Source organism: Aedes albopictus, chromosome 2 (genome assembly GCF_035046485.1).
Source record: "Aedes albopictus strain Foshan chromosome 2, AalbF5, whole genome shotgun sequence".
Taxonomy (NCBI): domain Eukaryota; kingdom Metazoa; phylum Arthropoda; class Insecta; order Diptera; family Culicidae; genus Aedes; species Aedes albopictus.
In genome coordinates, this window is record NC_085137.1 from 37,117,860 (window position 1) to 37,189,948 (window position 72,089).

The following is a 72,089-nucleotide window of genomic DNA, read 5'->3' on the forward strand; positions in this document are numbered from 1 at the left end:
AGAAACAGTCAGTTGTAATGAATCTTACTTCATTAATGTTTAAGAAAGCTTTTGAAATGTTTACATTGCACTTAAATTTTCTTTCGCAGAACTGGAACGCTGTGTAACAATATAATGCCTCCTTGATTCAATATACAGGGGATACTCAAAATAACTGGGACAGGTAAAATTTTCACTTTTCAAAAAATGTTAAACTCGGTGTCGGTGATCAAAAATTCATTGCATTCGGTTCATTGAATCCGGAGATATAACAGCTCAAAGTTGGCTATCGTATAATTATACGTTTTTCTAGAATCTTTATAACTTTGTGTAGAATGGCCCGATCTTTTCCAAATTTTGTCCACTAATACACAACTAGTTGATGAACTTACAGTAAAAATTTGAGAATATTTGTTGCCCTTTTCGAAAAGTTACACCGAGTTGAACATTTTTTGAAAAGTGAAAATTTTACCTGTCCCAGTTATTTTGAGTATCCCCTGTAGGAAGCTCCATTTCTGCATCAATCGATTCGACCAATCCAAGCCCATTAAAACATCCAAATTCCCGATAAGCAAATTCCATTACAAACAAGCCGTGATGTTTTTCCATGCCATGGGATTCCTCCCGGAATCCGAAGCCATGCATAATTTATTCAGCCATCAATATTTATGCATTATGGATGTATGTTCTTGTTTACGATTATAAACTGTTTAACGGCGGGTTATTAAATTTTATTACCTCCCAGTCTCTCTCTCCTGGGTGCCTGGGCGTGGAAAAGTTGTTGCAACCTGAAAATTGCAACCGTTGCACGCTTCAGCGCCTCCTCAACCACCACTCTCAGTCGAATCGACGCGGGGATCGGGTGGATGGTGATGATGATGATGATGATGGTAGGTATTATGTTTTATGATGAGTGAAAAACTGAATTGCGGATCATCCCCAGCCCCGCCGTTAATCCCCACCGACCGCTCCATGTACCACCAGCTATCCACATGTGGCGAAGGGGTGTCTGATAATTTTAAGTACCCCATTTGCGGGCGGGTGAATTATGGCCAGATTCTAATATTGAGGAAGAGCGTGTCCTGGTCGTTGTCGTCGTCCTCGGTTTAATCCCAAAGGGAAGTGTTCGACATACGGCAAACCTCTAATGGCATTATTTGGTTCGGGGTTTGGATCTCAAGATCTCGTGTGTAGCGAGAAATATGCTTCGTCATTGGAAAGACATAAATCTCCGGGTCGGTTTCCGGAGCAAACCCATAAGGATGACGAACCAACAGGGGCCAACCTCCGAGATGGACCGGCACCATAGCAGAAGGGATTTGAGTGAAGCTTTCAATTAAAGTTTTTCACTTTCCTGTTAATTGAATTGTAACTTTATCGTCTGGCTTCCTGGGGTGTGGTTTGTCACAGGTCTGGGAGGTTGTCGGGTTAAAAGGAAGTATCAACAATGAGGTTAGTTTATGATGACTTGCAGTTCTGAATACCAATCTTGTACAGGGTGTTGATGGAATTGTGATATTGAAGTGTCCGTAAGAGAAACGTATAACAAAGCAAATACTACAGCCCCTTAAGTATTCAATTAAGTTCCTCACATTTATCCAAAATCATTCTTTTCACTTCCTTTCGTTTAACATTGCCCTTACTCGTCAATGGAAGATCATTAACGAAATGGACCCCTCCTCGCAGCTTCATGTGGTCTCTCACTCGTGATGCCACGTAATCCGCAATCGTCTCTCCAGATACCTGGTGCTCTTCACTCCTAACGACAACCGCCGTTGGCAGTTCTCCACTTTTGTCCTCCAATGGCAACCCAATCACACAAACTTGCTCGACTCCATCCACTTGCGCAATTATTTCCTCCAGGAACGTCGGTGGTACATGATCGATATATTTGAATCCTTCACTCTTTCGATCGCCGAGATGTAAAAATCCGTCTTTGTCAAAGTATCCCGTATCACCGGATCGGAACCAACCGTCCTCGTCGAATGCAGCTCTGGTAGCTTCCTCATTTTTGAAGTAACCCTGGAATATAAGGTTGAACCAACTAATTGAAATGCGTAATCTAAAACAACTTACCGCAAATGGTATCGCCCGTCTGAGCAGAAGTTCTCCACTCTCCCCAACTCCAAGGGAAACGCCATCGTCATCAACAATCCGTATCTGCATAGACGGAAACACGGTTCCCACAGCTCCACGCTTCCGCCGGAGCAAATCCGAAGCAATCAGGCCGCACTCCGTCGAGGCGTAGATCGTGTACGATTTCCCATGGGGAAGAATGGCATCCACGGCATCGCGAACACTGTCGGACACAAAATATCCACCGATGCCCCACAGTTTCAAGGAGGATAAATCAGCCGTTTTGGCTCGCGGGTGCTGTGCAACGGCATTGGCATACAGTGGCTGGCAGTTGAGGGCATTGATCCGGTATTTCTCCAGTAGGTCGAGAACGAGATCCGCGGAGAATGGCTTTCGGGTGAATACTACCACGCCGCTGTAGATCAAGGCCAAATCGTAACTGTAGGCGACACTGACCCAGTGAATTGATCCCAGTGCCAAAATTGTAAGGTTGGAGAAGATCCTGAAATGGTGTGTGATTAGTGATGGAACGCTTCATTGAATTCTTACAAAATTACTCGGAAACAAATACAGACGTCCTGTTGGCATGCGACAAACAAATCCCCTTCGGTTGACCTGTAGTACCAGATGAGCATAATATACACCAAATTGCTTTCGTGGTGTCTTCTACTTTTACTGGTCTGTAAAACACGAAAATAGAATTATTGAACATTGTTTGAAATTTATTTTTCGATGAAAGTGAATAGCAACTATTTCTATGTAATTTTCGGATTTTACAGGGTCTTTTTGTCTTTTGTCGGCTTTATGGGATTCGGCTTGGCAAAACTACTGTCCCCTGGTAATTACAAGATACATATCAGTATTTTCGTGTTTCTATTATTAAAATGATAAAATATAAAATAATAAAAACCAATACCCTGGTTCCCTTCTTGAGCACGTGGCTCCCATTTTCATCCTACGAAAAACAAAGGATTGTTTTGTTTCTTATTTTTGTATTTTTTTGATAGAAGTGAGCACGTATAACAACAAAAAGAACGGAATCAATCGGTGCCGTAATCGCTTGTTTTCGAATAGGATGAACATGGGAGTCAATAAGTTTTTACTCTACACTCAAACCTCCATTTAGGTAGGATCCATTTAGGTAAAATCTATTTAGGTCCCTCCATTTAGGTAACGTTACCTAAATGGAATTTGATTGTGTTCAGATCAGTTGGAGTACTTAAGATTAGGTATAAGATTGGTTTATGGGAAAGAAGTAGTGAGTGGTGTTAGGGGGTGGGTATGGGGGGAGGGGGGTGATGCAATGTTGCGCCTTAAACACCCCCCCCCCTTCGATGCAGTGTTGAAAAGTGTCAGTATCCAGCGTCATATCCAGCTGAAATTGAGATAATCAACCATCCTTCCATCATTCTATTGATATCAGCTCCAGCATTGATGACGTCAAACCCGACATCAACCTATCATTCACCTGTTTTTATTTTGGCCACCAAACCCAATATAGACCCAACAGTTGTTCGATGTTGGTCCAACAATGGCCCAACATACGATAAAAATTGACCCGACTTTGACCCGACATTCAATAATTTTTCAGTCTGGCGGAATTTTGCAGGGTTTTCGCAAGGTTTTTCGTGCCCAGCTAGTCATTTGAATGACAATTCTGATCTAAGATCCTCCAAAACCCCCGAAAACGCCCCTGAAGCCCCTCCCCTCCTGAAACCCACCACCTCCTGAAACTCCTTGAAAGCCATCTGAAACTCCGCATGATCTCCTTTCAATCTCCTAGTAACTCTCCCTTGTTGAACTTCTTTGCAACCTTGTAATCCATTTAGGTAATAAACTGAATCCATTTAGGTAATGAATCCATTTAGGTAAAAATTCTATTTAGGCAGTCCCGACTCATTACCTAAATGGAGGTTTTGGTGTAATGGCCGTTGGGCTACTTCAGAATTAGTTAGGAGCACACTACCAATCAAATTTCAACCATCGCACAACAATAGAGACAATTTCGCAACCTGCATTTGTTGCGAAAATGCACCAAATGCGACATTGAGGACTACGAAGGTGATGATTTTGTTTGCGGTTTTCTGTGAGAAAGTGAAGGAGGGGAGATGTTTAGCTTTTTTTCACTCATACGCCCATAAGAAACCCCGTAGGAAGAAAGAGTGTTTCCCGGCTCATCTACCTTCGTAGTCTCCAATAGGTTTGTCCCAACTTGAACAGAATTTAATATACAGTATACGGCAGGAAAAAATGCGAAAGTGTTTTTCAACTCCAAACCTCATTTTGATCCATTTGACGTTAACCAATCCATGTTTCAACGCTTCATGATCTCTGCCGGGCCTATTTTCTGAAAAATTAATTAAAATTTTTCCTATTTTGGACACTAACCTCAACAAGATAAAACAAAATTTTCTAATTTTCTCTACAATATATATGAGTTTATTTCATCTAGTGCACACTTAGTTTCATTCACCGATCTCGGCTGTGCAGATCTCGGTTTCTGAATTTTAACCGAGACTCAGCTAACAAACTGGAAGGTTGCTTGGCAACGAGGCATGTTATACTGATTCTCAGCATTTATTAGCTGAGATCTCCTGAAAACATTTAGCTGACTACACGGCTGTGCAAATCTCGGCATGTGTAAACCGAGATTTGGCATTATAAATTAAGTGTGTATGTGAAACTACATGGCTCTGAATTAGTATGGCCTGGTTTTTCATCGATTTAAAGCTATGTTTTTTGCCCTTCTCACACCCATAAGAAGGGTATAAATATCGCCCGAAAAAACGACTTTCGATCCGAGGCCCGGAGGGTCGAGTCTCATATACCAATGAACTCAGCTCGACGAACTGAGCAAATGTCTGTATGTGTGTGTGTGTCTGAGAAAACGGTTCCGATGACCCACTCTAATACACACATATTAGAGTGGGTCATCGGAACCGTTTTCTCAGATCAAAGCTTTTTTGGTTTGGTTTTTGGTTGTGCAAAATTTGAGCACGATCGGTTGCGTCTACACTTTGCGCATTGCAATTGAAATTTGTATGGGATTTTGTATGGGAAAACATACTTTTTTGCATTTTAGCCATAAGTTGAAAAAGTTTGTCTGAAACTTTTTAACCGATACTGTAAAATGATAACCTACGATGTGCTGAAGAGCTTTGTTGAAGAACGAAAAGCGATCCGGATGCTTGTGCAAATAGTTATAACCAACGAACCGCATGCATGTGTTTATATTTTAACACATTTTTTAAAAGGCTAGCAACAATTGAGTGAAAACAGTTGAAAATTAAACTATCACTTTTTCACACCAATATACAGTATGCTTTCATTTTTAAACAGAAGTACAACCTAAGGTTGACAGCTGGCACTGCTATCAGCGATTTTGATCCTTTTAAGGGACCTTACGAGGAGTCGGATTTACGCAGGCCTTAAGCTCGCCTATGATACACTAATTCACAGTAGACGGACATTTTGGACCCGTCGTTTAACAACCACTTTCGGGCCTGTTTGAATATCAGAGATCTGGTCAATAATACCTATCATGCAAAAAGAGGACCGTGATTTCGGGTGGAATTGATTTGACAAAATAACGGTATAAATTTAAAACAAGATATGAAAAATGACCATTATCTGACTCTTAAGGTTTATCGAATGTTAAAAAGGTAATATTTCTAGAGAAATTCCTGTTATCTGATGTAGGGGAACTAACGTATTTTCGACCGTTTGTTCACTTCGTCAAGGGTTTTTTTTTAAACCTGTGGAACTCAAGTTTGGGCTCAAATCTTTCCCAACCAAGCTGAATTTAGGACCAACTTTCAGACAATTTGGATAACAAAACTTTCCATGGCGAAGAGAACAAACCTGCCGATCATACCCAATGCCACACGCTATGTCCAAAGGGAAGTGTTATGAAAAGTGGATGTACCTTAAAGTTTATTCGCTAGATCTCTATTTTTGGACCTCTAGATTCAGAGTATGTGCGATTTAAAATAATCCATTTCGGTTTCTTTTCATACACGTTTATATGGAATGGAATTGACCTTAAAATGGCTTTTCCGACATTTGTATGGAAAAGAAGGGAAAAAAAATTTGAAGAAATCGAAAAACTCAAGATGAATTATTTTTAACCGCACAGATTCTACAACTAGAGGTCCAAACCTACTGATCAGTACGCTGATCAATGTAAATTTGTAAATAGTTTGAGTTTTGTAAATAGTTTTAGTTGTAAATAGTTAGGATTAAGTCAACACATTTTGAACTAGACAATCATCACAAAACACACTGAATTGTAACCGTCACCATATTTCCACACAACACTGTAAATCCCAGTTGAATCTAAACCTATTCCTATCAACGAAGAAGAACACCAAATTGAATTGTTACGCAACACCATACCCAAACGAATAGTACAAAATAGACAACCAAAACGATCGGTCGCGTTCTCTATTCTTTTATCCCGTCCTCGCGCGATAAACCCAAGTTAAAGTGAAGTCTGCAGATCAATTCTCTATCCCTATCCGAACCCGTCTCTGCGGTGGTGGCTAAAGGTGGCAATAAACAATCACTCGATCGTCACACGTGCGTGCGTGCGTGAATGTACTGTGAAAGGGTGGGAACTGGTACCGTGAAGCGTGCCGAAGGTGTGAGTGAAAGTGCCTGAAGCTTGTGCGGAGAGCGATCTTGGTGGTGAATTTCACGTTCCCGTGATTTGGTGCACCGCTATTGGATATAGCGGGAAGAAAAACCTCCGGTGGCCGGCAATTAGAGCTCCACGCTCGAACATTGGTCCTTCGAGCCGGATCGGAGGAGCCATCCCAGCCCAAATCAACGCGCGAATAGGTGGTATTCGCCATCGTGGTAAGTGGTCAGAGGACGTTGACCACACAAGGTAGGCCATTCAAACTCATTTCTATTGAGTAGCAGTTTGCTACATTCGAGATTGGCGCCAACCTTTGTCCCCCAGTACTGAAGCCAATAGTAGGTACTGTGTGCGGAAGAATTATAAGTTTGCATGCATGTATTGCTAGGCGAAGAACGATCGAATCGTTTTGTGTTATTTGAGCGCACGTAGAAGTTTGGCAATATCGTTTGCAGTAGCATGCGATAGCGGCACAATCAATTAGCCGTTCGATAGATTGCCATAGGTTGTCGTACAGTGTCGCACATACGTACTGATACGGTGGCGACCAAATTAAAATCAATTAAGTTAATATTTGATTTTTGATTTCCTACGATTGCGCGGTGGCGTTTTAGCGGATCCGCGAATCGTTTGAGGAGACACGTGACCGCGACGGGAAGGATTAAGCGTTACGATTTTACGTGATCTCCGTCGGTCGTTCGTTCCGCGTTCGTGTAGAAGCATCACGTGACGCGACGGGAAGGAGCAAATCGTGCGATTTCCGTGGTGTTTCCGTCGTTCTCGCGTTAGAGCAGCACAACGCGACGGGAAGGAGTAATTCGTGCGATTTTGTGTTGTTCACGTCCGGTTCGCGCAGTCAAAGTGATTCGTGGTGGTAGGTAGTGATGGCAAGTCGAAAAACGAAGAAGTTAGCGGAGGATAAGCTGATTCTCAAGCGGGTGTTGGCAACACGAGATGTGGTGGAAGGATTCGTGAAGGAGTACGACCATGAACGGGACGTCGGTGAAGTTGCTGTGCGTTTGGAGACGCTCAACAGGACAAACAGGGAGTTCCTGCATATCCAGTCCGAAATCGAGAAGTTAGACTCGGAGGAGAACTTCGACCAACACATGACGGTACGGAACGATTTCGAGAATCGCTTCTGCAGGTTGAAGGCCTTTCTCCTCGCCAAGAAATCAACGGAGCGGAGTTAACCGCTTCTGAATTCAACAATGGCGTCATCAACCTTTGGACCACAGCATAACTCATCCAGTTTCCACCATCGTTTGCCGAAAATCGACCTGCCCAAATTCTCTGGAGATGAATCACGCTGGATTTCGTTCCGAGACAACTTCCTATCCATGATCCACGGTAATGTGGATATCCCAACGGTGAACAAACTGCAATACCTTTTGCAGTCATTGGAAGGAGAAGCCAGGAAGCCGTTCGAGAGTGTCGACATCCAAGCGGACAACTACGCTTCAACCTGGGACGCACTCATGAAGCGATACGACAACAAGCGGTTTTTGCGGAAGGAGTTGTTCCGACGGTTGTTCGAATTGCCATCGATGAAGCGCGAGTCAGCACAGGAGCTGAACACTCTGGTGGATGATTTCCAGCGGCACGTAAAGGCTCTGGGGAAACTCGGTGAACCAATTCAACATTGGGACACCCCGCTGACATTCATCCTCTGCAACAAGCTCGATCCCTATACGTTGCGTGCCTGGGAGCAAGAAACTCGACAGAAAGACGAGGTCAAGTATGATGAACTGATCGAGTTCCTCACGCAACAAGTCCGTATGTTGAAGTCAGTAGCGAGTGATCTCCAGTATCGTTCCCAAGGGCCCAGCATCAAGGTGGCCGGCCCGACTCAGAAGATAACCACCACAGTCAAGTCCATCGTCAACAGTGCTACCAATGAACCCATGTCGGATGCTCCGCCATGCCACGCCTGCTCACAGAAGCACCAGCTGTTTCAATGTCCGACGTTTGCTAACATGTCCGTTTTGCAACGTCGCGAGTTGATCTCACAGCGAAATTTGTGTTGGAATTGTTTCCGACCGAACCACCAAGCGAAGGGGTGTAAATCCAAGTTTTCGTGCAGAACGTGCCACGCCAAGCACCATACGTTGCTGCACGACCAAGCAGCCCTTCCAGAGCCCACACCGAACCCTGTCGGCTCGTCGAATAGCTCTACGCAGCAACCGATTCCAACCACGTCAGCGAACGTGGGGACCGATGGATCATCGAATCCACCCCAAGTGAACCTCTCCGTTCAGTCAAGCAGAAGCACGGTCCTACTGGAAACGGTTGTCCTCTCCATCGTCGACAAGCACGGCAAGAAAATCACTGCCCGAGCGCTCCTCGATTCTGCTGCGATGTCAAACTTCATCACCAAGAAGCTGGCAAACACTCTTGCCACCCGTCAAGTCGTCGTTGATGTTGCAGTAGCAGGAATTGGAGAATCCACGAAGCAAATCAAGCGGCAGATCTCCGCAACGATCAAATCCCGAATCACGCCCTTCTCCACCACACTCGAATTCCTAATCATGAAGAAGCCCACAGCCAATATACCCACAATCGCCATCAATTCCGCATCGTGGAACTTGCCAAAGGTTCCGCTGGCCGATCCAAACTTCAACGTTCCGGGCATGATTGACATCGTCATCGGCGGTGAATGTTACCAGGAAATCCATACAGGTAACCGTCTGTCAATCGGAGACGGTCTGCCTTTCCTGGTTGACACCCGTTTTGGATGGACAGTATCTGGAAAAACTGTCATAAATTCCTCCGTTGCACCACCGGTATGCTACCTGTCGACAGTCGACCGGTCCCTAGAAACAGCGCTTCAGAAGCTCGAAGCCGTCGATCATGGCCCCACGAATTCCACCGAAGAAAAACGATGCGAAGAAATCAATGCCAATACTACCACCCGAACTCACTCCGGAAGGTACGTCATCCGCCTTCCTCGGTCCGAAGATCCGCAAGTTACCCTCGGCAACTCTCGCACGTTTGCCACCCAACGCTTGTATAGCCTCGAGAGACGCCCAGAGAAAGATTCCGCCTTGAAGCAAACATGCCACGAGTTCATCGACGAATATCTCCACTTCGACCACATGCGCAAGCTCAATGTTGTTGATAACCATCCCCAAGTGCGTGATAGGCCACTTCCACCCAAGTTACAAGATGAATGGAAGAGGATCGAGCTCCACATGTCACCCGGCGCGGTTGTCGCAGCAAATAGTGTGTCAACGATTCAGTCAAACACCGAAGGATGTTCCCAGAACCACTCTCCCGGAATTGACAACCCAGGCGATGAGCAACCACGTGGCCTGATGCCTACCGAACTACCAAACCAATCTCGAAGGAGGAACGATCCAGCACGGCTCTCGGAACTCCCAAATCATTGGCCCCACGCAAGTGTCCCAGATGAAGAATCCCCATCGACTGCCGAAGAAGCACGCAAATTGCACTGATTCCGTCGGCATGCGAAGAAGTCCAGTTCTCACGCTATTCCACGTACACCAAGTTTCGTCGAGTAGTTGCGTACTGCCTCAAGTACATCCGTTCCCTCAATGCAGCAATACGAAGAAAAAACCGGAAGAACTACAATCGTGGTTGTCAAAGAAGAAAACCTTCCGCCTGCACTGTGGCCTCTGGGTCGCATCACGAAGTTTTACCTAGGGAAAGATGGAGTCGTCCGTGTAGTCAGTCCGAAGACAGCTACCGCGGAGAACATCGTATGCCCAGCCGTGAGGGAGGACTTCCCGATATCAACCGAAGTCGACAAACCACCCGAACTGTAAGCAGAAACTACAAAGATCGGCAGAGCAGTCCGAAACTGTCTCAACGCATATATGGATTGCGAACAGAACCCGTTCGCTCTCACCACCAAATCATCTCGCCGCTCTCGTTCGAACTCCTACACGCCTGCTGAATGGGTCCATTCATGCAACACCCGATGGATGAATCAACCAGAACCCGATGGTGGTCGTCATTGCTCCGTAAGCCGAAGTCAACCGAACTCCAATAGAGTGAGAGAGACTTCCACCGTGAGAGACTGTTGAAACAGTGAGGCTGTTTCAAGGTGGCCGGAATGATCAGTACGCTGATCAATGTAAATTTGTAAATAGTTTGAGTTTTTTAACCTTCCGAAACCGTAACCGTATTTGCAGTGGCCAACGGTGGCAATAAAACGGTCAAACATTCGTCGGTCGTGCGTGCATGCTTTTATCGCAGTGATCGTATCGTCACGATTTTAGTGTGGACTCGTGAAGCCCACATGTGTGCAGTGCAGAACGGTGATACATGTGGTGTCTCCCTGGTAATATTTCTTGTTCCCGTGATTTGGCGCACCGCTGTTGCTACAGCGGACAAGTAAAACCTCCGGTGGCCGGCAATTTGAGCTCCACGCTCGAATTTCACGTTCCCGTGATTTGGTGCACCGCTATTGGATATAGCGGGAAGAAAAACCTCCGGTGGCCGGCAATTAGAGCTCCACGCTCGAACACCTACGATCCTAGGGAATAACATTTGTGGTACATTCGATTTTCATAATACTTCCCTTTGGACATAGCGTGTGTCACCCTATCACAGGCCGAAGCCTTTCAAGAATCCCTTGTAAACTATCTGGAGGAATCCTAGTAGGAATTACTGAATGAATATATTTATGAAATTCAAAAAAAAAGACAAATAACACTAGTTTACAGCATTTTTGAACTCGGTAGGCTGATGATCATTTTTGGTGTAGAATCATGCCCTGAGTTCGACTTTCCATACAAGGTTGATGATTTGAAATCGATTTTTGTTCTATTTTTAAGCAAAGTCGCTCATTTCACACATCTCATTCTCCGTAATCAATGCTCCAATTGGGCTGAATTTTTTACTGTAACTCGCCTACATATGATATGTCAAATACACGTTGAGACATAATTTTTAGATTTTTTAAAATTATATTTCTTCATATATTTTTGAAAACTTTGCTAAAATTTAAGGAGATTGTCCCAAAAACCCGCCAATATCTTGAATTTCATCAATCTGACGCAAAACCTGCATTCAGATGATCGAATGGTATTGTATTCAGCTTTCTATTTTTATGGAAAACGATTTAAAATTGGCTGTACAAAACGCAAGATATTTGAATTTTCTTAAATTCCATATTTTAAAAAAATTGTAAAACTCGATATTGAGCTAAAATTCAAAAACTGCTCTAGTTAAAATTTTTTGAAGCGCGGTTTCGAAATCAGTGCTAAAATGTATTGCAGAAATTTTGGTCGTTGGCAGGAGTTCACGACTTTCGTTTTATTTTGTAAACTAGTGTAATGGGTAAATCCGTGAAATAATTCTAAAAATTTCTGGATACATGCTTTGCGGAGTACGTGTGGGAAAAGTGCTGCAGAAATCCCTACAGAAGTTTGTGAAGAAATCCCAAAAACACTTTTAAAGGTACTACAGGAGGAATGCCTGATAAAATTCTTAGCGTCACATCTCAAGAGATTCTTACTCCTTGCCGAAAAAATATCTGAGGAATCGTAGCAAGAATTCCTGGAAATAGCTCGCCACATGATGGTTTCCAATAAAATTTCTAGGAGTAATCTCATGAATAACGTATGGTGTTACCAATCTCCGGAGGAAATTTTAGAGAAATTTTTGAAGGAATCCCGGCAGCAGCTGCAGAACCAAACTCAGCAGAAAATCTATTGCATGAACCTCAACATTAATTACTGAAACAATCCCAGCAGAGAGCCGTTCATGAACCACGTAGACCAAATTTTGGTCATCTCTGACTCCCATCCTCCTTCGTAGACTTTCGTTCATACAAAAATTTGAAAAATTTGTGTGGATCGAAGATTTTGACCAGGCGTTACTCCTTCTCACCCTTAAAAGCATACAACATGGCTTATGCACGGCCCCAATTATTCTTGAAAAAAAAAAAACCATGAAGGCATCTCTGGAATACTCTGGAATAGGGGCACTGAGACTAGTTTCAGATAAAAAAAGTGATTTCAGCCTCAGTGTTTTAAAATGTCTGACTCATAACCACATTATCAGGCAAGGTTTGACCTTGGTAATGATTCTGACGTGACTATTAAGAAGAGTCTTTCAGCAATTAGAAAGAATAATGGTTTAAAAAAGATGATCTATCAAAAAGCGGCCCACCTCAGGAGCAGAAATAAATAGATTGTAACAATATTTATCCGGTTTGCAAAAGTTATATAATTAACATATGACGCCAGAAAACATCAACTGTATCAATATTAATCAGAAATATGGTAATGTAAAATGAAACACACTTATACTAGCGTGGTTCAAAAAATCGTTTCTGCTCCACGCCGCTTATTCGATTCGTAACCAAATTCTATGTGTTCTCCAAAAATTTGAGCTGATTTGGTTGAAAAGCCCTTCAAAGTTTGTATGGGAGTTACTATGGAAAAACGATGCATTTCATTCAATCGACCATAGTATTTTCCCAATTTCCCCAGGGGGTTAGTTGACCCTTGGTACTCCTAGGCTACCCTATCAGCTACAACTTTGCCGAAGACCGCATTCAAATCGGACGCCTCATTAATTAGTTATCGATTTGTATCCGACTGGACAAACTTTAACAGTGGTCCTCCAGCTTCCCAGCAGGCAACATTGCTGCATATGGCGCCAAAGATAGCACACTGAAGTCATGGCTACTATGTTTCTCTGCAAAATGCAGTGATGCCCATCGATTAGTCTTTATTCCTAACTCAACCTAACCTAACCTATTTTACAGCTCTTTTGTCCAATAGGGCACAACGTGAGCGATTTCAATTGGCAGCTGCTCCTACTCTTTGTACAGCGCCTAAATGTATTCCATTATATTCTTATTATACTATATCGAACTGGTTTGCCTATGTGCTGCTTTCACTTTTTTACCCTGTCCTTGGTAGAATGATGAGCACGATGATGAAATGATGTGTGGCTGTTGTTCCTTTCCCAGTCCGATTGGGGGTCGTCCATTATGGGTTGCCGTTCGCCGATATTCAATAATCCGGGTCCGTTTGAGCTATGAGAGCTCAGAAAAGGGTCAAGTGCCAGCCGCTCTCGGGGGGAAGAGCAACTGACGAAGTCCCTGGGCTGGGATCGAACCCATGACCATCCGCTTATGAAACGAACGTGTAGCCACTGCGCCACGGGCCCCGTCCTCGATTAGTTTTACCATTATGAGTAAAGATTTCGATTCTGGATAAAAATCGGTAACTAATAATTGAGGCATGCGATTTGAATGTAGCCTTCGGCAAAGTTGTAGCTGATAGAGTAGCCTAGAAGTACCAAGGATCAATTAACGCTCTAGGACACTTGAGAAAATACTACGGTCGATTGAATGAAAAACATCGTTTTCCCATAGTGTTCGGTCACAACTGTTCTTCATCTCCGTATTGTGGTCGATCCAGACTCCAACGATTGAGCGAGAGCAGAACAAAACCATTGTACACGAGCCAGCAAACCCGAACCCTATTCAAGAATTAGTATCTATCAGCACATCACCGATATAACACAACAATAATTAACTGCGCGTCAATATCATCTACCTTGCTTTCTTTTCGCCAATTTTTATTATTAATTTTAAGAATAAACCACGTTATACTGTTTTAATGTAATTGTGTTAAATACATGTTTGTGAATGTTGTACGAATTCTGACCTGTGACTCGGATAAGAAATTTAATGAAGTTGACGACTCATTAAACACATAGTAATTCCCATACAAACTTTGAAGGGCTTGTGCAGTCTCAATATTCAACCAATTGAGCTCAATTTTGGGAAAAGGCATAGAATCTTGTAACGAATCGAATAAGCGGTGTGGAGAAAAAACGATTTTTTGAACCACTCACCCCCTCAAAAACATGTCATTTTTTTAGGCCCATATCTCCGCCAAATTGTGTCCGATTTCAAAACCCTAGGTCTCATTCAAAAGATAATAAGTCAAAGTAACTTTGAACATCATTTAGGTAAAAGTTGTACAAAAATTTGTGTATGTAAACTTAACCCAAAGTTGCCAAATTTTCTAAACAACAAATATAAACTTACTGCCCTAAGTTTGAAATCTTTGAAATGAGCCAAAAAGAATTGAAATTGAACTGTAGATGATGAAGATATCACCAAATCACTTTTCCATGTTTTACGAAAGTGCCCCCAAACTTTTGGCTGATACATCATATTGAGGGGTGACCCCAAACTTTTGGTCGATGACATGAAGAGTTAATTTACTTAATAACTTTTTTTCTAGATTGTTTAGCCAAATTCGGTAAAAAACAGTTGAAAGCTAATAGATATATTGTCACTTTCATCTTAAAATTTGCTCGTCCCAATTTCCAGCGACACTGCCTTATGTTTAAATTGGTTTTTTAGAAAATTTGGCAACTTTAGGTTAAGTTTACATACCAATATTTTTGTAAAAGATTAACCTAAATCATGTTCAGAGTTACTTTGACTTATTGTCTTTTGAATGAGACCTGGTTTTTTGAAATCGGACGCAAATTGGCGAAGACATGGGCCTAAAAAAATGACATATTTTTGAGGGGGTAACCCCAAACTTTTGATCGGGAGTGTATGGGCTGGTTAACGAGCCCTGTCCTTGTTGAAGAAACGACTGATTAAATCGGGACATCACTACATATGGAAATCTAATACGAAACTCCAACAAACAGTTTTAGGGGACATCTTTGTCTATCATATTATTAAACGTGGAATTAAAGCAAAGCACGCAATAGTTTAAACAATCAGACTTTTAGCTAGGGCCCGGAAAGTTTTCCTTCGAGACTTCCTTCACGCGTTTCTAATAAACTCTTGTCATAATAACCTTAAAGTATTCAGATGAATACTTCTTCGAACTACAAGTTGCTGCTGTTTTGTTTTTTTTTTACTAAATATCAATTGCGTTTACCACAAACTTAATAACGATGATCTTAACAAGATTCATTAGATCACAAATTCAAAATTTTTTCCCACAATAGCTTTCGGAATGCTTCAAACATTAGCAGGGATTTTTGAGTCATTTTTGAAATAATTTTTCCAACAAGCTCCCCGCATATTTGTCATTGAATGTAAAATATTTTGTAAAAGACTTTACACTAGACCCAGAAAAAAAATATTCTGAAACTCTGTAACAAATTCCTGTCAATAATATTCTCAAAAAATGGCATGTGCATGACGTGCAGTATTCCATGTATTTTATTTAAAAAATCTTAAAAGTGAAGGTGCACCCCAAGTAATTTTCACAAAGTTTCTACTGCATTTATCCAAAAAGCATTTTACTTTTCGTCTGTCGGATTTTGTTTTGTACAACACACTCGATTTACTGAAATTCTCTCTACACTGAACGGCGGCTTGCGGTGAAAATTACTATTCTGAGGGTCAATTTAAATGCACAACGCCACTAAATTTGTGCAGACTGAGTTTCGTTTTAATTCAACAGAATTATGTTTTCAATTTTACCATGGACTCGATTTTCAATTAAAAAAAAGTTTCTGTTGGCAACCGGATTCGAACCAAGAATCTTGACATCACCATGCTCGCGCGCTACCACTCAGCTATCGAACCGGTTGATGTGAGAAGAAACAAAACGCACACAATAAGCGTTGGTGGGTCGATGATCATGTTTTGCCATGGTAAATTTAAAAACATTTTTGTGCTTGTCATTACTGCAAAGCTCCTTTCAGTGTAGAGACCCCGAAAAACTTCATACTATGTTGAAAGGAATATACAGAAAATATCCTTCGGAAATATCGGAGAACAATGGTTATGGTGCTAGCCACTTCCAAATAAAAAACCCTAATTAATCCACCTAGCGGTGATGGCGCCTTTCTCGTGCCTTCGAAACCCCATTTCAATAAAACTCAAGCGAAATGTTGGTGTATATCGCACTTTCATACAATTAACAGAAATCCATTTCATGATACCAGAAATCATATCGTTTATCTGGCTTTTAATGTTTGAGTCTCAAACTCTTAAGAAAAAGACGCTATCTTGAATTTGAAGCCGCCATTTAAGATTTAAGATTGCCATCTTGGATATTCTGGTCGCCATTTTTGGCGTCCAGGCATATTCCCTACGAAAAATATACTTCATTTAACAACCCCAATCTTGAATTTGGAGCCACCATCTTGGATTTTGGACCACATCTTGGATATTCTAGTCGCCATTTTTGGAATCCAGACATCATCCCAAATATACCAATAATGCATTGTTTCAGGCCCTAAAACTCCATTAAAGAGCCGCGATTTTGAATTCGGAGCCGCCATCTTAAATTTTAGATCGCCATCTTGAATATCCTGATCGCCATTTTGGACTGTGGAAGTCTTCCCCATACCAAATATACCAATATTGCATGGTTTTAGAGCCTAAAACTTCATTAAACAGCCGTTAGACCCATCTTGGATTTAAGATCGCCATCTTGTACATTCTGGTCGCCATTTTTTGACTCCGGACATCTTTCCCATACCAAATATACCCATATTGCATGGATTTAGAGCCTTAAACTTCTTTAAATAGACGCCATCTTGAATTTGAAGCACCGGTGCGGGTCCGGATCACTGAAATGGCCATAACTCCGGAACGCCTTGGCCAATCGGGACCATTTTTGATAGCAAACAATTCCGGTTAGATTCAAGCTATAATACGAAAAATCGACCAATGGGAAGTGAATTAAAAGTGAGTGAACTTATTTTGCGCACATACATACACACATACATACACATATACAGACATAATCTTAAATCGTTGAACTGAGTTGATTGGTATATGCGACTTGATCCTCCGAGCCTTTTTCGAAAAATCGTTTTTGAGTGAACATACAGTTTTTTAGTACACTAAGTGTACGGGAAAGTCAAAACACTACTTTCGAGCTTTTCAGCTTTAGTTATCTAACTAATCCAATAGATTCCAAGATCTTTTTTGGTAGCAAATTTAATAATCTTTCAAATGCGATAAGTTTGACCATTTTCAAGTTATAGCCAGTTTGAGACAAGCAAAGTCAAAAATATGTAAAGTTCAATTACTACGTAACGGTTGAGATTTGACCATATGCGTAAAACATTTTTTTCACCGGTCTGAACATGTTTGCTTGTTAACGTTAAGGTTATCAATAAATCCTAGCTTTGCTGTGTCGCATACATAGGTTCAGTTCAATTTTATATTTAGCCGCTTCCGGAGGGACACCCGTAACTGGTTACGGCACTACCGGCTGTCCCTAATGTGGTCCTAACCAATTTCTTTGATAACCAAACATCAGGTTATCAGAAAAGCCGTTATTTGTTGTATCGCATGCATGGGTTTGGCACACTTTTATGTTTGGCCACATCAGTCGGGACCCCCGGAACCGGTTCAGACATGGTCTGATACTGTTTTCCTGCTAACCGTTCATCAGGTTATCAAAAATGCCGCTGTTTGATGTGTCGCATGCATGGGTTTGGTACTCTTTTAAATTTGACCACTTCCGGTGGGACATCCGGAACCGGTTCCGGAACACTACCGGTTCAGATATGGTCTGATACTGTTTTCCTGCTTACCGTTCATAAGATTATAGAAAATGCCGTTGTTTGATGTGTCGCATGCATCGGTATGGTACTTGTTTATATTTGGCCACTTCCGGCGGAACATCCGGAACCGGTTCCGGAACACTACCGGTTCAGATATGGTCTGATACTGTTTTCCTGCTTACCGTTTCTCAGGTTATCGAAAATGCCGCTGTTTGATGTGTCGCATGCATGGGTTTGGTTCACTTTTATATTAGGCCATTTCCGGCTCAGCAACTACACGTTTTAACATTCGATATATCCGGAACTGGTCCCGGAATACAACGGCTGTCTCTAATGTGGTCCTAACCTATTTCTTTGATAATCAGTCATCAGGTTATCAGAAAAGCCGTTATTTGTTGTATCGCATGCATGGGTTAGGTACTCTTTTTTATTTGGCCACATCCGTCGGGACCCCCGGAACCGGTTCCGGAACACTACTGGTTCAGATATGGTCCAATATTGTTTTCCTGCTAACCGTTCATCAGGTTATCGAAAATGCCGCTGTTTGATGTGTCGCATGCATGGGTTAGGTACTCTTTTTTATTTGGCCACATCCGTCGGGACCCCCGGAACCGGTTCCGGAACACTACCGGTTCAGATGTGGTCTGATACTGTTTTCCTGCTAACCGTTCATCAGATTATCGAAAAAGCCGTAGTTTGATGTGTCGCATGTATGAGTTATGTTCAATTTGATATTTGGCCACTTCCGGCAGGACACCCAGAACCGGTTCCGGAACACTACCGGTTCAGATATGGTCTGAGACTATTTTCCTGCTCACCGTCCATCAGATAATCGTAAATGCCGTGGTTTGATGGGTCGCATGCATGGGTTTGGTGCATGTTCATGTCTGGCCCCTTCCAGGGGTACCGATCCGGAACACCTAAATGGCCATTACTCCGGAACGGCTGGACCGATCCGAACCATTTTCAATAGGAAACAATGGGACCAGTTTCTGCGTCGAATGAGCCGTTGATCGTTGAAATCGGTTGATATTTACTATCTAAAAATGAGGTGACCTTTTTTGTACACATACACACACACACACATACACACACACAGACATCATCTCAACTCGTCGAGCTGAGTCGATTGGTATATGAAACTTGCCCCTCCGGGGGCTCTATCAAAGTTTCATTTTTGGAGTGAACATATAGCCTTTCGGTACACCTTGGTGTACGAGAAAGGCAAAAAGAACAAATGTTCGTAAATGAATACCTAGCAAAGTACTTACTCAAATTCATCTTCAACACCTGTTCCTTCTAAAAGCTCCGCTACCGATCGCACTCCTTCGACCGAGCCATGCAATAAAAATATGACAAAATTCCCGTTGATGGATTTCTTCGCGGCTTCCATCACCAACGGATAATTCAAACCATCGCAAAAGATCAACCGCGACTGTGTTTGCTTCATCATGTGAACCATTTCTCCTTCAGTATAATGAGGATAGAGTGCATTGTACGGCACAGCCAAACATTGAAGTGCCACCGTCAGCGGAATCAAATTCTCACTCCCTAGAGCAGCGATCGTTACAATTTCATCAGCGTTGCCACCCAACAACCCGAACTTTGCGCTCAAATTTTGCGCAATCCGCACGGCTCGAAGGCGGACTTCCTCTCGGCTCAGCACCTGTCCACTGTCGGCATCGATCAGAACCGGTTTCTCCGGATCACGGCGCAACAGCTCCATTACCACATCGCCAGCACTCCGACCGGGATCGAATAGCGGTTCCACACGAGGACCGCTCCACACGCGACGTTCCGCATCGTACGAAGTCATTGCGAGGACTGAAGCTAGTGGTGCGTTGCATGAATCTGCTTTGAACGTAATGCGGCTGGCATTGTCATTGCCCTCGCTAGCCAACAAGTGAGTACAAAGGTTGAATGTTTACGGAGGAAAGTTATTTTCGTTATGATGCTTGGTGGTTGCAGACTTACGGATCACCACCGCCGATTAGACTTGCTGTGTCATCCTATTATGCGTGTAAATGAAGCAAGGGCTAACTAGCGTGATGCGCGAAACGAACTGCTGATCAGACATACAACATATGTGACACTCGGTAGACTTGTTCTCTTGAATAAAGCGCAATTTTGGTTTCTGAGAGCTGTTAAATAACAAAGGTTGTGGCCAATCACCATAAAAATCGAATTATCAATTGACGTATTCCCGGAAGAATCCTTGGAAGACATTAAATTTTGAAGGTATTCTCTTAAAATCCCTGAAACTATTACTTGAGGAAAACCTCAAGATACCCTTTGAGAATTTCTGAAGGGAATGCCTGATGAAATACTTGACAAATTCCGTACAGGTATTTCCGAAAATTTCTCATATAATGGTATTTTTGGAAAAATCCTGGAATTTATTCAAAAAGAAATATCTGGAGGAATTTAAGAAGGAATTCCCAGAGGGATTCCTGGTGCATTTCCCAAAGAAATTCTCGGAGAAATCCCTGAGAGAATTCCAAATGAGTCATCCCTGGGTGAACTCCTGAAGGATTTCCTCGAGAAATAGGTACATCCCTGGAATAGATGATTGAAAAATTTCATATTTTTTCTGAAGGAGCTCCTGAATGATTTTTTGTTGAGAACCTGAGAGGAAATTCTGAAGAAATCACTTCAGGAATTCCTGAAGCAATCGTTGGAAGAATTCCCTGGAGCAATCCCTGGAAGAATTTCTGGATAAATTCCTGAAGAAATTCCTACAGGAATGCCTGAAAGAAATTCTGCAGAATCTCTGGAGGAAGATCACCGTAGACATCCCTGGAGAAATTTCTGGAAGTATACCTGTAGGAACTCCTGGATGAATTCTGGATGGAAACCCTAGATAAATTTCTGAAGAAAACGTTTGAGCAATTTCTAAGGAAATTTCCGAAGGACTCCTTGGAGGAATTTGCGGAGAAATTCCTGAAGCAATTCCTGGCAAAATCGCTGGAGAGAATCCTGGAGGAATACCTGGAAGAACTTCTTGACAAATTCCTGGAGTATTTCCTGGATGAGTTATTGAAGCAATCCCAAGAAGAATTCCCGATGGAATCCCTGAGAGAGTTCCTGCAGAAATCTACAGAGGAGTTCTGGGAGAAATTTCTGGGGAAAATTCAAAAAAAAATCCGTCGATAAATTCCGGGTGGATTTCTTGGAAAAATCCTTGCAGGAATTCCTGGAGGATTTCGTGGAAGTACCTTTGAAGGGTTTGCTGGAAGAATCCCTGGGAAAATCTCTGAAAAAATCGTGGAGAAGTCCCTGGAGGTGTTCCTGAAGTAGTTCTTGGAAAAATCTCTGAAAAATTCCTTAAGGTATTCCTGAAGAAATTCCTAGAAGAATTTTTGAAGGAATCCCTGGAGGATTTCCCGTAGAAATTCATAGAGAAATTGCTGACATAATTTCTTATGGATGTCCTCGATCAATTCCTTGATAAATTCCTGGAAAAAATCCTAAAACAAAATCCTAGGGTAATTCCTGGAGGGCAATTCTGGAAAAAAATTACCATTACCAAAAAACCGTTATTAACAAATAAAAATGTCCACCCAAATGGCACCCGGCATTCGAAAGATATACTATTCTAGTATCTCCTCTGAAAATTTGAAAATGTTTCATCGAGGGAAACTAAAGTTTTTGTGATTTGAAGATTTTGAGCCATTTCTATAGGATTTTCTTATATGAGTAAATTTAACACGCTCCGTGTGCCTGATACCACTATTAACAAATAAAAATGTACTCCAAACTAACACCCGGCATTCGAAAGATATACTATTCTAGTATCTCCTCCGAAAATTTGAAAATGTTTTATCGAGGGAATCCAAAGATTTTACTGTTTGAAGATTTTCCTCTATTTTCATAGAATTAGCTCATATATGGCAATATTGCCATAAGATGTTTCATTGGCTCTTCAACCATAAACAAATATTAATAAGTCGCACAAACACCATTCCAAAGATACAACATTCAAACAACTTCTCTGAAAATTTGACAACATTTCATTGAAACAATCGCAAATTACAGTGGTTTGAAAATATAAGATATGATAAAGTATATTGAAAATATAGCAACTTCATAGAATATTATTCCAATTTCTCATGTTAATCATTCCTCGCAATGAATATATATTTTTTAACTTATCTAAAACTGTGATTATATACAGCGGTCGTTTGCTCTTTGCAAAATGTTCACTTTGCAACGAGTGAATGCCATTCGCTAATTGCAACGTCACTTTGACACTAAAGCACAGACAAACAGACATATTACTTGGAAGAAAATTGCTTCAAAAACATCGTTTGGCATCTCACTAGCACTCTCTATAATGCTGAATCCGAAACATTCTTTTGCAGGTATTGTTTCCCTCGGCTCGATGTAACAATTTTGCAGCTGACGACTCCCCCGTGGCGTCATCCATTCATAAAACATGAATGAAGGTTCATGATGGAGTCATTTTTTGTAAACATTGATCGGCGTCGCGTTCATTTCTCTCAAAAATTGAGAGGTGATGTAGGCACAGCAGCGCCACCATGACACATGCGAGCACAGTCCGAACCACACGTTATTTTCAAAATGACAGTTAAATCGTGCGATGATTTAGATTTGAGTAGTATGTATGTTTGTCTTTGAAATGCACTGACAGCATGACTGACAGCACGAATTTGACACTTGATTGCTTTTTGATTGCAAAAACTTGTCAAATTTTGCAATTAGCGGATTTGCAACTAAAAAGCATTGCAACGAGTGAACGGCACATTTTTTGCGATACTGTTACAAAGCTCAGTAGGTGTTTTTAACGTGTTTATAGATAAAGTGATAGTATTCATATCTCCAATGAAATTGAAATCAAAACTTATAATTGTTGTTACTGATGATCATTCAAATGTAAAATTTCTGAATTCACGGAAAACACGTTAGTAACATGGCGTATAAAAGCTGGCAAGTAAAATGATTAGCATTTAGGTTTACTTTCAAAGGTTCAATATCTTAAACATTATAGAGTAAAGTGGGGCAAAAGTTCGAGTGGGGCAAGAGTTTCTTTTGAAGTTTTCGTGCTCAATTCAAATTATTTCTTTCGGGTGTGAAGGTTGTTCGAAGCCTTTTTAAAAAAGAGTCTTTCACTCCAAAAATTATGAAAATTGATCAATATTTCGAAAAGTTATGACAAAATGTTGGTTTTTGATCAAAAAATTGTAATATGTGATGATCCTTCCAACGCATGGAATGGGATTATAATGAAATCGAATTCGGTATTTTATTCTGGGGCGTAACTAGGTATATTTTGAAGATGCTTTAGCATCTATAACATTTTGCAAAAAAGATTTGGAAATCATATTTTACACATAGTGGGGCAAAAGTTCGAATTGTGGGGCAAGAGTTCGAGTCATGTCGCAACTTTAGGTAAAAACCTAAAATACTGCAAAATGTACATATTATCTCTAAAAAAGATGGAATTAGTGAGAAAATTTTATCAAAGTTGAAAAAAAAAATGTTGTTCATCTGGATTTGGAGGAAAACTACTAATTTTTGGTGTAGTAAATTTAACCCTGATTTGGGTGAAATCTAGATTGAACTTTAAAGTGTATTCCAGTTCCAACATCAAATATTGAGTGGTTTCAAGTATTCCTATTACCAAAGTGTCAAAATAGTGTGCTACGGTTAGCGAAATGTCCACAAACACTAGATTCGAACTTTTGCCCCAGTGGTGGGGCAAAAGTTCGAATAAGACGCACACATACAAACAGTGTTGTAACTCAAAACTGATAAGACATTTGGCGTAACTTTGTTCAGCAAAATTTTAGCTTATGGATGGCAGAATCACCACACGGTATTCATTTATTTTCATCTGGTTCGACTTTTTGAAAAAAAAATGAATTTTCAACTAGGGTCGAACTTTTGCCCCACCTTACTCTACCAACGATTTACAAAGCTTCCTAGGAATACTAAAACCTTGGGCTGTTAATTCACTTTAACTCTCGTTTCACCATGAAACATTTTCAAATTCACCGACAAGATACCAACATATTTATAACGTGCTTGAAAACAAAATAAAAACCGGGTGTCAAACTCTTAGAAAGTTTATGTAATCAACGCTCACGGCATGCTACATTTTTATTTGTATTCGAGTAGCAGGTAGAACTATGAAACATTAATAGATTCTCAAACTACGGTAATTGAAATTTTCAGAGAAGTTGCTTGAATATTTATTGTACTTTTAGAATAGGTGAAACCCATGACACCGTTCAAAACTAGTTAACGTTTTGGGTTAAGAAAAAATAATAGGGGTTTGGGATCCTAGAAACTCTAATGCGTATATCAATTGAACACCCCAAGTTCTCAATTCAAACTTCGGTCTTGAACTGTTAAGTCCCATTTCAATATTTTTCGAAAATTCTTCCACTATGACACTTATAGGGTTACAAAACCCTGTTAATTTTTTTCTCATCTCATATTACGAAGTTTTTGCCTTTCTCGTACACCAAGGTGTACCGAAAGGCTATATGTTCACTCCAAAAACGAAAATTTGATAGAGCCTCCGGAGAGGTCAAGTGTTATATACCAATCAACTCAGCTCGACGAGATGAGATGATGTCTGTGTGTGTATGTGTGTGTGTATGTATGTGTGTGCGTATGTGTGTGTGTGTGTGTACAAAAAAGGTCACTTAACTTTTAGATAGTAAACATCAACCGATTTTAACGACCGACGGTTCATTCGACGCGGATTCTGGTCCCATTGTTTCCTATTGAAAATGGTTCGAATCGGTCCAGCCGTTCCGGAGTTATGGTCATTTAGGTGTTCCGGACCGGTACCCCAGGAAGGGGACAGATATGACAATGCAACAAACCTATGCATGCGACCCATCAAACCACGGCATTTTCGATTATCTGATGAACGGGAAGTAGGAAAATAGTCTCAGACTATGTCTGAACCGGTAGTGTTCCGGAACCGGTTCCGGGTGTCCTTCCGGAAGTGGCCAAATATAAAAGTGAACATAACCCATGCATGTGACACATCAAAGAGCGGCTTTTTCGATAACCAGTTGAATGGTAAGCAGGAAAGTAGTTTCAGACCATATTTTGAACCGGTAGTGTTCCGGAACCGGTTCCGGTTGCCGTGCCGGAAGTGGCCAATTAAAAAATTGAACCAAACCCATGCATGCGACATATCAAAGAGCGGCTTTTTCGATAACCAGATGAATGGTTTGCCGGAAAATAGTTTCATACCGTATTTGAACCGGTTGTGTTCCGGAACCGGTTCCAGGTGTCGTGCCGGAAGTGGCCAATTAAAAAAGTGAACCAAACCCATGCATGCGACGCATCAAAGAGCGGCTTTATCGATAACCAGATGAATGGTAGGCAGGAAAATACCTGATCTGAACCGGTTGTGTTCCGGAACCGGTTCCGGGTGTCCCGCCGGAAGTGGCCAATTAAAAAAGTGAACCAAACCCATGCATGCGACACATCAAAGAGCGGCATTTTCGATAACCAGATGAACGGTAAGTAGGAAATTACCTTATCTGAACCGGCTGTGTTCCGGAACCGGTTCCAGGTGTCCTGCCAGAAGTGGCCAAATATAAAAGTGAACCAAACCTATGCATGTGACACACCAAATAGCAGCATTATCGATAACCAGATGAACGGTAAGCAGGAAAATTTTTTCAGACCATATCTGAACCGCTTATATATTAAACTGACGAAGTTGTAGGGGTGAATCCAACTGAATGCGTCTGACGATGACCGAAGAATAGTAGGTCGTAACGCGTAACGCTTAACAAGCTGTTTCCGATATTTGTCACCGATAATTACCAAGCAATCCACAAATAACATACCTGAACCGGTTGTGTTCCGGAACCGCTTCCAGGTATCCCGCCGGAAGTGGCCAGTTAAAACAGTGAACTAAACCCATGTATATGAAACCTCAAATCATCAAAAATGTTGGATAACCAGATAAACGGGCAGCAAGAAAATAGTCTCTGACCACACCTAAGATCCCAAGTAACATTTTAAGTTTTGTTCGGCTCTACGAGAGATCTTCATGACCAATTTTATAAAACTTGCAATAAAACTGAATCATACATCAAAACCTCTTGATAACCTCTTTAAGAGCATCTTCCGGCTAAGTGGACCACTCTCGGAGAGGTTTCACAAACCGCATTAAGAGTAGCAATAAACCCGTTTTAAAACCTAGTTGAAAAATTCTCGATTGTTGTTGTTTTTTTTTCAACAAAAACTATGACAGCTCAAGATGCAGAGAAACTTCTTCGATGACACGTAAAGTTCAGGAGAATACATCATTCGTAAGTAGAAAGCGATTATTTCAAAGCAATATTTCAGTAGTTATTGTGCTGGTAGGCTGATGCGCATTCGAATTTACCGTGAATATTGGGGTTGCAGAATCATAAAATTAATGCGCCTCGAAAATAGTGAATATTATCATCTTGGAATGAAATAAATCAATTTGTGAATTTAGTAAAACTATGTCGAATCACAAGAAAACTCAGCAGAGAAAGGTTATTTATGTGAGCATTTTATGGAAATGGTGGCCAAACTATCATTTCATTGCTAATTTGAGCAAAATGAACTATTTTCCATTCACGTTAGCTAATTCTTCAATATGGCGACAACCATAATCAGCGAAAATAAAACGAAAGCAAGTTTACTTTTATGATGACCACAATAAACCTAGAAATGTCGTAGTTCTGCTTTTCCACCAACAGATGTCGTTACTAATCGAACGGATCGCCATCTGTTGAGAGTTTTAACAGTTTTATTGTGGTAATAATTATTACCAGAAGGTTTACAAATCGGAAAGTTTTGTTTACTCTTAAAATCTGTCTCTATGGATATCTTCAAGTGTACTATAAAACATTTTATCAATGGTTTTCATAAAAGCAGTCATAAAACTGTGAGTTTTAATTATTGCTGTAATAAAACCCTAATAAAAATCAAAGAAAACCAATCAGCAATGAAATTGTTACTTGGGATTACCAGCAGTGTTGCAGAATCAGAATTGGATTCATCGCTGAAATTACGAAGGTGAACAAAATCAATGCAAGCGATAAATATGCGTAAAAGAGCAAAATCTTGAAAAAAAAATTAAAGTGCTTTTGTCAAATCACACCATTTTAGATTCCTGAGACGTAATTATACAGTAGGATGAATCAACGTTGTATGGGGAAATTTTAATTTCATAGCATCAATCCCCTTTTGCGGTTGAAATTACTACACACAATTTTGATGCAACTGGTTGAGCCCTCGCGCTATGTAAAACGGTTGAAATTTGAATGGGTTTTATAATGATAAATTTTACTAGCTTGCACTTTTTTTGGTCAAATTTTACATAAATCGTATAACCAACGATAATAAAATAAAGGCTGAAGTGTTCAGAAAAAATTTTGCCGAAATATCTTGATAATGATCGGCATCCAGTGCTAGTGAAGGGGGTCAAGCAGTCAACTGAGAGGTTTGATATTTTTCAGCTCTGCTTATACGTTTAACATAATATATAATTTCCGAATATGAGCCATCAATAAGTTTCCAAAGTCGATTATGGCTTTGATATAATTGTTGTTTTTCTGAATAAGGCGATTTTCTCTAAAGTCAAGAGGGGTCCCCTTGGAAATTTTACTGGGAATTCATCATTTTGAGGAAAGGTACAAATAAATAGGGGAGATCGGGGCATAATGGACACCCGGGGCGAAATAGACACCCCTATTTTTGCCGAAACCGTTGACTTTTGTGCTAAACTTTTAATGCATAAGTGTAAAAGAACACGTCAACGTTCTATTTTTCAAAAGTAACATTCATATGCCTCCAAAGTAACCTGAATATCATTGAAATTGAAATATGATTTTCAATTGTTGAATTTCTTACCATTTCAACGCTGCAGCAAATAAGGCATTACGAGTGTTTGAGTGTGTCCACCATAAAAACCATTGAATTGCTACCTTATCTGCATGTATACGTAGATTTAGCAATGGATTAAATATTTTAATTGTGATTAGAATTTACTCAAAATAGAAACTTCTATGTTGTAGTCGATTTGGGGCGAAATGAACACTGGTAATTTCTAATGGATGTACGCGCATTGCATACTCTTATGCGTTTAAGAGTGTTTGGAAAAAAACAATTGGATTATTTTAGCCTAAAGTTTATTTCATTAACTTTGATGTTTTGTAAACTCGTCTAAGATGGAGTATTTTATCTATGGTATCGATCTCCGTGGGCAAATTACTTAACTGATCGATGTAATCGAAGAATTAGCATAAAATATGCAGGGGTGTCCATTATTCCCCGATGGGTGTCCATTTCGCCCCGTACCTTCTCTGCCAGCCCTAAAAAACACACGATTTACAATTCATTATTTCTTCACAATAAAGACATTCTACCTGCTGTAAATGATTGAAATACGTAGGAAACAAACTAAAGTTGTAAGCCAACTAACAATATGTTAAGTTTTTCTCTGTTATACAAGCCTAACGTACTCATTTGCTTAGGGTGTCCATTATGCCCCTAATTCCCCGTAACCAATAAATTTTTAAATTTTAAAGTGAAATTAGAATCCTCCAGAAAATTTCTTACCAAATCCGATTTCCTACCAAAACCGCTTAGCTTAATTGTCTGGATATTTTTTCATCAAATACATTAATTATTTATCAACTCTACTCCCCCATTGATAAGTTAACGAGCACTGTGACAAAAGAAGAAAATGAGATTTGTTCCATTCTAGAGTATTCTCAGAATTCAGGAACACTTCGGCTTATAGCTCTTGACTACATATTCGACGAGAAAGGCACTATCACCACTAGGTGGATTAATCTGGGTTTTTTTAAATATTTTTGAGCAGTGTTATTATTTGTTTATGATATGAAGAGCAATATTTCCATATATGAGCTAATTCTATGAAAATAGAGGAAAATCTTCAAACAGTAAAAACTTTGGTTTTCCTCGATAAAACATTTTCAAATTTTCGGAGGAGATACGAGAATAGTATATCTTTCGAATGCCGGGTGCCATTTGGGTGGACATTTTTATTTGTTAACCCGTAAAGTACCAGGACGAACCAAAAATTTTCAAACTGCTCGTTCTCAGCAGTGCATTGACCGATTTTCAAAAACTTGGACTTTTATTCAAGGGGAATAGTTGTACTAACTTTTACTTTTGGTGCCGCCCCGCGAAACCCCTCCCCCCTTTCGGGGGAGGCAAATATGTCTGTGTTTTTTTCCTATTCTTCTGCTAGTTTGAGCAAATGCTTCAGGTTTTTCAGTAATTTCGATAACCAGCATCCAAAATCCCACCGGAGAAGTATAATTTAGTTGCATGACAGTGTCCAACATTGTTGGGGACCATTTGGTTTCGATGTAAGAGTACCAGGCCCACCGGAAGATCCGGAACATCCGTAAAAATGGCCATTTGATGAAAATTCCTCTAGAGCTGTGCGATTTTTTCCAATACAATCAAAATTCTTGGTCTAAGACCATAGTCAATGATTCGTTCCTCTTATGGACCACAGTGGCCACTTATTGGCCCTCTGGAAGATCCGGAACATCCATAAAAATGGCCATTTTATGAAAATTCTACTAGAGCTATGCGATTTTTTCCAATACAATCAAAATTCTTGGTCTAAGACCATAATCAATGATTCGTTCCTCTTATGGACCACAGTGGTCAATTATTGGCCCACCGGAACATCCGGAACATCCATAGAAATGGCCATTTGATGAAAATTCCTCTAGAGCTATGCGATTTTTTTCCAATACAATAAAAACTCTTGGTCTAAGACCATAGCCACTGATTTGGTCCTCTTATGGACCACAGTGGCCACTTATTGGCCCACCGGAAGATCAGGAACATCCGTAAAAATGGCCATTTGATGAAAATTCCTCTAGAGCTGTGCGATTTTTTTCCAATACAATCAAAATTCTTGGTCTAAGACCATAGTCAATGATTCGTTCCTCTTATGGACCACAGTGGCCACTTATTGGCCCTCCGGAAGATCCGGAACATCCATAAAAATGGCCATTTCATGAAAATTCTACTAGAGCTATGCCATTTTTTCCAATACAATCAAAATTCTTGGTCTAAGACCATAGTCAATGACTCGTTCCTCTTATAGACCACAGTGGCCTCTTATTGGCCCACCGGAAGATCCGGAACATCCGTAAAAATGGCCATTTGATGAAAATTCCTCTAGAGCTATGCGATTTTTTCCAATACAATCAAAATTCTTGGTCTAAGACCATAATCAATGATTCGTTCCGCTTATGGACCACAGTGGCCACTTATTGGCCCACCGGAACATCCGGAACATCCGTAAAAATCAAGGGGGTAGACAGCTTTGCTCAGAGCAAGCTTTTGTTGATCGAGCAACTGTGAGTTGCTCCCTGTTGCTCCCAAATTTGCTTAAACATTTTCCGTTGATCCAAGTAGTCAGACGTATGCCAAACATTCGACCCGTCAAACTTGGTTGGATCGGAAGTCTTAGGCCTGAATCCTGAGCCATAAAATCTAAGATGATGGGACTTGGGAGTAGGAAACGTGAGCTCTGCTATGACACGACATTCTTCAAACTCATAATGACCAAGAGCTACATACGTATCAGAGGCACGTGCTCCTCCTACATATCTCAAAGTCAGTTTTTCCGGCGCCCGGCATTTCCCGGGCTCACAGAAACATGAACGAAACGACGAAACTCTAGTGAAAACTTGTGAGCCTCGTGGTTAGTGGTCGTCGTCGAACCGTTTCGTAAGCCTTGGAGTATGGGTTCGAATTCCCCGCTCCAGTCGATGAAAACTTCAAATGAAAAATTCTCCACTGAAACACTATGCGTTTCGTGTGTTGTCCGTTGTTCGATGTTAGTGATCGTTAAATCTATGTAACCTCTGGTTGAAAACGATGTAGTCTTTCTTTTTAACTCCTAGTCAGTTACAAGCTGGGTTCTGCATATTGCAGACACTCCTTTTTCACACCCGTAGGTGAATTCCGGTGCACAACTTCTTAGAAACATAAACCACCAGAAAGAACATCTTCTTTTATTTGTGCCAGATTTGGTTCACGGAATTGTAGAATTAATTATATTTTGCAACATTTAAACAAGAAATAAACACAAATGAACATCGATGAGGTTTCCTGATACCCTTCTAGCGGTACGGATATTTTTCGCAGCGTAAATAAACAAATCCTATGGTTGCCATGTACAGCTAACGCTGTGTGTAACTCCGAGCAAAGCGAGTTGCTCAGAGTTACTCAAAAGCTACTCATGATCAGTCTCGAGAGTAAAAGCTGTCTTCCCCCTTGGTAAAAATTGCCATTTGATGAAAATTCCTCTAGAGCTATGCGATTTTTTCCAATACAATCAAAATTCTTGGTCTAAGACCATAATCAATGATTCGTTCCTCTTATGGACCACAGTGGCCACTTATTGGCCCATCGGAAGATCCGGAACATCCGTAAAAATGGCCATTTGATGAAAATTCCTCTAGAGCTATGCGATTTTTACCAGTTCAACAAAAATTCTTGGTCTAAGACCATAGTCAATGATTCGTTCCTCTTATGGACCAAAGTGGCCACTTATTGTCTCATCGGAAGATCCGAAACATCCATAAAAATGGTTATTTGATGAAAATTCCTCTAAAAATTAGCGATTTTTTTTCCATTACAATCAAAATTCTTGGTCTAAGACCATAGTCGATGATTGGATACTCTTATGGACCAAAATGGCCACTTTTTGACCGTTTGGAAGATCCGAAACATCCGTAGAAATTGTCATTTCATGAAATATGTTCTAGAGCTATGCGATTTTTTTCAAAACAATCGAAATTTTTGGTCTAAGACCGTAGTCAATGATTAAATATTCATATTGATCAATGTGATCACTTATTGGCCACCAGAAGATCCGGAACATCCGTAAAAAATTTCTTATTATGAAAAATCATCTAGAATCAGGCGATTTTTTTTTCAATACAAACAAAATTCTTGGACTAAGACGGTAGTCAATAATTGGATTGTGGACCGAAGTGGCCACTTATTGGCCCACCGGAACATCCGTAAAATGTTTATTTCATGAAAATTTCTCTAGAGCTATGCGATTTTTTCCAATACAATCAAAATTCTTGATGCAATACCATAGTCGATGGTTATGAACCAAAGTGCATGCACTGTGCAGTTTGTCTTTTGCCAACAGGAAGAGCAGAGGAACCCGCGTAAGTTCATCCATTGGCCGTGTGCGCAACACATTTCCTCGAGAAAATCTTTCCCAGATATTTTTCATTGCTTCGGCAGATCATGTTCCGGGGGGCTTGTATAAGTTTTCTAGATATTCCTGCCTGAAATCTCTACATAAAATTCGTTCCGATATTCCTCGTTATTCCACCAGGGATTCCAAATTTATTGTGAATTATTCTCGTGAAATTCCTTGAGAAGTGCCTCCAAAAATCGAAATTTCTGTAAGCTTAGAGAAAGCTTACTCATTCTGTGGGTCAAAATTTCCATACACATTCCTCCAGAAAATCTTTACTGCATTCCTACGGAAAATGCTCCTGAAATTCATCCACGAATTTCTCCTGAAATTCATAAAGGAATTCTGCAAAAAAAACCTCCAAAAATCCTTCGAGGAATTAATCCCAAACTCGTCTATTAATTCTGACGGAAATTCGTACAGAGATTCTTCCAGAAAAATTCTCCATAAACTCTTCCGGGAAATTATCTTGAAATTCCTCCGGGAATTCTTCTAGGAATTCCTCCAAAAAATCCTCTGAGAATTCCACCAGAATTTGTTCTGGGAACTCCACCAGAAACTCCGAAGTTCCTCCAGAAACTCCAGAACTCCCCCGGTAATTTTTCCAGAAATTTCACGAAGACTTCTTCCTGAAATTATTCCTGCAATTAATTCAGAATTTTTCCAGAAAATCTTCAGGGAATCGAGAAAGTTCTTTAGGAATTCCTCCAGAAATTTCTCCGGATATTCCTCCAAAAATTCCCTCGTGAATTTCTTATTGAATTCCTCAAGAAACTCCTGTGGGAATAATTCCAGAAATCACTTCGGGAATTTCTCCAGAAGTTCCTCTGGAAATTTCTTCAGAAATATCTCTGTGAATTCCTCCAGAAATTCCTTTGGAATTTTTTTCGGATATTCCACCTGAAATTCTTACGTGAATTCCTCCAGACGTTTCTTCAGGAATTCCTCCAGAACTTCTTCAAGAATTTCTCCAACAATTCTTTCGAAAAATTCGCCAGAAATTCTTCAAGAAATTCCTCCAGCCATTCCTCCAGAAATTTGTCTGGGAATTTTAGAAATTCATTAGGGGATCCATTTAGAAATTGTTTCGGAAATTCATCAAGAAATTACTCTGGGAATTCCTACAGAAGTTCCTCCGGGAATTCTTCAAGAAACATCTCCATGAAGTCCTCCAGAAACTCCTCCAGAAATACCTTTAAAAATTCCTCCGGGGATTTTTCAAAAATTCCTTTGTGGATTTTGCAGCAGTTTCTCCAAGAATTCCTCGGACATTCCTCCGGTTATCCTTCCAGAAATTATCCAGAAATTCTTCCAGAAGTTCTTGTGGAAGTTTGTCGGGAAATTTCACTGCAAATTCATCCAGAAATAGATTAGAGAATTCCTCAATAAATTCCTCTGGAAATTACTCAACAAATTACTCCGAGAAATTTTCTAAGAAATTACTCTAGGGATTTCTCCATAAATTTGGCTGATTTATCGACCGTATTTAAAATTCAAGTAATTGCTATGGCTTTATCGGTCATTTTCTACTCAGAATGTAAGGGAGTTGAGATCAAAGTGCATAAAGAAATGATAGATATGATAGTGTGATATGATAAGTTGTGAACAATTGTGAAAGTTTAAAGAAGGTGAAATTAGGCATGAAGGCAATGTATTGAACGAATACAGAAATTTCGCAGGCAATATCTCCATAAAAACATTATTGAATTCCTACAGGAATTTCTCCAAAAATATCACCAGAAATGCCATCGTATATTCCCCCAGAAATTTATTCCGGAAATTCCTCCGGACATTTCCCCAGGAATTCCTTTGAAATTTTCTATAAATTCCTCAGGGCATTCTTCGAGAAATTCCTCTGAAAATTCTTCAAAAAAATTCTTAAGATATTCCTCCGGGAGCACCTCCAGAATTGTCTCTGGAAATTCTAGTTATTCATTTGGGAATTCATCCAGAAATTTCTTAAAAAAATCATCAAAAAATATTTCAGGAATTTCTCTAGAAATTCCTCCGGGAATTCCTCAAGAAACACCTTCACAAGGTCCACCAGAAACTCCTCCGGGTATTCGTCCAAAAAATTCTCCGGGAAATCCTCCAAAATTTTTTCCGAGATTCCTCCAGAATTTTCTTCGGAAATTCCTTCAGAAATTCTTCCAGAAGTTACACCATGAATTCCTCCATAAGTACTTTTGGAAATTTCGCCAGAACTTCCTTTAGGAGTTCCTCCAGATATTCTTTCTCAAATTTCTCCAGAAATTCCTCCAAAAATTCCTTGGGGAATTCCCTAAGAATATCTCTAGAAAAATTTCCTCGAGAATTCCTTCAGAAAATCATCGACTACAGTCTTAGACCAAGAATATTTGTTGTATTGGAAAAATCGCATAGTTCCAGAATATTTTTTTATGAAATGGCCATATTTTACGGATGTTCCGGATCTTCCAGTATGTCAATAAGTAGCCACTGAATAAAAATTGTAATTGTATAGGAAAAAATCGCATAGCTCTAGAGGAATTTTCATCAAATGAACATTTTTACGGATACTTCGAATTTTCCGGTGGGGCAATAAGTGGCCACTGTGGTCCATAAGAGGACCAAATTAGTAGATAGGGTCTTAGCCCGAGAATTTTAATTGTATTGGAAAAAAAAATCGCTAGCTCTAGAGGAATTTTCATCAAATGGCCATTTTTACGGATGATCCGGATCTTCCGGTGGGCCAATAAGTGGCCTCTGTGGTCCATAAGAGGACCAAATCAGTGAGTATGGTTTTATTTTGATTGTATTGGGAAAAATCGCATAGCTCTAGAGGAATTTTCATCAGATGGCCATTTTTACGGATGTTCCGGATCTTCCGATGGGCCAATAAGTGGCCTCTGTGGTCCATAAGAGGACCAAATCAGTGATTATGGTCTTAGACCAAGAGTTTTGATTGTATTGGAAAAAATCGCATAGCTCTAGAGGAATTTTCATCAAATGGCCATTTTTACGGATGTTCCGGATCTTCCGGTGGGCCAATAAGTGGCCACTGTGGTCCATAAGAGGAACGAATCATTTACTATGGTCTTAGACCAAGAGTTTTGATTATATTGGAAAAAATCGCATAGCTCTAGAGGAATCTTCATCAAATGGCCATTTTTACGGATGTTCCGGATCTTCCGGTGGACCAATAAGTGGCCACTGTGGTCCATAAGAGGAACGAATCATTGACTATGGTCTTAGACCAAGAATTTTGATTGTATTGGAAAAAATCGCATAGCTCTAGAGGAATTTTCATCAAATGGCCATTTTTACGGATGTTCCGGATGTTCCGGTGGGCCTGGTACTCTTACATCGAAACCAAATGGTCCCCAATAATGTTTGACACTGTCATGCGACAAAATTATACTTCTCCGGTGGGATTTTGGTTGCTGGTTATCGAAATTACTGAAAAACCTGAAGCATTTGCTCAAACTAGCAGAAGAATAGGAAAAAAACACAGACATATTTGCCTCCCCCGAAAGGGGGGAGGGGTTTCGCGGGGCGGCACCAAAAGTAAAAGTTAGTACAACTATTCCCCTTCAATAAAAGTCTAAGTTTTTGAGAATCGGTCAATGCACTGCTGAGAACGAGCAGTTTGAAAATTTTTGGTTCGTCCTGGTACTTTACGGGTTAACGGTTTTTGGCACACCGTGCAGGTGGATTGCCTGGAAGAATCCCTGGCGGAATTCCTGGGAAAATGCCTGGAGGATTTCCTGGAGGAATCCCTGGAGAAATTCGTGGAGAAACTCTTGGAGGAATTTTTAAAGTAATTCCTGGAGGAATCTCTCAAGAAATGCCTGGAGAAATGTGTGAAAAATTCCTGAGGGAATTCCTGAAGAGTTTCCTGGAATAGTTTCTGAAAGAATTCCTTAAGGATTTCCCGGAGAAGTTCCTAGATGAACTCCTAAAAATAATCCTAGGGAAATTCCTGGAGGAAGGATGTCCTGGATCAATTCCTGGAGGAATCTCTGAAGCAATTCCTGATGGAAAAATTGGAAGAACGCCTAGAGGGAAAAATTTCAAAAGGTATCCAAAACAATTACTTAAAGAATTACTGACGGATTTTCTGGAGAAATTCCTGGATTCCTGGAAGAACTCCTGGGGCAATCCTGGAGGGATTCGGGGAAGAGTTCCTGAAGCAATTCCTGGAGAAATATCTGGAAGACTTTCTGAAGAAATCGCTGAAAGAACTCCAGGAGGAGTTCTGAAAGAATCTAAGAAAGAATCCCTGGATAAATGCCTGGGAGAATGCTCAGGAGAATTTCTGGTGAAATTCTTGGAGAAATACCTTAAATAATTCCTGAAGAATTCTTTGGAAGAAATCCAAAATATCTAAAAGAATTTCTTTACGAATCACTGGAAAAAAGATTATTCTTTTGAAGAATTCCTGGATAAATTCCAGTAGAAATTCCAAGGGATTTTTTTTTAATTTCTTTTTACTCGTGAATTTTAATTTAGGCTAATTCTTCACACAGATTCCAATGGGAATTGCTGGTGGAATTCTTAGAGGAATCCCTGAAACAATTCCAGGAAAAAATCCTGAAGAAATCGCAGATGGAATTCTTGGAGAAATCCTGAAGGAATCCTAACAAGAGCTCGCAGAGGAACTCCTTGAAGAATCCCTGCTGCAGTTCCTGACGGAATTCCTGACAATGCAATATCAAGGGGAATACCTCAGAGAATCCCTAAACATTTCCTGGAGAAACGGGTTCCTGAAAGAATCCAGGAGGAATTCCTCAATAAACCCCATGAGGAGTCCTGGAAGCAATCCTCTGAAGAATTCCTTAGGAAATACCAGAGAAGCTTTCTTAACAACTTCCTGGAAAAACATCTGTAGAATTACCTAGAAAAAACCCAAATTAATCCACCTAGAGGTGATAGTGCCTTTCTCGTCGTATATGTTCTCACGATCTTTCCGTCGACGTAAGTCAAAGTGTTCCTGAATCCTGATATTTTTCAAGAAAAGCAAGCATTTTATCAAAGCCATCATTGAATTGACTTAAAACTTATTGATGGCACATACTCCGACGTTTTGTTCAGCGTAAAAGCAGAACTGAATAATATCAGATTTCTCAGTTGACTGCTTGAGTACCTTCACTAACATTGGGAGCTGATCAATATCAAGACGATATACTAACAAGCTAAGATATAACTTTTTACACATTCACAGATCACTTTGCGGTCTTCGATAAAGTTTTTTTGCACATTCTAGGCTATATTTTATTGACCGTTAAAAACAAGAACGTAGTGAGTCGTCTGTTTGTATGTGGGTTTAATATGTCAAGATTTTGTTCCCTTACACATATTTATCGCTTGCATTGATTTTATTTACTTTCGTAGTTCCGGCGAAGCTTCAAACGCTGGTTGTGCAACCCTACCAGTAGTCTCTAATGTGGTATGAGCCTATTTTCTAGTTAACCGTTCCTCAGGTTATTAAAAAAAGCCGTGATGTGGTGTGTCGCATGGTACATTTGGTTACTTTCCGGAACAGGTTCCGGAGCATCACCGGGTCTCCCAAATATAGTCTGAGGCAATATCATTGCTAACGTACATCAGGTTACCTAAAAAAAAAACACGATTTGATTTATCTTATGCATGGGTACAAATCACTTTTACATTTGACCACTTCCAGTGGGACACCCTGAACTAGTTTCGGGACACTACCGGTTGTCTAAAATATGGTCTGAGGCTATGTTCTTACGAATCGATCATCGTGTTATCAAAAAAGGGTCTCCAGTTGACCTAGTGGTTAAGGCTATTAATCGCCAATCCGGAAACGGCGGGTTTGATTCCCGTTCCGGTCGGGAACACTTTCTCGATTTCCTGAGCATAGTGTAGAACTTGCCTCACAATATACAAATTCATGCAATGGCGGGCGAAGAAAACCCTTCAATTATTAACTGTGGAAGTGCTCTAAAGAACACTAAGTAGAAGAGAGGCAGGCCAAGTTTCAATGCGAACGTCGAGCTACAAAGAAGAAGAAGAAGAAGTTATCAAAAAAGCTGCTAATTTGATGTACTGTCAAACCTCGCGTATTCATCACTCTTTAATAAGACACTTTTCAACTTGTACCCCGCTCATTCGAAATTTGTTGAATTAAAAAAATGATCAAATGTCTCAGTGTAATACACTGTAAATACGAATGATACGACATTGTGATGTTACTTACACCCGCAGCGGCTCCTCGTGCAGCTGCTACTTCCGAAAGTTCTAATTTGGTGCATTCCGACACCTGATCCGTTTGGTGATCAACCGCAGTGAACCTCGGAAGCCAACAATCGTTAAATGTACAAGCTATCAATTCGTACCACCACAATATCTGTAAGATTTGTGTTCAAAAACAAATCATACAATCTAAACAAATCTAAACAAAACTAAAATAGAGTTAGTTTATCGAATTGAAAGTTTACACAGGTAATTTGACAGCAATCATTGTCGAATCAGCGTGGTTTTATGGTACGACATGTATGGATTTGATTCAATTTCATATTTACAACTTTCGGTTCACATTTTACCACTTACCGATTGTCCCTGATGTGGTAAAAGACTAGTTTCATGCAAATTATTAATCAGTTCTCCTAAAAAGTCGCAAATTGATGTAATGCATGTATGGGTTTGGTTCATTCGTGCATTTCGCCAGTTCCGGCGAGGCACTCAAATCTGGTTCCGGAACACTACTGACCTGAGACTATTTTCTTGCTGACCGTTCTTCGCGTTATCGAAGAAGCCGTTATTTAGTGTGCTGCGTGTATGCGTTTGATTTTTTTTTTCTAGATTTGACCACTTCCGTCGGGGCACCTGGAACCGGTTTCGGCACACTATTGGTTTTCCAAAGTATGGTCTATGATTTTTTTTGTTAACCGTTCATCAGCTAAAGTCATTAAATGTGTCGAATTTATGGGTTTAGTTCTCCTTTTCATTTGACCACTTCCGATGGGACAACCGTAATCGGTTGCGGAACACTACCGGTTGTCCCCAATATGGCCGGAAACTTTTTTTTTGTTAAATCAAGATGCCCTCAAATCCGCGATTTGATGTGTCGCTTGCATGGGTTTGGTTCCCTTTTATATTTGGCCATTTCCGGCGGGACACCCGGAACCGGTTCTGGATCACAACCGATTCAGATATGTTCTGAAAATATTTTCCTGCTTACTGTTCATCAGGATATCAAAAAGCCACGATTTGATATGTCCCTTGCATGGGTTTAATTAACTTTAATACTATGCCACCTCCGGCGGAACATCTGGAACCGGTTCCGATATGGTCTGAGAATGCTTTCCTGCTAACTGTTCATCAGGTTATCGAAAAAGCTGTGGTTTGATATGTCACATGCATGGTTTTATTTTAATTTTATATTTGGCCACTTCCGACGGGACACCCCGAACCGGTTCCGGGACACAACCGGTTCAGATATGGTCTGAGAATATTATCCTGCTTACTGTTCATCAAGATATCAAAAAAGACACTATTTGATATGTCGCATGCATGGGTTTGGTTAACTTTAATACTTGGCCACTTCCGGCGGGACATTTGCAACCGGTTCCGGAACACTACCGGCTCCGATATGGTCTGAGAATGTTTTCCTGCTTACTGTTCACCACGTTATCGAAAAAGCCGCGGTTTGATATGTCGCATGCATGGGTTCAGTTCACTTTTATGTTTGGTCACTTCCGGCGGGGCACCCGGAACCGGTTCCGGGACACTACCGGTTCAGATATGGTCTGAGACTATTTTTCTGCTAACCATTCATCAAGTTATCGAAAATGCTGTAGTTTGATGTGCCGCATGGATGGGTTTGTAGCGTTTTCATATCTGGCCCCTTCCTGGGGTACCGGTCCGGAACACCTAAATGGCCATAACTCCGGAACGGCTGGACCGATCTGAACCATTTTCAATAGGAAACAATGGGACCAGATTCCGCGTCGAATGAACCGTCGGTCAATAAAATCGGTTGAGGTTTACTGCCAAAAAGTGATGTGAGTTTTTTTGTACACACACATACACACACACACACACATACACACACACACATACACACACACAGACATCACCTCAATTCGTCGAGCTGAGTCGATTGGTATATAAGACTTGACCCCTCCGGAGGCTCTATCAAATTTTCGTTTTTGGAGTGAACATATAGCCTTTCGGTACACCTTGGTGTACGAGAAAGGCAAAAAACAAAACAGCAGCAACTTGTAATTCGAAGAAGTATTCATCTGAATACTTTAAGGTTATTATGACAAGAGTTTATTAGAAACGCGTAAAGGAAGTCTCGAAGGAAAACTTTCCGGGCCCTAGCTAAAAATCTGATTGTTTAAACTATTGCGTGCTTTGCTTTAATTCCACGTTTAATAATATGATAGACAAAGATGTCCCCTAAAACTGTTTGTTGGAGTTTCGTATTAGATTTCCATATGTAGTGATGACCCGATTTAATCAGTCGTTTCTTCAACAAGGACAGGGCTCGTTAACCAGCCCATACACTCCCGATCAAAAGTTTGGGGTTACCCCCTCAAAAATATGTCATTTTTTAGGCCCATGTCTTCGCCAATTTGCGTCCGATTTCAAAACACTAGGTCTCATTCAAAAGATAATAAGTCAAAGTAACTCTGAACATGATTTAGGTTAATCTTTTATAAAAATATTGGTATGTAAACTTAACCTAAAGTTGCCAAATTTTCTAAAAAACCAATTTAAACATAGGGCAGTGTCGCTGGAAATTGGGACGAGCAAATTTTAAGATGAAAGTGACAATATATCTATTAGCTTTCAACTGTTTTTTACCGAATTTGGCTGAACAATCTAGAAAAAAAGTTATTAAGTAAATTAACTCTTCATGTCATCGACCAAAAGTTTGGGGTCACACCTCAATATGATGTATCAGCCAAAAGTTTGGGGGCACTTTCGTAAAACATGGAAAAGTGATTTGGTGATATCTTCATCATCTACAGTTCAATTTCAATTCTTTTTGGCTCATTTCAAAGATTTCAAACTTAGGACAGTAAGTTTATATTTGTTGTTTAGAAAATTTGGCAACTTTGGGTTAAGTTTACATACACAAATTTTTGTACAACTTTTACCTAAATGATGTTCAAAGTTACTTTGACTTATTATCTTTTGAATGAGACCTAGGGTTTTGAAATCGGACACAATTTGGCGGAGATATGGGCCTAAAAAAATGACATGTTTTTGAGGGGGTGAGTGGTTCAAAAAATCGTTTTTTCTCCACACCGCTTAAAAAATGTAACCATAACTGGTACAGGGTTCCTATCATTGGCAAACGCCGTAATCAATACTAAAAGTAGTTTTGGCTCCGTTTCTATATTTTTCCTGTAAAGTATGGAAACTAAGCTGTCTTCCAGAGCGTTAATGATTAATCATAAATTTAATCATGATTAATGATTAATGATTAAGATTAATCAAAATCATTAATCATAATCACAAAAAAAACATCATTTAATCATTAATCATTAATCTTAATCACACTGTTTTTGAAATCTAATCATTAATCATTAATCAGAATCATAAGAAAAATTATTAATCAATCATTAATCATTCATCACCAAAAATGATTCATCATATAAAATATATGATCTAATTTAAATTGGTTCAAATGCTGTTCTAAATAATATAATTTATGATTATTTTTTCAAAAATCTCCCGGACAGAGTTACCTTTTACTTTTGAAACTTCAAAAACATGTTAAACAATAAATATATGTTAATCATTTCCAGTTTTTTTGTGATTGATTAATCATGATTAATCATGATTTTTAATCAATGAGTCATTTTTAATCATTAATCATAATCAATAATCACAGATAAACCAATTTTAATCATTAATCATAATCTTTAATCATCCTAAAAATCAAATTAATCATTAATCATAATCAATAATCACCAGAATTGGAATTTTAATCATCAATGATTGATCATGATTAAAAATTTTGTTAATCATGAACGCTCTGCTTTTAACTTATTGATGACATTCGTTGGTCTTCTCGTTATTTTTGTATAAATAGCTTTCCTTAGGTAGTGCCATAATTGGTACATTTTCCCAGGGCAAGTTACCATATTGACTTAAAACAGTTATTTATGTAACGAGTTGCAAAAAGTTGATTTTTTCAGCACGAGTCGTATATTTATCCAACGAGGCTTGCCAAGCTGGATAAATACGAAGAGTGCTGAAAAAATCGAGTTTTGCAACGAGTTCCATACACAATTTTATGCAATGATTTTTCGTTATGTAAATCATTTAAGTTGGATAATGAACCAGTGCGGAAAAGTTGTCCATTATGATACTGAGATGAGTTGTATAAAAATAAAATTATGATACTGATTTTTTTTTTAACCTAATTTACAGCTCTTTTGTCCACTAGGGCACTGCGTGAGCGATTCCAATTGGCGCCTAAATGTATTCCATTCTAATTCCACAAATTCTAATTCGAACTGGTAGCCTTTGCGCTGCTGTCACTTTTCTACCCTGTCCATGGTAGAATGATGAGTACAAGGATGTTGATGTGTGGCTCTTGTTCCTTTTCCAGTCCGATTGGGGGTCCATTATGAGTTGCCGTTAGCCGATATCCAAGTTTCCGGGTCCATTAGAGCATATGCTCAGAAAAGGGTCAGGTGTAAGCCGCTCCGGGGGGAAGAGCAACTGACGAAAAATTGCAAGTGCCGGGGCTGGGATCGAACCCATGACCATCCACTTATGAAGTGAACGTGTAGCCACTGCGCTACGGGCCCCGGCTATGATACTGAATAGGACAGATCGGTGAAGTACTAGATTTGTAGTAATGAGCTGAATTTTAGTATGGTGAGAAGGTCAATTCTCCGTTTCTGCAATGAAATGCTGCAAAAAGCGTGGGTATTATGATTCCTTGCCTGATTTGATGCTGTTTGAGCAAAACTTTGGGCAACAGTGTTGTTGTTTTCTCCATTTCTTGCAACATAAACAAAATAGTTATCCAAAGTTTTGCTCAAACAGCATCAAATTAGGCAAGAAATCATAATACCCATACTTTTTGCACCAGTTCATTGCAGAAACGGAGAATTGACCTTCTCACCATACAAAAATTCAGCTCATTACTACAAATCTAGTACTACACCGAACGTGCCCCATTGCATAAAAGTACTTTATACGATGTAATTCTCGCTTCTTTATGTGACTCTTCAGCTTTCAAAGTGTACCATGTTATCTGAATTTTTGATGAGTTGGGTATTTTTTCCCCAAAATATTTAATCTATCTGTGATCTTAGATTCTACAGCCAAATGATTAGTGCTTGAACTTTGATATTGCATTCTTAAGCGATTGATGCAAAATCATTTATTTAACGTCTACATCTAGAATGAGTTTACTTAAGCAACATTTATTATCAAAAATTAATTTAATCCTTTACTGCTGAATGGTAATGAATTTCCCACACTCCACCATTCTTCCCTGCTCTATCACAATCTCATCTGCTTACCATTCGGATCTTAACTGGTAAAAGCAATCATATATCCACTTGGGCTCACACTTGTTATGAGAACAAGGCTTCAGATAATTCATAGAACCCGCACCTCCGGAAACGAAAGCGAACCATATGGAAGCTTGTGCGGTTAGGAAAATTATTTCGTATATTACCACCCCCACACCATTTGCACTTGAGCAGCGGTTGTTGAGGAGAATTGGTGTAAAATACAAGAATTTCTGTAACACAGACACAGAATGGGTTGACGTTGTTTGTATAAAAGCGGTTGGCATTTTATATTATGTCTATAGTAGCATAGAAGCTGAATAAATTTGTTATAGTTACAGTGTATCAAACAATTGTCCGTACAGCAAATTTTTGGTCAAAATAATTTTTCATTCAAATGATCATAACTTTTTTATACATCAATCAAATACGCTGAAGTATTCATCAATCATGAACCATATATCAAAGCTCCTTTGGTAAAATTTTGAGCGAGATCGAATCAGTTTTCTGAAAGTTATAGAACTTAACAGTAAATCTTATAAGATTTTTGAAAACATTTTTAAAACATTATATCTCAATACATACTCGATGAAACTTTTTCATTTTTTTTTGTGGTACAGCTTATATCCAAGGCTTTCATATGCAATTTTGTTTGAGGTTTTATATTTACTACAAAAAATATGAAAAATCTGTATATGATCAGAGGGTCATTTGGAAATTTACCATATTTTGATCAATAAAAGTGCCAAGTGTTTTTCAGCGTTTTTAAACTTTCTTAATGTAATATTTTTATACAGGACCTACTAAACTACATATGAAAAGTAGGTCCTATGTATTTTTCATTCAGTTAATGCACTTTTATTGGTGGAAAACGTTTGGTAGATTATATGTGCTAAATATGGTAATTTTTTAAATATCGTCAACTGCATAAGCACATTTTTCATATTTTTTGTAGTGAATAAAAAACCTTTAAAGTACCTGCATATGAAAGCCTTAGGTATCAGCTATAACACACAAAAAATTGAAAAAGTTTCATCGAGTACATACTGAGATATAATGTTTTGAATATGTGTTCAAAAATCTCATAATTTTTGTAAAAGGTCTATAACTTTCAGAAAACTTATCCGATCTCGCTCAAAATTTTACCAATGGAGCTTTAATATATGATTCATGATTGGAAACTTCAGCATTTTTGATTGACGTATAAAAAAGTTATGAATATTTAAATGAAAAATTATTTTGACCAAAAAATTGCTGTACGGACAAATGATTGATTTACTGTATATACTTATGTCTTTTCACAACATAATATGTAGATCAGAAAAAAAAAACAAATTACTAAGACTGTTTTAAGAAAATTAGATACTAAGAGCAAATCTGTTTTGTCAGTTTTATGAAAAATGGGTCATGAAAAAAAAAAAACAGAATTGATTGATTAAAACTCAAAAGATACTGTACAAAATAAATAAAATGTAAAAACACCACAAATATGTTGAACAACTTGTAAATTCTTCCATTGGGCATTTTCCTTCAAAGTCCCATAGTCAGTCACTGGATGGCAACCGAGCGAGGTTTTCCCCTTATCACCAGAAGCAATCGTGCAGGAGGCAATAAAAATCTCCGACAGAAAACACACAGATTAATTATTTGATAAAATAATATTTTCTCCTCGGTCGTCGGCTTCGGTTCTGCTGAGCGTTGTGCTGTGATGGCTGGTAAGTATTCTCTACGAACGGCGATGGAACGCGTGGCTTTGGGGCTCGGGTGCAAGCTTTCATCAACCCAGCCAACACCGATCGAGAAAAAAGGGGTGCTAAAAAGGGAAATGAACGATTTATGAAATATTCATTTCTGTTCCGTGTTTCGGTTTTGGTTCGTTTAGGGAGGTTCAGGAAATGGGGTGTTAAATATTTGCGCCGCGTAGCTATTTCTACGGTGATGATGATGCGGTGCTGGGTGATGGCTGATTGGTGAGAAAAGGATTGATGTTGGTGTATCAGATAATGAAAATATGCTTTACTTTGTTTTAACAGTAGCGATATCCTCTTATCGGGTGTTGTTGGGAAAAAAGGGCAATTCAAAGGTCCATTAATTTGGCAGAGCTTTCAAGCAAGGCATTCAAGCATCACCGTTTATCAGTTTATCTCGAGGCAGCATTACCGAACGAGGACGAGCTCCATGAGGCTCCTCTAGAGGACTGCTGGAGTACAGATCAATCAGTCATCAACGACATAGCCGAGATCACCGCCGGGTACATGGAACGGAGTCTAAGGGAGAATTGGTTCAACGTGGTGTGTTGAAGAAAAAGAACGCAAAGCAGGCAGTCATGCTGCAGAATGGGACTTGGAACGTGGAAGTTGAAGCAGCAGACCCGCCTATTTAGGGTTCCTGTACAAGACTCTCGGAAATTATTTCCAGAATTGGGTACCTACTAATTTACGGCTCAGAGGTGGATTGGAAGAGATATGGAGAATCATGGACGTAAACGGCTTCCTAGGAAGCTGACTAGACTAATTAAAACAACGATGGACGGTGAGCAAAACTGCGTAAGGGTTTCGGGTGAACTATCCAGTTCATTCGTATCTCGCCGGGGACTGCGACAAGGTGACGGACTCTCATGCCTACTCTTCAACATCGCTCTGGAAGATGTGATACGACGAGCCGGGTTCAACAGCTGGGGAACGATTTTCACAAAATCCGGTCAATTTGTGTGCTTTGCGGACGACATGGGCATTATTGCCAGAACATTTGGAACGGTGGTAGAGCTGTACACCCGCCTGAAACGCGAAGCAGCAAAGGTCGGACTGGTGGTGAATGCCTCAAAAAGGCGGAACCGAACACGACCGGATCCGTCTGGGTAGTAATCCCGATCAGAAAGGCATAACAAAATTATAACCGATTGAGTTATTTATTTCAAAGATTTTTCATAACAGAATGAGTTATAAAATTCGCCGGTTAGGTGTTAAAATAACAAAAAATATAACTAAAATTGCTCTAGCCATAACATAATTATAACAGGTGTTGATACAATTTTAACAAATTTATAACAACGTGAGATATAATAAATATTGGAATGATCAAAAAATTATAACACATGTTGTTATAAATTTGATATAAATATATTGGGTAAAAATTAACTTGGGTAAATTTTAACTCATTTTCGGGTAATTTTTATTAAGAGTGTTATTTATTTTTAGCGAAAAGTTTTTTGTATAAAAAACTTGCCCCACATAGTATATAAAAAACCCTCACCCAGACGGGAATCGAACCAAGGACGCCAGCCTTCAACTGCAATCCGGCGCCTCTACCAATGAGGCCATTTCAGCACTTGAAGTGAAGGGTGATATATGGTCAAGTGGTTCTTCGTTTTGGCGGCTGGTCTATAAATAGACTCATTTGTCCAACGTACAGGAGAGAGAAAATATGACGTCACATAAAAGTGTTCTTGATACAATTGATCGCAATTACGTCATCTTAGAATATAATAACAAAAGTGGATATAATTAAGTTATAATTGTAACTCAAGAATTTGCTCTGCATTTTGGCTTTATTCCATGCAGACCAGAAATAGATGTCGTATCTTAATCAAAGTTTTAGAGATAGTTAATGGCTCTTAAACAGTGAAAATAGTGGTACATATACAATTTCACCTTCTGTTGGTGCTAGCGAGTAATTAAATTAGAACATTTTGACACGTGTTATCAAATAATTTTCTTATATTTTTCACCATCAAGGAAGTTGCTGCCTATGCAAAAGGTATGCAGTAGTCTTGTTATTGGAAATTTCACCGCTTCGTGGCGTTGGTGTGCATTTCTGGAGATTGTCAGATTTAGATAGCTTGTGAAATAAAAAAATAAGTGTTTAAAGCACAATTTCAACATTACATGATATAACCATTAACATACCTATTAAAGCAATTCTGTGACGTTCGCTTGCCTCGTGATCTCATATAATTCTTCATTACACCAACGAACCTAACCTCAAAATGACTGACAATTCTCACGTCATTTTGACAGATGTAATATGAGCATGAAAAGGACGGCAACAAGATCGATAAAGTAGAATATGTTATCCGTCTTTTTCGTGCATGTGTGTGGTCTGTCAAAATGACCTGTGAATTGTCAAACATTTTCATGGCTAGCTTTGTTGGTGTAATGAAGAATAGGGGGATTCACTTAACAGCGTAAACTGATTAAACTGATTAAACGTCGTGATCACCACGGCAATCTTTGATTAATTCATTCGCAAAATCATGAAACATTTCAAATAAGCAGAAAATCATGGCTTACGCAGCAAATTAATCTGTTTAGTGAGTACCCCTAATGTTTTTATTTTCAGTAAAAATAGTTTAAACAAGAAATTCCTCCACTAGTCGAAACCACCTATTCGGCATTTGCTTCGGAATTTGCTCAAAATGCATGACGATGTTCATCAACATTTTGGTAAAAAAGAAATAGCCTTCTGCTATTGATTGTTTTTTCAAAAGCTTCTAACAGAGTTTCTCATTTTGAACTACTGCACAGATTATCACACGTATTTGATTTCAGTTGAGATTCTGTTTCATTGAGTAAATCCTATTTGAAGAACCGCTTTCAAATTGTGGAAATTAAAGGAAATCATTGAAGTCCGATCGGTATTATGGTGAATATATAACGAAGCCACCCCTCAAATTTTCAAGAGCACAAATCTGAAGAACCAAATGATGGATTGAGATGAAAAGTTAATCGATTGATCACCACCAGCGGGTGACCAATTGATCAACTTTTCAGCGTGGTGAGACATTTGGTTCTTCAGATTTGTGCTCTTGAAAATTCGAGGGGTGGCTTCGTTATATATTCACCTTATATCGAGAGAGCCACAAAGATCGGTTCCAGGACCATTGATGTTAGCCTCATTTTTCAACGGCCTTCATCTTCAAAAGTATGTAATATCCACATGTTTGCAGATGATAAGAAGCTGTATTTCTACGGAATTATTATAGACGTTAATTGCATGGTAATGAAACGTGACTAACGACATGATGTGACGAAATTAGATAGAAATTTCTAAGCTCCACAAATAATTTGTTATCAATCAATTCTCCAAAAACTAAGGTGTTTTTAATTTGCAGACGACTAATTGATCCAGTTGTATCATGTAGTCGAGCACTTGACACTGAAGAAGTCTGTAAGTCACAGACGAAATAGGCCTATCTGTCCGAAGATAAGCACAGTAGTAGAATTAAAAGGAATTTGCTCGTCCTTTCTAGTTTTTCTTTAAAAGAGTTATTCATTTTTTATTTTCTTTTGCAAAAGTAAAGTATTAGTGAAGTGTTTTTAAATTAAACTAGAGTCTGATGTATCATGTTAATTTAATAACAATGAGAAAACTTCTAATTTCAGAATAATTTATTAAAATAATCTTGAATGAGACTACAAATTGCAAAACCTATGGAGGATTGTGAAACTTAAAACTTACTTCAGGAATGTTAACAGTTTCAATGAAAGTCATCATTTTCATATCCATTTTGTTGCCTCACTTATCATAGCTTCATATGACCGTTTGAGAGTTACATTAACCCTAGTAGAATGTTGAAGTCAATATGACCCAGACAGGCACGATGAACGTGCACTGTGCCATCGTTGTTCGAAAAACCTAACATCTTAGGAGGGTTAAATCACGGCATACGTTGGGCATTCAATTTGACTAGATACTCTAGTGTGGCTCAACTACAATGACAACTACTGGGATACTCATTTCTTATTTTTTAACTTCGTTGTTCTGCGATTCATTCACCAAGGACCTAAATATTGTGGCCTCATCACTAAGATACTGATGATTAGGGACAATGGAAATTCGCGATTTCGCGGAAGCCGCGAAATCCGCGAAATTGGAGAATGCTCGCGAAATTTAAGAAATCCCGTGAAATGCCGCGAAATCTGACAAAATTCTGAAAATAATTGCAAAATTCCACTAATTTTAAATGTTCAAACATAAAAAAAGCAAATAACTCTTTTCAATGTAAAGTTATTGACAATTTCGAATCCAGCATAATAAAAGTTTAATGCAATTTTCATATGTTTTTTTTTTCTGATTTTTCATCAAATTTGATACCTGTTCGGGAGGTTTATGATAACGCCTCACAAAATCCAAGTAAATTATCCTATTTGCTTTCAAAATTGGTGTTTTTTAAACAATACGGTCAAAAATATGGAGCCGCGAAATCTCCGCGAAATTCGCAATATCCGTCCGCGAAATTTAAGAAAATTTGCCGCGAATTTCCATTGTCCCTACTGATGATCTTAAGGCTTAAGCACCCGTCATCATTTTTCGGAAAATTAAAAGCAGTTTTCTCGCTGTAAATCAAAACATCGACCATGAAAATATATTCACTGCATTCTTTTCCTCATGTGGAGTACAGTGAATATATTTTCATAGCAAAGATTTTTGTTTTGATCGAAAAAACTGCTTTCAAATGTTTGATGACGGCGATGATTTCAATCACGAAAGATTGCGCCCGTTTGATTTGTACAAGGTGGCTGATTATACCTGACAGCTCCCACCCGGCGGCTGCAAAAGTAGTTTTAGCCAAGGTGCACACCGTGTACAAACCATACGTGTGCGGTTTGGCGCGATCTGATGCTGTATGTTTCGAACGCAGCTGAGAATCCAAGATAAGCGCGACAATATCTATCTGAGCTTTCTTAAAGGTCTGGATCATGATTCAAACTTGTCAAAAATACTGTATTTTACAAGCACAGTAGCACCGCACAGCAGCGTAACTGCGTACCAAACATCACCTGTAAAATGTTCATTTGACATAAACTGCATTTTCAAAACTATAACTGAGTTTGTTATAATGTTCATATAAAGATGATCAAAATAAATTTATTTGTATTATAACTGACGTTGTTATAATTCTGATATAAGTATATCAGGTTTTCAAATCATTTTTGTCAAATATATCTGTTCGAGCGTGGAGCTCTATTGCCGGCCACCGGAGGTTTTTCTTGGCCGCTGTAGCAACAGCGGTGCACCAAATCACTGGAACGTTGGTATTCCCAACTAGGATCGCTTATCCGATCCTTATAGCACACACTGTAGGCACTATTCACACCTTCGACACGTTTCACGGTACCAGTTCCCTCCTTGTCACAGTGCTTCCACGCACGCACGCACGCACGTGTGACGATCGACCGACGGGTTGATTATTGCCACCTTTGGCCACTACCGCAGATACAGTTCGGATAGAGAGAAGAACTCGGTTGATGGGGTTTGCACTACACTTGATTTATTGGGCGAGACGTGGATGGGATAAAGAATAGAACGCGACCGATCGTTTTGGATGTCTATTTTGTACTGTTCTATTGCTGGATATGATATGTTACAATTCAATGGGATGGGGTTCTTTAGGTACAGTGTTGCATGTAAGTGTGGTGATGGGTACTAATTCATTGTGTGTTAATTAATGTGCTAGTTCTTGTCAACTTAATTCTAAATACTATTTACAAAATTTAAACTATTTACAAATTGGAGAATACACATTTTTACACACGATCAGCGTACTGATCAATATCTAAATATAACAAACGGTGATATATCTATCAACCGTTGATATAATTTTGTTACATTTTTGTTATGTCTTTCTGATCGGGATGTTACGATAGACGGGGATACTTTCGAGGTGGTTGAGGAATTCGTCTACCTCGGATCCTTACTGACGGCTGACAACAACGTGAATCGTGAAATTTGGAGGCATAACATCAGCGGAAGTCGGGCCTACTACGGGCTCCAGAAGAAACTGCGGTCGAAAACGATTCACCCACGCACCAAATGCACCATGTTCAAAACGCTAATAAGACCGGTGGTCCTCTACGGACACGAGACATGGACCATGCTCGAGGAGGACCTGCAAGCACTCGGAGTTTTCGAGCGACGTGCTAGAGACGATCTTCGGCGGCGTGCTGGAGAACGGTGTATGGCGGAGAAGGATGAACCACGAGCTCGCTGCACTTTACGGCGAACCCAGCATCCAGAAGGTGGCCGGCCTGGTGTTTGCAACTGATCCGGTTGGCACAAGAAGGCATGGAGCACAGAGAGCACCTGGGTCCGGTGTTATGTAATGTCATGTACGACGATATGTTGAGGTTAAAGCTCCCGATGGGAGCGAAGATCGTCGGCTTTGTTGACGATCTTCACGCTATTTTTTTCTCGCTCATCGGCTCTGTTGGCAAGGGTTCATTCAAATATTACGTAACGCAAAATTTGACAATTTTAGACCCCCTCCCTCCCCCACGTAACAAGTTTTGTATGAAGAATTTTGAAATTTTGTATGAAGCGTAACACAGAGCTAGACCCCCTCCTTCCCCCCTTAGCGTTACGTAATATTTGAACGAACCCCAACGCACAGAGCGCTGCAACACATGCACAAATGACCGAATGTGTTTAAAATGTGTGCGCGCCACACACATTCCATGTGTTCCCGGCCTCATACTCATTTTTGTGCGGCTCGGTGGAAACGGAACATTTTCAACAGTGGAAACGGAACAGTCAAACGTCTCCCGAGCCGCGGCCAAACAGTTTGGCACATGTAAACATGAGGTGGATTTTCGGGATTTTTTCCATCGAAGAGCTGGAAAGCAGATGGAAATGGATATGTTTTTGACGCATTTTCAACTGCTTCAGCTATTCGATGGAAATAATCTCTGAAAATCATGAAAATTGAATCTTTTTTTCTAAATTTCATAAACAAAAACTAATATGGAAGCGGATTCCATATTCCGGGCGTTCCACAGAATGTGTGTTTTCCACACATGACAAGACTTCATGCACCCGAACACATGAATGTGTACGACTCATGCAACACACAAAATGTGCGGCATGTAAAGAGGGTCAATTTGAGAGCGACCAACACAGCCGCTGTGTCGGTGTGAGTTAGCGTGTTACGTTTGAGGTCCACAGTGAATCGATTGAAGATTGCCCACTTGATCGCAGTTGTGGAGGGGTTGATGAGCTCCAGGTGTGTTTTTTTCTTGAACGAGTGCCGAAAGGTAGCGATAGTGGTGGCTAGTCCTATCGGTGCGAGGATTGGCTGGCAGTGTTTCTGATCCCTCCACCCCGAGCCGGTGGAAACTGTGTGTTTGTGTGCCTCTCTGAGTCGGCGTTGGCGTACAAACAAGAAGAACGTGTTGCGTCTTGTTCGGCGTCGTTTGCGTTGTGGATCGTTTCGATTGATCGAGGCAATTAGTGTGCGGTGGTTCGGCTATACTGAGGCGGAGCTGTTGTGACCGTGAGCAGTCGTGCTTGTTGTGGCAACCAAGACACGACGGTTCCGAAAGCTGTACCTAGCTGGATCGGACGTGTTTCGACAATCTGGCCGTGGTCCTTCGACGAAGAAGTGACCGTGGCGTGCACGGTTGTCAGCGGTCGGTGGCTCTGGGTAACTCGTTGGTGCTGCTAATCCGGGTAGGTTCAACGAAGCTACCTCCAGAGGAGTTGTGTACCCAACAGTTGGGTTAACAGGCGCCATGGGGAAGTAATATTCCACCTGACTCAAGTCCTTTGGTCCTTCCGACAGTATTAAAAACGCATTTTAATAACAGTAACTGGTGCTGGAATATCGTTTCAATGGCTATCACTCACATCGTCTTGGAACTACAGAGAAGGTGGCGCGTGGACTCGGAGTATCGCTAGTTTAGGCGCTATACAATAGGTGGTACAAGGCATCGGAGTCGGCTATGTAGGTCATACCGGTTCCCTGCGGTTTAAATCGACCCTTATAGCGAATAAGTGGCTCAAAATGCTTAAAGTTTGTATGAGAAAACGTGGCCAAATGTATGCAGAACTTTTAAGTTTTCGATATTTTACCGCTAGGTGGCGCTTTAAGCGATTAATGATAAAGCCCTTTATTGGTATTATTGTAGGTGACTATATGCCAAACAACTTTGTCGAAGACCGCAAAGTGATACGACCCCTATTAAAAAGTTATACCCTAGGTAAAGTGATGCGAGACATTATGGTTGTTTTTCCAGTACATGTAAAGGAATACAGTAAGGACCCAATTTTGTCAGCCCAATTTTGCGAAAAACTTTTTGCTCTCACTATCTTAGAGTTAAATTTTAATTAATTTATTATTGTTTATAGTCAATCTACAACTGAGATGCAGAACATACAGGGATAAAAAGTATGAAAAACTGTTTAAGTTTTTGAAGAGAGCAAAATATGTGTTCCGAAAAGGGGCTGACAAAATCGGGTCACTTATGTAGGGGAGACTAAGGAGACTTGATCCCTGGGGAGACTTGTTCCCCCCATATTTTCTCGGAATCAAAAACAGTTTTCTTCTAGCATATTTTTTCCGAAACAACATCTGGACAGACGACAATGTTTTGGCTACAATTGGTTTTAATTGTGTATTGCATTATTTTTTAATGACTGATGGTTTGTTTTCGGTCCTTCAGAAAACTTTTAGGCGATTCCAAAAAATCTCAATAACTTTGTGAAAATTAAACCAAATCGTGTCAAAATTTCACAGCATATAGTATAAATAAAATACTTTCAAACGTATTTATCCAAATAAGGCTGTTATATAAATATTTCAACAGGAGATGAACCAGCCATAGGCTAAAAATCTCGATAATAAAGATAAAAAAATATTTCCATTAATGTAGCTTAGTGTATACAACAGTGACATGGGGAGACTTGATCCCTCGAGGATTACAGACACATTATACATGTGAAAAATAAAAATCTATTTGAAAGCCTCTATTTACTCGGAATTCTAGTATATTCAACGATAAAACGATCAAGTCTCCCCATTTTCAAAATACGGCATATCCTTAACAATTAAAGGAAATCTTATAATGAATAGGAAGCTTCTGGAGTTATTTTCCCTTCAAATTAACCATGTGCTCAAAAGGGGATCAATTGTGACCCATTCTTGAAAAATACTTCATAAGACATGCCTCCATAAAAACAGAGTTTTGAAAACTTTAACAATAATTTAAAGTCCTTTTGTTGTGTATAAACTTGCAATAGATGTTTACCTGCCATTCTGTACGAAAAATGGATCTAGTTTTGTATTTTTTCTTAAAGTTACAGGCAAATTAAGAAAAAGGGATCAAGTCTCACCAGTCTCCCCTAATACCAACAATGAAATCTCAATACTCCGCTAGTTCTTTCTCTATTTAAATTCCATCCAAATTGTCAATTCGACAATTGTTAAATTGTCGTTCTCTTTTTTTTTTTTTCGTGCAATTCCACGGTAGAAAAACATATCCAGGAATTTTACACTTCCCATTGAATTTGAATTCCCTTCAATTCTGTTTTCAAATAGAAATTAAAACATTAGTACCGAAAGTTGGAAAGCCAAAAGTTGAATGCATCCGTAATGTAGCTTGTCTCAATGTTGACCTATTTTTAACTTTACTATAGGGATTTACAGCCATTGCTGGATCGTCACACCAATTCTTGATAGCGAATTGTTGAATGGTTCAACGTGGTAATTGCAACATTTATCTATTTTGAAGTTTCGTAGGAGCTTCAGAAAAGTTTCGGATAATTTCCCGGAGTTTCCAGGGAGCTTTCAAGGGGGTTTCAGTTAGGTGCCAGAAACGAATCATGGCTTTTTTTGAAATTTGAGAAGGGTTCCGAAGGGTTTCCGTTTATTCAGGGGACGACCCTGAACTCCTCTGAAGATACTGGAACGTCCATGTAACCCCCCGAAACCCCTAGTACATCCTTGAAACTTCCCTTGGAACTTTGCAGAAACCCTTTGGAACGTTCTTGGCCCTGAAGCTCCCTGAGATCTCCAGGAACACTCTTGGAACGTACTGAACCCCCGGAAACACCCCCAAACTCCTTACGACCCATGAAACCCATGGAACGCCCCGAAAACTCCCTAGAACACGCCTTGAAAACACTTAAAACTCCCTGGAACACCCCTGACTCCCCTAGAACGCCACTGGAATCACCTGAAATTCACTGGATTGTCCTAGTAACCTCCTGAGATTCCATGTACATCTCTAGAACTCCGCTGAAACCTCCCGGAACCCCCCTGAGGCGGCTCTAAAACTCTTCTGAATTCATTTGGAACGTCCTTGACCCTTCTGAAACTCCCTGGAATCCCCTGGAACGCCCTGAAACCCCTTGGAACACTTCTGAAGCCCCTAAAATGCTACTGAAATCCCTTGGAACGACTCTGAAATTCTCTGTTACACCCTGTAATGCCGCTGGAACCTCTTGAGGACTCCTGGAACGTACCTGGAACCCCCTGGAACACCTTTGAAGTCTCTGGAACGCCGCTAAAATCATCTAGGTCGCCCCAGAAAAGTCTGTAACGCCCCTGATACTCATTGAAACCCCCTGGAACATCCATGAAATACAGACAAATACCTCTGGAAAACCTTTGAAAACCCTTTTTAAAACCTGAAACGTCCATGAAGCTCCTAGACAACCCTGGAGCTTCCCTGAAATTTTCCTTAACGCCACTATAACCTCTTGAAAAGCCCTGTAACGCCTGTGAAACCACTTGAAAACTCTTGGTACGGTCCTAAAACCCCTTGATACACCCCAGGAGCGCCCATAAAAGTCTCTGAAATCCCCTGGAACACATCTGGAGCGGCTCTGAAACCCCTTGAAACCCTTTGAGACCATCTGGAACCGTCCTGAAACGCACATGAAATCGAAACAAAATGGGAACCATAACCATACTAACAGTCAAGGTGACGCCAAAATTTAACAATTGAATCATATATCTTATATACCTATTGGAGATAAAGCAGTTTTCCGTGATTTTCTTGTAGAACAGATCGTGCAGCACACATTTTTCATCTACCTTATTTTCAGGTTCAGCTGCTGAATAATAGGCTGTAGGTGATTGAACCTAGATATGTCGAAATTACCTTTTGACCACTGATGTTTGATTGAGAATTGATGATGTAAGGTAAACGAAACGACTTTTTTCGCAGTATTTTGCACAAAGAACAAACAGCAGTGCAAAATTCAAAACACCCTGCAGCAAAATGCTCCCATTTTTACCACGCACCGCCAATGACTCGATGGATTTTTATCTCCTTGGACTATGTTCACGAGACTGTTAACAATCATCCTGCCGTGTTCCACCGAGAGAGATAAAACGATACTCGCGAAGTGCTTATCACGTTGGTTGATTGCCGCTTGACAAATAACCGGCATGCTATAGGTCAGTCATATCAATCGAAGATAATTTAATCTGCCGTTTATATGCGGCAGTTTAAAAGTGGGCATCGTATTTTCGGTATAGAACAACTACCACCGTCAATTGGAAGCCATTCAGTGTTTAGCTGTTCAGTGTTTAACAATGACTACTTACGATCCGGAACGCCGCGTATGGAGTGGACCTCGGACTGGGACATTGTTTGATCCCAGTCGCAGTGCAGGCGATGCACAGTGGCTGATTTCGTCATTTTAGCGCGCTTAATTAATAACTTTTTTACTATGAAGTTTAGCGTCATGGTGTCTTCGGGAAAGTTTTTCACTATAATAAGGAGCTTCTTTTGAGCTTCTGTGAAAAATGATCAATCCCCCTAAAAGTGAGATAGAAAATTTATTTTTTGAATTTTTCAAGATACGAGGTTGGTGCCTTCACAAAAGTTGTAGAAAATGTAGTTTGGAACAACTTTGCCGAAGACACCAAGTTTGTAACTCCGTTACTTTTCAAGATACGTTACGTTTTCTTTCATCAGCCCCTTGAAAAAGGTTTTTGCGCAATAACTTTCTAAAAATTGATTCTATAATTTTATCATGTTCTACAAAGTTATAGATAATGGAAAAACACACAACTTTGCCGAACATGACATCCCGCTAATTCCAAAATTAAAATAGTTATAACGGTTTTCATAGTTTTTTGGGCCATATTTCAAGCATATATAACTTAGCTATAGGCAATTATATGCAAATTTCCTTTTACGCATGTGAAAGTACATGTAATTGCCTCTCTTAGAAAGCCAAAATCATCAAACTGTAAGAAACTGTAAGATGGTTTTTGTATAGAAACTTACATCCATTTATGTTACTCTTATATGGGATTTATATATATTTTCAACATATTTATTTGACATTTCATGTCAGCTTGCATTTTTATTGTTATTGTAAGTGTGTGTTAATATAAAGAAAGGTTTGTGGTGCATTTTGGATCATTCGTGAAGTACGTTACATAAAAACTTACCATCTAATTCTTTTGTCTTACTAACTCAAGTGCTCCACGTAGTCCACGAAAAAAGCGAAGGAAGCGCCATTTCTTAAAAAATTCCAAACATGCACGTGACATGTTCTGTCAACGCTCTCACTAGGATATATCTATGTCTTCATTGGTTATAGTAAATTATAAATCCTATTGCACTTCAAAGTAAGGCTGCTGTTAAATCGTGAACCGACGAAAGAAGTTTCACTTTATGCGCTTTTTTCGTGGACTACGTGGAGCATTGCGAGTTAGTAAGAAAATAGAAGTAGTTGGTGAGTTTGTGTGTTACGTATTTCATGAATGATCCAGAATGCACAACAAACCTTTCTTTATATTAACACACACTTACAATAATAATAAAAATGCAAGCTGACATGAAATGTCAAATAAATATGTTGAAAATATATATAAATCCCATATAAGAGTAACATAAATGGATGTAAGTTTCTATACAAAAACCATCTTACAGTTTCTTACAGTTTGATGATTTTGGCTTTCTAAGAGAGGCAATTACATGTACTTTCACATGCGTAAAAGGAAATTTGCATATAATTGCCTATAGCTAAGTTATATATGCTTGAAATATGGCCCAAAAAACTATAAAAACCGTTATAACTATTTTAATTTTGGAATTAGCGAGATGTCATATTCGGAAAAGTTGTGTGTTTTTCCATTATCTATAACTTTGTAGAACATGAAATAAATGTAGAATCAATATTTAGAAAGTTATTGCGCAAAAACCTTTTTCAAGGGGCTGATGAAAGAAAACGTAACGTATCTTGAAAAGTAACGGAGTTACAAACTTGGTGTCTTCGGCAAAGTTGCTCCAAACTACATTTTCTACAACTTTTGTGAAGACGCCAACCTCGTATCTTGAAAAATTCAAAAAATAAATTTTCTATCTCACTTTTAGGGGGATTGATCATTTTTCACAGAAGCTCAAAAGAAGCTCCTTATTATAGTGAAAAACTTCCCCGAAGACACCATGCCGCTAAACTTCATAGTAAAAAAGTTATTGATTAAGCGCGCTAAAATGGCGAAATCAGCCACTGTGCGATGTGCTGATGGAACTGTTGAACCGCTCTCCGGAGAAGCCGATTCTGATCGATGGCGATAGTGGACGGGTGTTGACTCGAGGTGAGTTGCGCACCAGGGCCGTTCGGATTGCGCAGAATTTGAAGAAGCTGTTCAACAATGGCGCGAAATCGGATGAAGTCGTGACGATTGCTGCTATGGGGAATGAAAATCTGATTCCATTAGTGGTGGCTCTGCAGTTCTTGGCAGTGCCGTACAATACGCTCTATCCGAACTATACTGAGGATGAAATTGCCCACATGATGCGGCAGACTCAATCTAGGCTGGTGTTTTGCGATGCTTCGAATTATAACACCGTGAGGCAGGCATCGAAAAAGGCGGTCGCAGGAGGTGTGACAATATTTACTCTGGATCAGCTTACGGAAGGAGCGAGGTCGATCCAGGAATTGTTGGTCGAAACGGGTAGTGAGAATGAATTCAGGTAAAGTCCAAAAAATAATGAGATTTAAGTCAGGCTCTAAAGATTAATTTTATATCGATTTCAGACCAACATTGGTGGAAGACACTACCAAGACAATTTGGAGTATTTTCTGTTCGTCTGGTACAACTGGACTACCGAAGGGAATATGCTTGTCGCACGCCAACAGAACGTCTTCATTTTATCCCGTGTAATTACGCAGTTTTAGTTGATATTCTTGAATCTATGGTCTGACATACTTCAATTTCAGGAGTTTTACCAACCTGACGATTTTGGTAACAGGATCAATCCACTGGATCAGTGTCGTCTATACATACGACTTGGCCCTGTTCTACGACAGCACAGTTGTATTCACCCGGAAGCCATACTCGGAGGACCTCGTGTTCGACCTGGTGGAAAAATACCGAATCAACGTTGTCAATGGACCGCCATTTTTCGCCAGTGCTGTTGCAAATCACCCACGTGCCAAAACCACCAATCTATCTTCCGTTGCATTGTGGGGAATTGGGGGATACTTCGTATCGGACAGCGTTCGGGATTCGATGGACGCCATTCTGCCCAACGGGAAGTCGTACACATTCTACGCTTCGACGGAATGCGGTCCGATTGCCATGGATATGATGCAGCGAAAACGAGGAGCCGTGGGAACGATTTGTCCAAATATGCAGGTTCGAATCGTCGATGATGATGGGCAATTGCTTGGAACAGATGAAGTTGGGGAACTGCTTGTTAAAAGGGTGGTTCCATTTGTGGTAAGTTATATCAGTTTTTTTTTCATGATTCAACTAACGACACTTGTCGAATTCCAGGGTTATTACAAGAACGAAGAAGCCACCAAATCGACTATCGACGAGGACGGTTGGTTCCAAACCGGAGATGTGGGATACTTTGACGAGGACGGCTATCTGTTCCTAGTGGACCGGAAAAGTGAGATTTTCAAGTACATTGATCCGGTGTCCCCAACGGAGCTAGAAGAAGTGATCATGCAGGTAGATGGCGTAGAGCAGGTTTGCGTTGTGGGTGTTCCACTGGAGAACAAGAGCGCGGAACTGCCGACGGCTGTTGTCATCAGACAACCGGGCTCTGCAGTCTCCGGTGAAGATATAGCGAACTATGTGGCAGAACGTGTGAGGGATCACATGAAGCTGCGAGGGGGAGTGCATTTCGTTGAGAAGCTGCCACTGACGAGCAAAGGGAATGTGAAACGAAAGGAAGTGAAAAACATGATGATAGATATGCTGAAAGATGCAAAATAATACTTAAATGTAGAAAAACATGGAATAAAGCTATTACATCAATTAAGATATGCATAAATTTAACTATTCTAAGCCTCGAAGGGTTATCAAAAGGTGAATGTGATCATTTCCGAAGGTTTCGGTGCAAACAAATATAGACATGACAAAAGTAGTTTAAATGTATTTTCCGGGGTATAAAGCATCCAAGGGCGAATCGACAACCTGGAAGGAGCATCTCTACATTCAAGTACATTTTATTTCTAGGCACGCTAAAAGTTAGGCAATTCGCGCCATTTAGATCCCATTGAGATTATTAGCCTCTGCCCAGCAACCTTAGGGTAGAACGGGTAACCAACTTCGGTGGCTAATTGGAAAGGGGGTGGGGAAGGTTTTGCTTCTGCAAACGTGAGCGTCTGATACCCATGTTAGGGGCGGCTGATCGACGTCCGAGTGCCAGGGAAGGACTCTAAACTCAATTGTGTACTATGATCCTTCGGAAAGTAGCGGGTTGTAGTTCGGCCTTACGAGTCAGCCGTAAAAACAGTTGTAACGGAAAATCAGCAACAGAATAATACGAACCGAGACCAACGGCAATGACCCCCGCGAGCAAAAAGGACTTGCGATTGAAAACTAGGTACGTGGAACCGCTGATCTCTTAACTTCATTGGGAGCACCCGTATACTCGCTGATCTACTGAAGGACCGTGCCATCGTAGCGCTGCAGAAGGTGTGTTGGACAGGATTCATGGTGCGATGGTTTAGAGATAATCATACCATCTACCAGAGTTGCAGCAACATACGTGAGCTGGGAACAGCTTTTATCGGTTTACAGGCACCTAAACAATTGGTGGCCGATCAACGAAAGAATGTGCAGGTTGGGGATCAAGGGCCGATTCTTCAACTTTCAGCATAATAAACGTGCACAGTCCTTACTCCAGAAGCATTGATGTTGTCATGCATTTTACGCGCAGCACAAGCCACGACGTCAATATTATCATAGGAGACCTAAACGCTCAGGTTGGTCAGGAGGAGGAATTCAGACCGACCATTGAAAAGTTCAGCGCACCCCAGCTAACGAACGAAAACGGCCTACGACTCATTGATTTTGCTGCCTCCAAAAATATGGACAAACGTAGCATCTTTATCCAACATAGCCTCTCTTATCGTTGAACCTAGAGATCACCACAGCAGACGGAATCGCAAATCGACCACGTTCTGATTGACGGGCGGCACTTCTCCGACATTATGGACTTCAGGACCTATCGTGACGCTAACATCGACTCCAACCGCTTTCTGGTAATGGGCAAACTGCGTCCAAAACTTTCCGTCATCAACAATGTACGGTACCGACGACCGCCAAGGAACAACCTAGAGCGACGGAAGCAACCGGATGTCGTCTCAGTATACGCGCAGAATCTCGAGGCAGCATTGCCAGACAAGGACGAGCTCGATGTGGCCCCTCTAGAGGACTGCTGGAGAACAGTAAAAGCAGCCATCAACGACGTAGCCGAAAGCACCCTCGGGTACGTGGAAATGAGTCGACGAAACGAGTTGTTCAAAGAGGAGTGCAGAGCTATTTTGGCGGAGAAGAATGCAGCACGGGCGGTAATGCTGCAGCAAGAACCCGGCATAACGTGGAACGTTATAAACAGAAGCGGAAACAGCAGGCTCATCTCTTTCGGGGGAAAAAGCGCCGCCTGGAAGAAGCGGAGTGCGAAGAAATTGAACTGCTGTGCCGTTCCCATGAAACACGGAAGTTCTACCAGAAGCTCAACGCATCCCACGACGTCTGCATGCCGGGAGTCGAAATATGCAGCGATTAGGACGGGGGCCTCTGGACGGACGGAGGTGAGGTGATCGAAACGTGGAAGAAGCACTTCCATGATTACAATTACGCGAAGACTAGAAGCTGAAAATACTCCCGTAACATAACCAAAACTTTGATGTTCCGTCCAAAAAAAAAAGATCAAAAGGAGTGACATTAACGTACTTAGCAGCGCCACTTCAAACGTTTTACGGGTATTTCAGGAACAGTTCAACAATATGAGGCACCCCAAAGGCATTCTGAATCCCTTTGAAAACGCCGTGAGACCCCCTGAAACCACCTGAGCAGGGTTGTAAATAGTCATCGGAGCTGAAGCATAATCACTGACGACATCAGGTAATAAAAAGTTTGCATCACTGAGTCAGCAGCTCTTGAGTATTCTTCATTAAACCAACAAAGCTAGCCATGAAAATGTTTGACACTTCTCAGGTCATTTTGACAGACCACACACCTGCTCGAAAAAGACGGATCATATATTCTACTTTAACGATCTTGTTACCTTCCTTTTCATGCTCATGAGGTTACGTTCGTTGGTGTAATGAAGAATTATATATGTTCTTCATTACACCAACAAAGCTAGCCATGAAAATGTTTGACACTTCTCAGGTCGTTTTGACAGACCACACACGTGCATAAAAAGACGGATCAATTATTCTACTTTATCGATCTTATCGCCGTCCTTTTCATGCTCATGTTACATCTGTCAAAATGACCTGAGAGTTGTCAGTCATTTTGAGATGGCAGCCTATTTATTGCACCCATAAACAAATAGAAACGCTCCATACAAAATCAAAAAACGCTCCATAAAGAATGAACATATGTTCCATGAAAATGTGCAATGTTACCCATAAATAATTGAAATCGTTCCATACTTTTTAAAAAATGTACCGGTAAAACATAAAATTTTCTCATTAAAAGTGAAAATTTGCACCAATATATAATACTGAAATGCTCCATAATAAAATACAAATGCTCCATAGAAAAATGCAAATGCTCCATAAAAAATTAAAATTGTACCCATAGAAAATTGAATATTGATCCATGGAAAAACTAAATTGCACCATAGAAAATAGATGAATGCTCCAAATGTATTATCAAACTGCACCATAGAAAATATGAATTGCTCCATGAAAAATGGAAAAACCTCCATAGATAGTATATTCTCATAATTAAATTCGACAGGGCTGAATTGCTCTACATTGGACTGCTTTAGTGGTGTAAATGTTTAAAGTTATGGAGAATTTCCAATTTTTTATGGAGCAAATTGTATTTTATGTGGTGCAGTTTGATAATACTTATGGAGCATTTGTCTATTTTCGATGGTGCAATTTCAATTTTATATGGTGCAATTTAATTTGTCTATGGAGCAATATTCAATTTTCTATGGGTACAATTTTATTTTTTTATGGAGCGTTTGCATTTTTCTATGGAGCGTTTGTATTTTATTGTGGAGCATTTCAGTATTATTTATTGGTGCAAAATTTCACTTTTAATGAGAAAATTTTATGTTTTACCGGTACATTTTGTTATAAAGTATGGAACGTTTTCAATTATTTATGGTTAACATTGCACATTTTCATGGAACATATGTTTATTCTTTATGGAGTGCTTTTTGATTTTCTATGGAGCATTTGCAATTTGTTATGGTTGCAATAACCTTTTGCCTTTTGAGATGAGGTTCGTTGGTATAGGGCACTGCATTGTTTTGATTTTGTATGGGATTTTGACGTTTCTTGGCCTTGTTGTTTTCAAAATGTCTGTAATAGTGAAAGAGAGGGAAAGAATTTCATGCAGTGCCCTATAACAAAGAATACTAGCTATCCCCGACTTTGTCTTGCCTACTGCGTTTTTACGTTCCAAATTCAAGCCCTCGCCAAAAAAAGCATGAAAAATCTGTTTTCAAAAAATCCTAATAATACTTCATGTTTTTCGCCTCATAAACCTTCCGTGGGTAAAAACTAACAGAACTAAACAAATACCATAAAAATCCGACTTTCCATTCGTGAGTTATGCGCGGTTTCATGCGACTGCATTTTCATAAAGATTAAATTTTTTATCAATAAATTCTCAATAAAGTAAACCGCCAGAATATTTTTTTACGGAAGTTATTTTAACACTTGTAGAAAAGTCGTCCTGTTATTTCAGTTATGGTTTTTTTTTTCAACCAAAAATTTAACTAGACACTCAGTCAAATCAAGTAAATTGCAACACGTAAAGTTGACTCTATGAAACCACCTAGGACCCCTTTGAAACGCCCCTGGTACCCCACTTTATACCCCTTAGATCCCCTGGGACGTTTTTGAAACGCTCCAAAGATCTCCTGATACCCCCTGAATCACCTTGAGCCCTCCTTGAAATGCCCCTGAAATCGCATTGGGCTCCCTTTGAAGTGCTCCTGAGATCTCTAGCCACTCCCTGATACTCCTCTGAGACTCCCTGATACGACCCTGAGACCCCCTTGACCGCCCCTGAAACCTCATTGTATCCCACTGAAACCCTTGGGACCCCCTTGAAACGCCCCTGAAACCTCCTGGACCCCCTAAATCTCCCTGAAGCGCCCCTGACATCTCCTAGAATGTTCTGAAACCCATTGGGTCCCCTTTTAAACGCTCCAAAGATCTCTGGGTACCCCCGGAACTCCCTGAAACGCCCCTGAGACGACCAATAAGACCCCCTTGAACGCCCCTGGAACCTTATCGTACCCCCTTGAAAACCCCTGAGACTTCCTGGTAAATCCATGAAATCCCTAGGGTCCCCCTTGAAACGCCACTGAGATCTCTTGGGATCCCCTGAAATTCATTGAAACGCCTTTGAGACCTCCTAAAACGCCTCTGAGATGACCCTGAGACCCCCTTCAAAGACCCTGATGCCCTGAGATCCCATGGGATCCGCTTCAAACGCCTCTGAATTCTCGTAGTATTCCCCTAAAACCACTTCGGTTTCCCTTGAAACGCCTCTGAGTGCTGTTGGAACCCCCTGAAATGTTTCTACGACCCTCTGAAATACCCCTGAGATGAACCTGGGACTCCTTAGAACGACCCTGAGACCTCCTAGCATCTCCCTAAAATCCCTTGAGTACCCCTTGAAACGCCCCTGAAGTATGTTGATACCCCCTGATACGACTCTGTGACTCCCTGAAATACCCCTGAGACGACAATGGGACCCCTTAGATCGCCCCTGAGACCTCCTGGTATCTCTCTGAATCCTCTTGGGTCCCCCTTGATACGCTCCTGAAATCTTCTGGTGCCACCTCAAACTCCCTGAAACGCCGCTGAGGCCTCCTGAAATGCCCCTGAGACCTCCTGGAAAGCCCCTAAGACTATCTGGTATCTTTCTGAAACCCCTTGAGTCCCCTTTGGAACACCCCTGAAATCTTATTTTGCCCCCTTAAACTCCCTGAAACACCGCTGAGAACTCCTGAAATTGCCCTGGGATGAACCTTAGACACCCTTGAAAGCCCCTGAGGTTATCTGGTATCTTTCTAAAACCCCTTGGGTCCCCCTTGAAACGCCCTGAGGTGTGTTTGTACCCCATGAAACGCCCCTGCCACTCCCTGAAACACCCTTGAGACGAACCTGGTACCTCTTACAACGCCTCTGAGACCACCTGGTATCTTCCTGAAACCCCTTGGGTTCCCCTTGAAATGCCCCTGAAATCTTTTGGTGCCCCCCAGAACTCCCTGAGACGCTGCTGAGATCTCCTAAAATGCATCTGAGATGAGCATGAGACCTCCTAGAAAGCCCCTACCCTGGTATCTCCCTTAAACCCCTTGGGCCCCCCTTGATACGCACCTGAAATCTTCTGGTGTCCCCTTAAACTCCCGGAAACGCCGCTGAGACTTTCTGAAATGCCCCTGAGACCCCCTGGAAAGCCCCTAAGACTATCTGGTATCTTTCTGGAACCCCTTGAGTCCCCCTTGAAACTCCCCTGATATCTGCTGGTGCCCCCTTAAACTCCCTGAAACGCCGCTGAGAGCTTCTGAAATAGCCCTGAGACGAACCTGAGACACCCTAGAAAGCCCCTGAGATAATCTGGTATCTTTCTAAAGCCCCTTTGCTTTCCCCTGAAACGACCCTGAGGTGTGTTTGTACCCCATGAAACGCCCCTGCGACTCCCTGAAACACCCTTGCGACGACCCTGGTACCTCTAAGAACGCCCCTGAGACCACCTGGTATCTTCCTGAAACCCCTTGGGTCCCCCTTGAAATGCCCCTGAAATCTTCTGTTGCCCCCTAAAATTCCCTAAAACACCGCTATGACCTCCTGAAATGTCCCTGAGACGAGCCTGAGACCTGTGTGATCCAATGGTACCGTCTGAAATGTTTGATCACTTAGTACCTCCTGAAGCACCCTCGAAACGCTCCTGAAACGGCCGTGAAACGCTCTGGAACTCTCTTGGAACCCCCTGAGATCCCTTAAAGCGCTCCTGAGATAACCTGGAATACACCCCCCTCCACCTCCCCCTTTGGACTACTGAAGCGCCCCTGAACCCCTATTAAGGCATCTGAAAACCCCTGAAACGCCCCTGAGTTCTCCAGGTATTCCTCTGAAACCCCCTTGGACCACGTAAAACGCCTCTGCGCACCCCTCCCTTCCCTTGAAACGCCATTATACCCTTTGCTCTTCTCTATAAACGACCTCTAGCCATCGATGCCATTGTTACCGTCATTACATGTCCTTATGTACAATACATATTTGGTTCTGAATAGCTCTTCCTCTTTTCATGCAGGGCATAAAAAAGGTGCATAAATTAAAAGTGCATAAGAAGAGGTTTTAGTGTATAACGCCAGAAGCGATCATTATCGCAAATTTTGCAAATGGAACATGTTTTTCGGCAAACAAACTTCAAACATTAAACTTCCCCAACCAACTATCGAGTAAGATTAAACTATCCGTAGCTGCACATATGTATGCAATGGAGCAGGAAACAAGCCGCCTCGGAGCTAATCGTCAGTAACGACAAAACTACGGATATGAGCTAAAACTGCCAGCTGGATGTCAACACATTCCCTTCTAAATTCTTTGAGCCTTCGGTCCCATGTTTCATCCGAAGTCTATGTACAAACAAGACGAAAACAACAATTTTCCGAAGTAAACCCCAAAGACTTTCACTGAACTTTTCCGTCTCTTCATGGCTTGCGACGACGTCGTCATCGTTCGTTGCAAGTTGCCACCGGGCATGTCGTAAAACTTCACAACTCCTTGCCACATCGGATCGGACCATTTTATGTCTATTTCGGAAAATAGTTTGTCCCCCTTCTCGATTCTAGCGTAGATTCACGGACGAGTAAAAAAAACATCCCCGAATCTCATACACAATTGTTGAGTCTTTGTTTGGCCAGCGACAACGTCCCTCTCGCCTCGAAGCCTGGAGGTGAAATTCCATTCAATCCTTTGTCTTTCATTGGCCTCCAAATCCGAAGGAACGCAATTTCGAATTCCACAAGATTTCGTTGTTGGTAAAACTACCTTCCCCTACCTTAGTAGCAGCAGATCGAACATACATATCCCAGAATCCAAGCCTCACAGAATCCCCTCACCGCACCACCGATGGTGCCAACATGGCACGTTTCCCTGCCTGCCTCGTAATTTTATTGCTCTGTTTGTTTGCACGGGGATTTTCGGGATTTCGTGCCGGGGATTTAGGGGAGCTTTCTGTCTTTTCTGCACAATTTCGTCCTAAATGTTTAGCGCCAACTAAAACGGTGTCGTGCTCGATTTTGGTGGCGACTGGAGTATGGGACGACCGACGGTGGGGATTAGGTTGTGGGTAAAGCATAATAAAAATGGAGAATGAGAAGAAAAAAAGTTATCACATTGCTGGCACCGGGAATTATTGAGGCGACTTCTTCGATTAACCTGTAGGTTCATTTCGGGCGAAAAGATAGTTTTGAAATACGGGAATTGACGGCTTCGACACATACTTACCTTACCGGTCAGACTGAGGCCTGAATCTTCTCTGCTGCTAATAGGAGTCGTCTTCATTCTACTCGGTCCATGGCTGTGCGTGTCCAGTTCCGCACTCTGCGAAGGGTTCACAAATCGTCCTCCACTTGATCGACCCACCCTAGCTCGTAGCGCACCACGTCTTCTTGTACCACTTGGATGGCTCTTGAGAACAATTTTTATCGGGTTGCTATTCGACATCCTCCAGTTACTCTTATGCATGCAGACTAAGGTGGCCCACACTTATATGAAAAACAAAAATTTCGAAAATTTCCAAGTCTTACCTCCTCAATCAGTTGTTTTGGACTCCCAGAAGATACGTTCAAAATTTTAGCAAAATCGGTTGAGCCTAAGGGGGCGCTCAAAACGCTTGAAGTTTGTATGGGAAAACTTGGCCAAATGTATGCAGAAATTTTAAGTTTTCGAATTTTGCCGCTAGGTGGCGCTGTAAGCGTTCAATAATCAAACCCTTTGGTATTATTGTAAGTGACTATATGCCAAACAACTTTGTCGAAGACCGCAAAGTGATGCAACGTCTGTGAAAAAAGTTACACCCTAGGAAAAGTGAGGATAAACTTAATTGTTATTTTTCCAATACATGTAAAGGAATAATATCAATAATGAAATCTCAATACTTTGCCTCACTTTGCCTAGGGTATAACTTTTTTCACAGCCGTCGGATCACTTCGCGGTCTTCGACAAAGTTCTTTGGCATATAGTCACCTACAATAATACCAAAGGGTTTGATTATTGAACGCTCACAGCGCCACCTAGCGGCAAAATTCGAAAACTTAAAATTTCTGCATACATTTGGCCAAGTTTTCCCATACAAACTTCAAGCGTTTTGAGCGCCCCCTTAGGCTCAACCGATTTTTCTCAAATTTTGAACGTAGCTTCTGGGAGTCTAAAACAACTGATTTAGGAGGTAAGACTTGGTATTTTTCGAAATTTTTGTTTTTCATATAAGTGTGAGCCACCCTAATGCAGACTCACCATCTGTTAATTGATTTTAAAGCAGCGTACGATTCAGTGAATAGAAATGAGCTTTGGCAGATAACGTCCGAACAGGGTTTTCCGGCGAAACTAATTAGGCTTATTGCTATTGAAAAACGACTGTATGGTTGACTCTCTATGCAGTCTTGGATTTAAAAAAAACGAGTTGTTTTATTCACCCGACGTTTCGGCACGGGGATAGTAATTATTTTCCCCCTGAGGAAGACACTATCCCCGTGTTTTTAAATCCCAAGACTGTGTAGCCGTTAACCAAGAGAACTAATTAGGCTGATGCGCGCAACCCTGGGTAGATCAAATTCAAGTATACGGATCGCAGACGAAATGTCTTCCTCGTTTGTGACCATGGATGGATTGAATCAGGGTGATGCTCTTTCAAATTTGCGATTACAAGGTATGGTGTGCAGAAGAATCCCAAGTAACAATCAGCATGCCTTGAAGGTTTATTCATATTTTATCCTGGTTTTATACGAGCATGTCCAAAAGCTAGTTGTTCTAAATTAGTTTTATGTGGTAGTTTTTTACTTCGAACCTTTGGCGTTCCATAAAACTATCATATAACTTCTGCTATAAACATCTTCAGTTAAAGACTTGCAAGTAGACATGAATTGGATTTATCACTTATTATATACCATTTCAATAAAGCTTGCATTTGCGGTTGTTGTCGGAGAGATTTTTTTTGTAAACAAATACACAAAACTCTGAGGCAATGCATAAAACCAACAAAAGATTTCGTGGCCGCGACATAAACCAAAAAAATGCTGTGATAAAACCGCTAGTTCTATCATGAGCTCAGTTATGACTACCTCAGGAGGGTTAGCCCTATTGGAGGAATCATCAGGAACATAGAGTTTTATCAGAAAAATATGTCGCCTAGCCGGGATAATTCATGTAAATACAGAAAAATTATTACTCAATTTTATGATTTCACGTACAGCTTAAGATCAAATCAAACCATACAACACGTTTCCGTCATTTTAGTTTGTCAGAAAAATTACATAATGTCTTTTAAACTCCGCTGTGTTGAAAAAACCTTTTTTGCACCCAATTCCACCGAGTAAATTATATGCAATTAACTTCCAAATTATGCATAGTTTGTGTGGCGCACTTAGTTTTTGTCATTATCACAGTCATATTTACCACAAATTTTCCGTGGCATGTCTCCTGACACGTAGTAAATAGGAAAACAAATCTGAATTCCATATCTGCATCTTTCCAATTGATGCCTGGATAAACAACCAAGCATAATTTATTCTGACGATCGAACATTGAGAGTGAAAAATAATCAAAACAATTATTTGACAAGTCAAAAGATGGTTTTATTTAGAAGATTGATAAAACTATGATACAACTCGAAATCCTAAGCCGGTTTGCATACGAAGTCCTGTAGACCCTAATAAGACTGGGCCAACTAGCCAGAACGTGGGCTTATTGAGGCATACAAGAACTCGAGAGCATTTTCAAATCGGCATCAATGGTTTTATGTTTAGGATTTTTGAATCGCTAAAAAACTTTGATAAAATTAAAATTGTTACTTGGGAATGGCACTATCATCACATGGCTACACATGCTCCTCGGCTTTGCGGACGATTTTGATCTCATCGTCTGGAAAGGCTGGACGTTTAGCTCTACCAAGACGAAGTACATGATAGCGAGTAGAGACAGATGCAGGTCGAGTGGTGTTAGTGGTTGATGAGTATGTTTAAAGTAGCTGAAGAATTTGTTTATCTTGGTACACTAGTGTCATGTGACAATGACGCTCCCGTAAAGTAAAACGAGGTATTGCAGCTGCGATTAGAGCCTGGAGTTAAAGAAGGTAGACCACAAAGCTTTCGGAGTTTGGAGCGCAAAGTGCTGCGGACAACTCTCTGTGGGAAAAAAGAAAATAGAGTGTGGAGCAGATGCATGGATCGCAAAGTGTACAAAGATACGAATATTGTGAAACGTTTAAAATACGGCATACTTCAGTAAGCTGGGCACGTAGTGCGAACGTCGGAAGAAAGAAGAGCGAAAAAATATTCAGCAGGGGACCCGGTAGAGGTCAGCGAACGTGCTGGCTGTACGCAATTGAAGAAGATCTGCGATCCCTACACGTTCGAGGTAACTGGAGGAACATCGCCCAAGACCGACGAAGAAGGTGCTCTACTATACAGTCGGCATTGGAGTAAAACAAGTAAGGGAACTTTATGGGGGTGTCTGGAGGTCTCATGAGCGTTTCAAAGGGTCAAAGAGAGTCCCGTGGTGTCTCTGGGGGTTGCAGGGGTTCCCAGGGGCATTTCAGGAAGTCCTAGGAAACCTCAGGACAGTGTTGTTCACGCTCTCGCGAGTCAAGCGCTAAAATATCGATTCCATGTAAAAGTTAAAGAAAGATATTTATTGTTGTTGTACGCAAGATTAGGTCTGTTGTTTCTTTGTATTCCTAAAACTTCGATGTAAATAATAAGAACACCAAGCAATGAATCAATGAATA

At 40.4% G+C, this 72,089-nt stretch overlaps 2 protein-coding genes across 2 annotated transcripts; one reads left to right on the forward strand and one right to left on the reverse strand.

The window, feature by feature from the left end:
* Window positions 1-230: 230 nt before the first annotated feature.
* LOC115266861 (luciferin 4-monooxygenase-like) lies at window positions 231-20,021 on the reverse strand. The gene is made up of 4 exons (XM_062854806.1): window positions 19,450-20,021; window positions 2,613-2,735; window positions 2,056-2,557; window positions 231-2,001 (listed from the first exon to the last, which is right to left on the reverse strand). The coding sequence occupies exons 1-4, from the start codon at window positions 19,992-19,994 to the stop codon at window positions 1,555-1,557; spliced, it is 1,617 nt and encodes a 538-aa protein (XP_062710790.1). The 5' UTR covers window positions 19,995-20,021; the 3' UTR covers window positions 231-1,554.
* A 37,097-nt stretch (window positions 20,022-57,118) lies between these two features.
* Window positions 57,119-61,011, forward strand: LOC109621352 (uncharacterized). The gene is made up of 5 exons (XM_062854807.1): window positions 57,119-57,293; window positions 59,138-59,607; window positions 59,672-59,794; window positions 59,855-60,356; window positions 60,414-61,011. Exons 1-5 carry the CDS (start codon window positions 57,210-57,212, stop codon window positions 60,858-60,860), a joined length of 1,626 nt encoding a protein of 541 aa, XP_062710791.1. The 5' UTR covers window positions 57,119-57,209; the 3' UTR covers window positions 60,861-61,011.
* Window positions 61,012-72,089: the final 11,078 nt, after the last annotated feature.

Bases quoted from the DNA above. Each gene is read 5' to 3' on its own strand.
- LOC115266861 (XM_062854806.1), bottom strand. From the start codon at position 19,994: ATGACTTCGTACGATGCGGAACGTCGCGTGTGGAGCGGTCCTCGTGTG. The intron at 2,736-19,449 runs GTAAGTACTTTG...CGTGTTTTACAG, and splicing joins GGTGTTGAAGATGAATTTGA to ACCAGTAAAAGTAGAAGACA. The intron at 2,558-2,612 runs GTAATTTTGTAA...ACACCATTTCAG, and splicing joins ACGTCTGTATTTGTTTCCGA to GATCTTCTCCAACCTTACAA.
- LOC109621352 (XM_062854807.1), top strand. From the start codon at position 57,210: ATGACTACTTACGATCCGGAACGCCGCGTATGGAGTGGACCTCGGACT. The intron at 57,294-59,137 runs GCACAGTGGCTG...TGGCGAAATCAG, and splicing joins CCAGTCGCAGTGCAGGCGAT to CCACTGTGCGATGTGCTGAT. The intron at 59,795-59,854 runs GTAATTACGCAG...CTTCAATTTCAG, and splicing joins ACGTCTTCATTTTATCCCGT to GAGTTTTACCAACCTGACGA.